The following is a 72,089-nucleotide window of genomic DNA, read 5'->3' on the forward strand; positions in this document are numbered from 1 at the left end:
TTGGTGGACTTGGACAAGCTGATCATAGAGTTAATGTTCTTGTTGGCATGCGAGGGTTAACTGTTCATGAGTTTGGGGGGGGGGGGGTGAGACGTTTTTTTTTTTTTGAGAGCATCACAGAAAACAGGCTTCAGCGTGAGTTGTGGTTATAAACAGCAACTCTTCCTTTTGTTGGTGTTAAATAAAAGTCCTGGATTGCAGCAGCTATTACATCTTTATGGATTTACACAGCCGGACCAGCAGTGACTGGCAGGTATGTACCTTTTTGCCACATATATAGTACTTTGGGTTTACGTGACGCCTTTGTCATGCATTCACAGATTGGGCCTCATGTATCAATGTTGCGCACTTGTGGCGTAATTTACAGTGTAAACTTGAAATACACCAAAGTCACCTGACATGTATCAAGCAGTGCGCATCTGCCCATTTCTGGCATACGCCTGACGTGGTCTTGATAAATGCGGCGGGTGAAAACAATTGTAATTATAATAAACATGCCCATAAATATTCAGACTCCGCTTCAGACACACCCTCATTTTACGACATGGAAGCCAGGAAGACGGCAAAGAAAAAGAACTCCACCAATCACGACGCGTGCCAATAGAGCGTCAAAAGCAGCCGTCGTATCAATTGTTTTGTAGTATATAATCAATAAAGTGTTACAGTGGTCCCTCATTAATCGCTGGAGTTACGTTCTAAAAAATAGCCGAAAAAATACGCGAAACTGCGACGTTAGGCAGCGTTTATTTTTTACAATTATTATAGACGTTTCAAAGCTGTAAACACCCCTCACTACAAAGTTTATACACTTTCTCAATCAGCATGAACATTTCTCACTTTTCTCTCGTGTGTAAACACTCAAAGTTCAAACCTTAGTAGGAAATAATACCCAAACTGTTTCAGGCCCAAACATTTGTTTGAGAAATAAAAATAGAAAGTTCTACTATAAATAATTATGATGGCATTTAGAACTAACAAATTAATTTTAACGATCAACGAACGAGGTCGGACACATAAGAAATTATTAATAGTGACTCACCAGTATTTCACAGATCGGGCCTCTGCGTCCTGACGCTGCGCCTTTTCCACTCACATCTCACTGCAGCAGGTGTTTGTTTCCGTGTGACAAACACAGTTATGAGTAGTTGTTGGCGCTCTTTTTTCTTCTGGGCGACAAGATTCTTATAAACAGATACGCAGAACACAGAACACTGTAAAAAAAAAAAGGCATGCAAAATTGGACTAAATACTCCGCGAGACTCGAGGCCACGACAGGTGAACGGCGTTATAGCGAGGGACCACTGTATTCTCTTTTCACATGTCAATAATTCTTGACATGTGGATATTTGCTCGCTCAATTAATAAGACACGCCTAATCTGTCAGATTTCTTTATTTTTTAAATGTATTTCTGTATTTATTTTATTGTGACAACCGAATGGAGACGACAAAACCTGGTTGCAGCACAGGCGAATTAAGGGAATGACGAAACTACAGTTGTTATTATCAATTTCATTGTCTAAAACGATCACACCACATGAAGTTAAGCTCAGCGCTGCTCTGGCTCCAGGCTCGGAGTCTGGAGAAAAGGGCGTGCAGCGCTTTCTTTGCAGTCAGCGCTGTAGCCACGGATCGTGCTCCATAACAATCCCGCAAAAGTGGGATTTGTATTGATTATTATGTAGTATAATCAGGAAAGTGTTATTTATGTAACATATGCATTGATTTGTATAATGGCACTGTTTATCATGTTGATCATCTTCATTTTTATGTGGATTCCAGCGCTGGTTCATTTTGGCGTATAATTTACGCCACCTCTCGACCTGGTGTATATTTTCAGCGCAGCGTACGCCAACGACCACATTGATAAATGCCAAGTAGCGCAGCCGTTTTGGCGCACCCCATATACACTCAAATATCGCCGTACGCAACGTTGATACATGAGGCCCATTGTCCGCAAATCAGCTGCAAAGCAGATGTAATAAAAACGCTTTATTCGTGGCCGATCTGTATGCATTCGCTACAACATATTTTAGTTTGTGATGTGGACATGATGGGCACAATATATATCTGTTTTACACACTGTCTCAGTCCGCTGCCAAGCCGCAAATCCCCGTCAGTTGCGGATATCAGCGGTTAACGGCAGATATACAGCGCATAGAGTGAGTATGTATTGTGTATGAATTGAGTATATATGGAGTATGTAAGGCGGATATTATCCGCTTTCAGATTTTTGAACAGCTCAAAAATCCTGGCTGCGGACATGCGTGCCTCTGCGGATGATCACGGGCGTGTTTGGATGACGGCCGACTCATACAGGCATGTTACACGGATATTGCGGACTTTTGGCGAATATGGGCCAATTTTGTGCACAATCCATACGCAAATCCTCCTAAACACCAGTGGGACAGGGCCCTAAACTCCACAAACAGGAATTTCTGAACTGGGAGTGAAAACACAGTCTCTGTCCTTAGTTCCAAAATCTCAGGTTTTGGTTGAGAAAGCATTAATATATTTATTTAATTAAGGCAAATCAAGGCCATGCAACCCCCCCCATTTGATGGACAAGTGGATGATGTCCAATTCCTTCATCACAAGGAAGAAGCTGGCTGAGAAGAGTCATCGTTGGCTGATGGACGAGGTCCTCCCAGGTGATGTTTGCTGTAACGGCTGATGACAGAGGCACAAAGTGGCTCAAATAAACAAAACAAAGCAAAGCATTTTATTTCCTAGATTGGAAAGCTTTGAAGATTATTACTTTGGAAGCTGTTCAGGGTTCGGCCTGTTTCAGCAGTTTGGAGACCCTGTGGGTCTGCATCATTTATCCTATTATTTGTTTCCATTGCACTTGAAGATTGTTTTAAATTTCTTAACATAAAAGTTAAGTGGTTTTAAGATTAGTTAGTAGAATTTGGAGCTTGCAGATTCTCCTAGTGTTTGTATGGGTCCGTCTGGTTGTTATGGCTTCCTCCCACAATTAAGGATACGCAAGTTTGTTGAATTTGAAATTTTAATAGGGTCTAGGTCTATCTGGTATAAAAGATCTCAACTTTAGTGGAGTTATCCTGGTTTAAATCAAATTAGAATTGAGTAAAGTTTGAATTAAATAGTGTTCACCCCCCCACTGGATTGATGGGGTGGCTGAATTATTAAATTTCTCTCTCATTATTCGGCTCATTCAAGGCCGCCTTGAGTTCATTCATAGGCCAGTCCTAATGTAAGGATAACAAGAATTGAGGAGGCTCATATGGTGGATATGATGGGGTTAGTTAGGTGGTTACCTCTTGGAAGGGGAAGAAGTAGAGCAATTTCTATGTCAAAAAGGAGGAATAAGATCGTTACTAGGAAGAATCGGAGTGAGAAGAGAAGTCGGGCCAAGCCAAGGGGGTCAAATCCGCATTCGTATGGTGAGAGTTTTTCATTATTAGAGTTGATTTGAGGAAGTCAGAATGAAATAAATATAAGAATTAAGGATAGAATAGTGGTTGTTAGAATGGCTAGGAATATATTAATTATCTTCCTTCTTAAACAGTTGTAGTAAATTTACATGTTTAGGAGGATACATATATAGAAGATCCTGGAAATAAATTTGTGTAGAAGCAAATATCTCTCCTCGGATATCGAGATTTAATAATTGGAAGTTATTAGCATTAAATATACTAGAGAGATAATTATGAACCTCATCAGTAGATTGATACGTAGAGAAAAAGTCAGACGACATTGACGAAGTGTCAGTATCAAGCAGCTACTTCAAAGCCAAAGTGGCGTGTTGTTGTAAAATGGAAGTTAATTAATCGTAGTAGGCAAATTAGTAGAAATGTTGATCCAATAATTACGTGAAGGCCATGAAATCCTGTGGCAACAAAAAATGTAGAGCTGTAGACGCTGTCTGGGATTATAAAGGGCACTTCGTAGTATTCTATGGCTTGAAGTAGAGTAAAGTAAAAGCCTAATAGGCTAGTTAAGGTCAGGGACTGAATTGCTTCTTTACGATTACCTTGAGTTAGACTATGGTGGGTTCATGTTACAGTTACACCGGAGGCAAGTAGAACAGGAGTGTTAAGAATAGGAACTTCAAACGGGTTAAGGAGTATGATACTTGTTGGGGGTCAGTGACCTCCAGTTTTTGGGGTTGGGGCTAGGCTAGAGTGGAAGAAGACTCAGAAAAATCCTAGGGGAAAAAGTCTTCTGATGTAATAAATAAGATTATACCATATCGTAGGTTTTTTTTGACTGGGAGTGTGTGATGGCCAAAATATGTACTTTCTCGTACAACGTCTCGTCATAATTGGAATATAGTAAGAAAAAGAAGAATCAGGCCTCGGAGTACTAATTTTGAAGAGTCATAATGGAATCATATGATTAAACCTTTTGTCAGAAGAAGGGCAGATGCGGCCCCTGTAAGTGGTCATGGGCTAGGGTCAACTATATGGAATGCGTGTGCTTGATGAGTCATTAGACGTTTTCTTGTAAGTAAAGGCTTAGAAGAAGTACAAAGACATATGCTTGAATTATAGCAGGAGAATACGGAGAACTAGAGTCAACAAAGCAGACACTATTAAGAGTTTAAAAACTGTGGTGGTGATGAGATGAATAAGTAGGTGTCCGCCTGTAAGGTTGGTTGTTAAACGAACACCTAGGGCTAGTGGGTGAATAAATAAACTTACTGTTTCGATAATAACTAGAATAGGGATTAGAAGAAGAGGTGTACTTTCAAGTAATAAATGGCCTAAAGCTTTAGTACTGTCATTTCGAAGTCCTGTTAAGACTGTTGAGAGTCATAGGGGAATAGCAAAGCTGCGATTAATTGATAGTTTGGTGGTGGCTGTAAATATAAATGGAAGAAGGCCTAGAGTATTTATTGTAATGAGAAATAGAAAAAGAGTTAGAAAGAGAAATGCTCATTTATGTCCTGGTTTGTTAATAGGTTTTATAAGTTGAATAATAAATTGTTTCATTCAGAATATTTGAATTGTGGTAAGGCGGTTTTTTGATCAACAAGAGGAATTAAGTTTAATAACATGCAGGGGGAAACATAAGGCAATAATGATTAATGGGATGTCCAGAAGGGATGGACTTTCAAACGGGCTGAAAAGGTTTATTGTCATAGTAGTTTAATTAATTTTAAGGCTAATAGAGTGGAGTGGGGGAGGAAAGATAGAAGGGTCATTAGGCTTATTTATATAAAAAGTATTTTATGCTATGTTCAAGTTCAAGTTCAGTGAGTTGAATCTTTTTTATTTATAGAGAGGTTAGGTAGGTTAACGTAAGGGCTTATTGTAATTAAAGTTATAGGTAGAAGAAGGATGATTCAGGATAGAAGAAGGAATTTTAGTCAAGGGTTCGGGTTAAGTTGGGGCATTGCTTGAGGCATGGTTAATGTAGATACAAGTTTATATCTATATTATTCACCCTGGGTTTCTACCCAGTCTTTAAAGTATTGTGAAGGTACAGCTTCTACGACAATTTCTATAAAGTTATGATTTGCGCCACAAATTTCAGAGCATTGGCCATAAAAGATTCTGGGGTGTGATGCTACTAATGCTGTTTGGTTTAATCATTCTTGGACAGCATCTATCTTAATTTCAAGGGTTTGAACGATTCAAGAGTGAATTACATCATCTGCTGTAACTAGGAGTTGAATAGGAGTTTTAAAAGGTGCTACTATTCGATAGTCTACGTCTAAAAGACGGAACTCTCCATGGTTTAGGTCATTGGTGTTGAGTGTTGGGGGGTTTGGCTGGACATTTTGGTGTTGTTTTCTTTTCTTTGCTCTCCAGGTGGTATGCAAACTGGTTGTTTCTGTGGAGAAGGTGCTGGCGGAAGAATCCTTCACCCTCATCAGCATTATTGGCTGCACTTGTGGAGGATGTTCACGTGCAGGCCTAATGACTTGCAGCACCTGTGGATGATGCTCACGTGCAAACTTAAAGACTTTCAGCTGAAGCAGATAATGAGATGGCGTTCTGCATTTAAGCCATGAGTGATTCGAGCAGAATTGCCGGGAACTCGACCTTGTGACGTTCGTTTGTGAGACGCTGAGGACCGCACCAGGGTTTGACACATCGTGCCTGTGAAGGAGGACGGGTGAGGGACACATGCTGTCAGCACACATCAGAGGTGATGATTGTCTGAATAAGTGTTAACAGTAATTTGATATTTTGTTACGCAGTATATTTAAACATTGATGAGAATTGTGCAGTTTGCTTCTCACTGCGTACGGAATGAAGATCCTCCACCTGTTGTGAGAAGTTGCTCATTTACATAAAGCTTAAATTCAGACCTGAATGTGTTGCTGATAGTGTGTGCCTCTGAAGGATATTTGTTGTAGCTCTGTTGACTTACCTCACCTTTTCCATCCTTCACAGAGTCAGTTTGTCGTATCCACCTGGGGGGTGTTCGGCGGTGAGTCTGGGTCCAGAAGCGTCGGGCTTCGATCCATTTGGGCGCTGGAGAGCGCACCGTCCTTCACTTCGCCAGACAACCAAATATTTATGTTGTACACCAATTAATTCAATTCAATTCAATTTTTTTTTTTTATATAGCGCCAAATCACAACAAACAGTTGCCCCAAGGCGCTTTATATTGTAAGGCAAGGCCATACAATAATTATGTAAAACCCCAACGGTCAAAACGACCCCCCTGTGAGCAAGCACTTGGCTACAGTGGGAAGGAAAAACTCCCTTTTATCAGGAAGAGAAACCTCCAGCAGAACCAGGCTCAGGGAGGGGCAGTCTTCTGCTGGGACTGGTTGGGGCTGAGGGAGAGAACCAGGAAAAAGACATGCTGTGGAGGGGCGCAGAGATCGATCACTAATGATTAAATGCAGAGTGGTGCATACAGAGCAAAAAGAGAAAGAAACAGTGCATCATGGGAACCCCCCAGCAGTCTACGTCTATAGCAGCATAACTAAGGGATGGTTCAGGGTCACCTGATCCAGCCCTAACTATAAGCTTTAGCAAAAAGGAAAGTTTTAAGCCTAATCTTAAAAGTAGAGAGGGTGTCTGTCTCCCTGATCTGAATTGGGAGCTGGTTCCACAGGAGAGGAGCCTGAAAGCTGAAGGCTCTGCCTCCCATTCTACTCTTACAAACCCTAGGAACTACAAGTAAGCCTGCAGTCTGAGAGCGAAGCGCTCTATTGGGGTGATATGGTACTATGAGGTCCCTAAGATAAGATGGGACCTGATTATTCAAAACCTTATAAGTAAGAAGGAGAATTTTAAATTCTATTCTAGAATTAACAGGAAGCCAATGAAGAGAGGCCAATATGGGTGAGATATGCTCTCTCCTTCTAGTCCCCGTTAGTACTCTAGCTGCAGCATTTTGAATTAACTGAAGGCTTTTTAGGGAACTTTTAGGACAACCTGATAATAATGAATTACAATAGTCCAGCCTAGAGGAAATAAATGCATGAATTAGTTTTTCAGCATCACTCTGAGACAAGACCTTTCTAATTTTAGAGATATTGCGTAAATGCAAAAAAGCAGTCCTACATATTTGTTTAATATGCGCTTTGAATGACATATCCTGATCAAAAATGACTCCAAGATTTCTCACAGTATTACTAGAGGTCAGGGTAATGCCATCCAGAGTAAGGATCTGGTTAGACACCATGTTTCTAAGATTTGTGGGGCCAAGTACAATATCTGAGTTTAAAAGCAGGAAATTAGAGGTCATCCATGTCTTTATGTCTGTAAGACAATCCTGCAGTTTAGCTAATTGGTGTGTGTCCTCTGGCTTCATGGATAGATAAAGCTGGGTATCATCTGCGTAACAATGAAAATTTAAGCAATACCGTCTAATAATACTGCCTAAGGGAAGCATGTATAAAGTGATTAAAATTGGTCCTAGCACAGAACCTTGTGGAACTCCATAATTAACTTTAGTCTGTGAAGAAGATTCCCCATTTACATGAACAAATTGTAATCTATTAGACAAATATGATTCAAACCACCGCAGCGCAGTGCCTTTAATACCTATGGCATGCTCTAATCTCTGTAATAAAATTTTATGGTCAACAGTATCAAAACCAGCACTGAGGTCTAACAGAACAAGCACAGAGATGAGTCCACTGTCCGAGGCCATAAGAAGATCATTTGTAACCTTCACTAATGCTGTTTCTGTACTATGATGAATTCTAAAACCTGACTGAAACTCTTCAAATAGACCATTCCTCTGCAGATGATCAGTTAGCTGTTTTACAACTACCCTTTCAAGAATTTTTGAGAGAAAAGGAAGGTTGGAGATTGGCCTATAATTAGCTAAGATAGCTGGGTCAAGTGATGGTTTTTTAAGTAATGGTTTAATTACTGCCACCTTAAAAGCCTGTGGTACATAGCCAACTAACAAAGATAGATTGATCATATTTAAGATCGAAGCATTAAATAATGGTAGGGCTTCCTTGAGCAGCCTGGTAGGAATGGGGTCTAATAGACATGTTGATGGTTTGGATGAAGTAACTAATGAAAATAACTCAGACAGAACAATCGGAGAGAAAGAGTCTAACCAAATACCGGCATCACTGAAAGCAGCCAAAGATAACGATACGTCTTTGGGATGGTTATGAGTAATTTTTTCTCTAATAGTTAAAATTTTGTTAGCAAAGAAAGTCATGAAGTCATTACTAGTTAAAGTTAATGGAATACTCAGCTCAGTAGAGCTCTGACTCTTTGTCAGCCTGGCTACAGTGCTGAAAAGAAACCTGGGGTTGTTCTTATTTTCTTCAATTAGTGATGAGTAGAAAGATGTCCTAGCTTTACGGAGGGCTTTTTTTATAGAGCAACAGACTCTTTTTCCAGGCTAAGTGAAGATCTTCTAAATTAGTGAGACGCCATTTCCTCTCCACCTTACAGGTTATCTGCTTTAAGCTACGATTTTGTGAGTTATACCACGGAGTCAGGCACTTCTGATTTAAAGCTCTCTTTTTCAGAGGAGCTACAGCATCCAAAGTTGTCTTCAATGAGGATGTAAAACTATTGACGAGATACTCTATCTCACTTACAGAGTTTAGGTAGCTACTCTGCACTGTGTTGGTATATGGCATTAGAGAACATAAAGAAGGAATCATATCCTTAAACCTAGTTACAGCGCTGTCTGAAAGACTTCTAGTGTAATGAAACTTATTCCCCACTGCTGGGTAGTCCATCAGAGTAAATGTAAATGTTATTAAGAAATGATCAGACAGAAGGGAGTTTTCAGGGAATACTGTTAAGTCTTCTATTTCCATACCATAAGTCAGAACAAGATCTAAGATATGATTAAAGTGGTGGGTGGACTCATTTACATTTTGAGCAAAGCCAATAGAGTCTAATAATAGATTAAATGCAGTGTAGAGGCTGTCATTCTCAGCATCTGTGTGGATGTTAAAATCGCCCACTATAATTATCTTATCTGAGCTAAGCACTAAGTCAGACAAAAGGTCTGAAAATTCACAGAGAAACTCACAGTAACGACCAGGTGGACGATAGATAATAACAAATAAAACTGTTTTTTGGGACTTCCAATTTGGATGGACAAGACTAAGAGTCAAGCTTTCAAATGAATTAAAGCTCTGTCTGGGTTTTTGATTAATTAATAAGCTGGAATGGAAGATTGCTGCTAATCCTCCGCCTCGGCCCGTGCAACGAGCATTCTGACAGTTAGTGTGACTCGGGGGTGTTGACTCATTTAAACTAACATATTCATCCTGCTGTAACCAGGTTTCTGTAAGGCAGAATAAATCAATATGTTGATCAATTATTATATCATTTACCAACAGGGACTTAGAAGAGAGAGACCTAATGTTTAACAGACCACATTTAACTGTTTTAGTCTGTGGTGCAGTTGAAGGTGCCATATTATTTTTTCTTTTTGAATTTTTATGCTTAAATAGATTTTTGCTGGTTATTGGTGGTCTGGGAGCAGACACCGTCTCTACGGGGATGGGGTAATGAGGGGATGGCAGGGGGAGAGAAGCTGCAGAGAGGTGTGTAAGACTACAACTCTGCTTCCTGGTCCCAACCCTGGATAGTCACGGTTTGGAGGATTTAAGAAAATTGGCCAGATTTCTAGAAATGAGAGCTGCTCCATCCAAAGTGGGATGGATGCCGTCTCTCCTAACAAGACCAGGTTTTCCCCAGAAGCTTTGCCAATTATCTATGAAGCCCACCTCATTTTTTGGACACCACTCAGACAGCCAGCAATTCAAGGAGAACATGCGGCTAAACATGACACTCCCGGTCCGATTGGGGAGGTGCCCAGAGAAAACTACAGAGTCCGACATTGTTTTTGCAAAGTTACACACCGATTCAATGTTAATTTTAGTGACCTGCGATCGGCGTAACCGGGTGTCATTACTGCTGACGTGAATTACAATCTTACCAAATTTACGCTTAGCCTTAGCCAGCAGTTTCAAATTTCCTTCAATGTCGCCTGCTCTGGCCCCCGGAAGACAATTGACTATGGTTGCTGGTGTCGCTAACTTCACATTTCTCAAAACAGAGTCGCCAATAACCAGAGTTTGATCCTCAGTGGGTGTGTCGTCGAGTGGGGAAAAACGGTTAGAAATGTGAACGGGTTGGCGGTGTACACGGGGCTTCTGTTTAGGGCTACGCTTCCTCCTCACAGTCACCCAGTCAGCCTGCTTTCCCGGCTGCTCGGGATCTGCCAGAGGGGAACTAACGGTGGCTAAGCTACGTTGGTCCGCACCGACTACAGGGGCCTGGCTAACTGTAGAATTTTCCACGGTGCGGAGCCGAGTCTCCAATTCGCCCAGCCTGGCCTCCAAAGCTATGAATAAGCTCCACTTATTACAAGTACCGTTACTGCTAATGGAGGCCGAGGAATAACTAAACATTTCACACCCAGAGCAGAAAAGTGCGGGAGAGACAGGAGAAGCCGCCATGCTAAATCGGCTAAGAGCTAGTAGCTGCGCTAAGCTAGCGGATTCCTAAAAACACGCAAAGTGAATAATTTGTAAATAATTTAGAGGTGATTCAGCAGAAGGAGTGCTTTAGTTAAGGCACGTGAAGATTACACTGGGGAAACAAATCGTTATCTAGATAACTAGATCAATCTAACTGCGCAGATTAAACAGCTAACAGATACAGAAAAACACAGCTGTGCTCCGGAACAGGAAGTGATACAATACCGCAGTGAGAGCCAACCACCAGTAGAGGCAAGCAAGAGCAAGCAAAAAAAATTATTGCACAGGAGGGAAATAAAACTGTTTTGTTTTTGGAACCGCTTTCTGGTTATTTAGCGCTGGGTTCGGTCAGACGTTGGTCCGCTCCTCAACCCGCGTCTGCACATAACAATTGGTTGGGATCATATAAGAGGAGAATTCTAAATTGTCTTGATCAGTATATTCATAAGTTCATTATCATTGATGGCCGATAGCTTTAATGATTAGAGAGGGAACATTTATACTCAACAAAAATATAAATGCAACACTTTTGGTTTTGCTCCCATTTTGTATGAGATGAACTCAAAGATCTAAAACTTTTTCCACATACACAATATCACCATTTCCCTCAAATATTGTTCACAAACCAGTCTAAATCAGTGATAGTGAGCACTTCTCCTTTGCTGAGATAATCCATCCCACCTCACAGGTGTGCCATATCAAGATGCTGATTAGACACCATGATTAGTGCACAGGTGTGCCTTAGACTGCCCACAATAAAAGGCCACTCTGAAAGGTGCAGTTTTATCACACAGCACAATGCCACAGATGTCGCAAGATTTGAGGGAGCGTGCAATTGGCATGCTGACAGCAGGAATGTCAACCAGAGCTGTTGCTCGTGTATTGAATGTTCATTTCTCTACCATAAGCCATCTCCGAAGGCGTTTCAGAGAATTTGGCAGTACATTCAACCAGCCTTACAACCGCAGACCACGTGTAACCACACCAGCCCAGGACCTCCACATCCAGCATGTTCACCTCCAAGATCGTCTGAGACCAGCCACTCGGACAGCTGCTGAAACAATCGGTTTGCATAACCAAAGAATTTCTGCACAAACTGTCAGAAACCATCTCAGGGAAGCTCATCTGCATGCTCGTCATCCTCATCGGGGTCTCGGCCTGACTCCAGTTTGTCGTCGTAACAGACTTGAGTTTGCAAATACTCACATTCGCTGGCGTTTGGCACGTTGGAGAGGTGTTCTCTTCACGGATGAATCCCGGTTCACACTGTCCAGGGCAGATGGAAGACAGTGTGTGTGGCGTCGTGTGGGTGAGTGGTTTTCTGATGTCAGTGTTGTGGATCGAGTGGCCCATGGTGGCGGTGGTATGGGCAGGCGTCTGCTATGGATGAAGAACACAGGTGCATTTTATTGATGGCATTTTGAATGCACAGAGATACCGTGATGAGATCCTGAGGCCCATTGTTGTGCCATACATCCAAGAACATCACCTCATGTTGCAGCAGGATAATGCACGGCCCCATGTTGCAAGGATCTGTACACAATTCTTGGAAGCTGAAAATGTCCCAGTTCTTGCATGGCCGGCATACTCACCGGACATGTCACCCATTGAGCATGTTTGGGATGCTCTGGACCGGCATATACGACAGCGTGTACCAGTTCCTGCCAATATCCAGCAACTTCGCACAGCCATTGAAGAGGAGTGGACCAACATTCCACAGGCCACAATTGACAACCTGATCAACTCTATGCGAAGGAGATGTGTTGCACTGCATGAGGCAAATGGTGGTCACACCAGATACTGACTGGTATCCCCCCCCAATAAAACAAAACTGCACCTTTTCAGAGTGGCCTTTTTTTGTGGACAGTCTAAGGCACACCTGTGCACTAATCATGGTGTCTAATCAGCATCTTGATATGGCACACCTATGAGGTGGGATGGATTAACTCAGCAAAGGAGAAGTGCTCACTATCACAGATTTAGACTGGTTTGTGAACAATATTTGAGGGAAATGGTGATATTGTGTATGTGGAAAAAGTTTTAGATCTTTGAGTTCATCTCATACAAAATGGGAGCAAAACCAAAAGTGTTGATATTTTTGTTGAGTGTAGTTCTTCTATTAGATAGAGAATGCATAGTGATGGAAGGGCTAAGGAAATTAGAATTAGGGCTGGAATTATAGTTCAAACTATTTCTGCGACGTGGGAATCTAGAAAATATTTGTTATAGGTTTTAGTAGAAGTAAGAATAAATAAGATATAGAGCATGAAGGAGCTAATAAAAATAATTACAATAGAGTAGTAATTTTTCTATATGTGGAGATGTGGAATTTTGAAAACTAAAGTGGGCGGCCAGGGGCATGTAGGGCTTGTAAGACTTTAACTTACAACTTTGTCATGACAAAACGATATGATTTTTACTAGGGTCCTGATAAGGTGGCCAAGTAGGTGGCAAATTGTAACTTTGTCCACGGAGGAACATCCCTCTCCTTATCTGCTCGGGGGGCTCCCTCGCCTTCACACACCCCAGGCAGGGAGACTAGGTGAATACTTGGTTTGAGTGCTAGCTGTTAACTAAGAGGTTGTGGGATCGAGGCCCACTCATCTAGTGTAAGATTTTAGCTTAATTAAAGTACCTGTTTTGCATGCAGGAGATGTAGGTTTATGTCCTATACGTCTTATGGGAGGAATTCCTAGCAGTATGTTAATTAGGGAATTATTAAATAGAAGTAGTGCTAGTGTTAAGGGTAGGAAAGTTTTCATGTAAGATGCATAAGTTGGTCATAGCGAAATCGGGGGTAGGATGCTCGGATTCCTAAAAATAAAAAGGAAATAAGTATTTTAGTTATGATGGAGTGTGTGGATATGTCTGGTGAAAGTGGCAGGTGGGTAGTTCCTAAGAAGAAAATTGTTGTGAGGGTGCTTATTAAAGGATGCTAGAGTATTCAGCTAGAAAAAATAAAGAAAATGGTCCTCCTGCATATTCTACATTGAACCCAGAGACTAGTTCAGATTCTCCCTCTGTTAGGTCGAATGGTGTTCGGTTAGTTTCTGCTGAGGTTGATGCAAACCATATTATAGCAAGGGGTCAGGCAGATAATAGAACTCATGTTTTTTCTTGAGTTATGTGAAAGCTTATTAAGGTGAAATTTCCTGTTATGAGAACAACTTCATAGAAAATTGTTTGTGCAACAGCCCATAGGGCACGTATAAGGACGTATTTGGAATTGGAGGCCCATCCTGAGCCTAGAAGGGAATATACTGTGAGGCTAGAGAGAGCAAGGATAAAAAGTACTGGGAGGTTAAGGTTAATTGTGGAGGTTGAGAGGGGGATAGGTGTTCACAGTAGGAGGGCCAGTGATAGGGCTAGTATGGGGGATAGAAGAAATAAATAGTGGGAGGAGGAGAGGGGTTTGATTGGTTCTTTAATAAATAGTTTAACTCCGTCTGCAAGTGGGTGAAAAATGCCATATGGTCCTACAATGTTGGGCCTTTTGGGTTTGTATGTAGCCGAGGATTTTTCGTTTAGCTAAAGTCAGGATGCTACGGTTAAAGGATAGGAATTAAAGTTGCTAGGTTAATTATGATAATCATAGTTAGGGAGAAGAGTTGAACTTCTTTTTAAGGGGTTTAGGCCCTTTGCATTACCTATTTGCTCCCAGACATTTATCTTAAAAAACATAATGTCTTGTGGACTACTTTAAGTTGGTTAAGTGTTTAGGGATAAGGCTTAAATGTTTTATTGGCCTTCTTTATTTGGTCCTTTTGTACTGAAAAAGCAAGTTATAGATAGAAACGGACCTGAATTGCTTCTGTCTGAACTCAGATCACGTAGGACTTAATCGTTGAACAAACGAACCTTTAACTGTGGTTGCCACCGTTAGGATATCCTGATCCAACATCAAGGTCATAAACTTTCTTGTCGATAGGGGCTCTTGAAGAAAACTGCGCTGTTATTCTTAGGGTAACTTAGTTCATTAATCAGTTGTACTGGGTCTAGATGGTCAGAGATTCTGTTAATTAGAACTGTCGTTCATGAAAATTCAGTAAGGTATATCTTATATATTATATTCCAATTCTAAGGTGGAACTATGCTAGTATATAAAGGTATATCTAATATAAAAAGGAAGAGTAAAATAGGAAAGTAGAAAAGAGTAGAGTAGAGCCACTTAGATGCCTGGTCTTGCGAACAGGGATGGTTTAGGAAATGTCCATTCCTATGAGGGTGTTTTGTTCTTCATGGTCGCCCCAACCAAAAGTAGGTTTTAAGTAAATACAAGTATTAAAGGTATTCTTTACCTACTTGAAGCTCCATAGGGTCTTCTCATCTTATAGAAGAATCTTTGTTTCTGCACAAAGAGAATAATTTAATTGATAAGAAAATAGAGACAGTTAAATCCTCATGATGCCATTCATACAGGTCTTTAATTAAAAGACAAGTGATTGCTTTACCTTTGTATAGTTATGTTACTGCAGCCGTTAAACTTTGTCACAGGGCAGACGGGACTTCTTATAAGTTCAAGAAGCGATGTTTTTGGTAAACAGGCAGGATTCTTGTTTGCCGAATTCCTTTACTTTCTTTTAATCTTTCCTTAATGCACACCTGTGTAGGTTTGATGGTTTGGTTAGGTAATTTATATAGTGATTTGTATAGTTTTTAGTACTCTCTGGTTGGAGGCCGAGTAATTAACAATCGATGTTCGGGTATGATAAACAGTGGTGCATGGAGAGGCATTTGCCTCTTATTACTCATACTAGCATTATTTCTACCATAGGATGGTATAGCTCAATAGGTTAAGGGGAGTGTAAGTGATTTATCGGAATTTGGTTATAAATAGTTTGAGCTTTAACGCTTTCTTTTGAGGTGTCTGGTGTTAAGCCTACTCTAATGTTAATATTGTCCTATTATAAACTTTATCCTGTTTGGCAGTTGTTTCTGTTATCAAATGGGCTGTTCCTTATTTGATGACTCTTATAGTTCTTAAGATCCTCCGGGTGGAGTTAAGAGTTGTGAGGCTGAACTTTTATTAATTTCTTGAGCAGCCAGCTATAACTTCATTCAGTAGATGTTTCGTCTCTACTTGAGGCTCTCCTTACTCTTTTGCCACAGAGATTGGGATGATCCTTTAATTGATGCCTGAACTAGCTCATGTAGTTTCGGGGGAGGAAAGCTAAAGGAGTCTGTGCTTGTTGGACTATCTAGTCCATGATGCAAAAGGTACGGGGTTTAAAGTCTACTTTTTAGTGGTATTATAATTATTTCAGTTCTTTTTCAGCGTTCCCTTGCGGTACTTTTTCTGTAGTTCGCATGAACTGTTTCTATCATCTGTACTAAAGGGGTAAATATTTTGTTAGTTGTTTTAGGTTATTTTGTTGATAAATATGGATATTATATTTCGACTAGCAATTGGGCATGTCAAAGTAGTCCAGATTAGAGGACATCTTCTCAGTGTAAGGGAGATGCTTTGTTTTAGCTATACTTTGTTTTATCAAGTACACTTTCTAGTACATCTACCTTGTTATGACTTACCTCTCCTTGTCCTTAAAGTATTGTTTATGTTAATAGTTATAGTTGAGTGCGGAGGGTGACAGACGGTATGTACATGCTTTAGTGCTAATTTCAGTAGGTCCTTCTGAACTTACTTACTTCTAAATCCTCCTTATTAAGCATTTTTCAGTGCTTATTTTGTATTTCCTGGAAGGGAATGTAGCCCATTTTGCACCCATTTTGCACGTCGACCTGATGTTCTGAGGGAAGTTAAATTTTGCCTAGTGCTAATCTTTTTATGATAGACTGAAGACGGTAGTATATAAGCTGAATCCAAGAAAGAGTGAGGTAAAACATGGATTATCGGTTATGAAACAGGCTCCTCTAGGTGGAATAAAGCATTGTCAGGTCCTTTGGTATTTAAGCGATGGCTCATAGTGCCCTGGTGGTGACAAAGTTGATAACTAAACATAGTGGGGTGTATTATATTATATTGTATTATAGTTTACGTGGTGTCAAAGAAATAAAGTTTCTTTCTGAATTGGATTTCTTATACTATTTAGGTTTATACAGCTGTAGGTATGTTTAACTTTATTTGTTTATAGATTAGCCACCCTTTGTGCTGGTTTTATCAACTCTAGTTATTCGTGTAACCACGGTGGCTGGCACGAATTTGACCAACTATAATTTACTATAACTAGGTCAGGTTTCACTTATTGCCTAATATAGGTACTGCTATATCCTTTGAAGGTTGTGGCTGAGCAAGATGTTGTGGGCTGCAGGTGCATGCCTGACTATCTGCTCCATTTGTCTAGTAGAGTTATGGTCATTCTCACGGGTATATGGAAATTTGCATATCCTTATATATCCTTCTAGTTGGGGGTTTAGGGGGTTCTTACGCAAATAAACACCCAGGGGGAAACAATGATATGATTGGTGAAGAAGCAGTGTTATGTACTAGAAAAAATATATGCAATCCCTTGTTGCAAAGTCATAGAGCATGATACGTTCACTTACCCATGCAAGAGAAACGAACACGCTTGATTTCCATTGACGCTCTGCACTCTGAAATGGTGAGGAAAGGTTACAAAAAAAAAAAAAAAACCCAGGGTACTTTAGAGAGAACGCCTGGCATGCCGAGAGATATGGTAATTGATGTTATCACCATCAATCGGAGCATGCATTCATAGGGACTCGATGATCGGTTGAGATGCTCCTGAGATGATCCTGCACCCCAGGCACCGTGGAAAGAATGCTCGGCTAGCTGGGTAATGGTCCATCCTTGGATAAGGTGCGCAGTGTGTTTTAAACGCATTCTGGGTTGGATGGATACTTGTGAGAAATGTGCCTGAGATTTCTCAGACTGGTATAAGATGATATGCTATTACGATTATTCTTATATATTGGAAGTTTAATAATTGTTTCTTTTGATCCATATTTAGGGTATAATGAAATAAGGGATTTTCATTGTCATTTGAATCGAGAAATTTGAGTGCTAAATAAGCTTGGTAATTTAAGCAAGGAATAGTCGTCGTATATGACTTTTTTTGGTGGTTTTTTTTTAGGGTTACGTCATGAAATGTTCGAAAAAAATAAATGTCCTAATACATCAGAGGTCTCAAACTGGTTCCAGAAAGGGCCAAGAGGGTGAAGGCTTTCTGTGCAACCACCCATTGCAGCAGGTGATTTCACTGATTAACATCACTCATAACCATCCCAAAGACGTATCGTTATCTTTGGCTGCTTTCAGTGATGCCGGTATTTGGTTAGACTCTTTCTCTCCGATTGTTCTGTCTGAGTTATTTTCATTAGTTACTTCATCCAAACCATCAACATGTTATTAGACCCCATTCCTACCAGGCTGCTCAAGGAAGCCCTACATTATTTAATGCTTCGATCTTAAATATGATCAATCTATCTTTGTTAGTTGGCTATGTACCACAGGCTTTTAAGGTGGCAGTAATAAACCATTACTTAAAAAGCCATCACTTGACCCAGCTATCTTAGCTAATTATAGGCCAATCTCCAACCTCCTTTTCTCTCAAAATTCTTGAAGGGTAGTTGTAAAACAGCTAACTGATCATCGGCAGAGGAATGGTCTATTTGAAGAGTTTCAGTCAGGTTTTAGAATCATCATAGTACAGAAACAGCATTAGTGAAGGTTACAAATGATCTTCTTATGGCCTCGGACAGTGGACTCATCTCTGTGCTTGGTTCTGTTAGACCTCAGTGCTGCTTTTGATACTGTTGACCATAAAATTTTATTACAGAGATTAGAGCATACCATAGGTATTAAAGGCACTGCGCTGCGGTGGTTTGAATCATATTTGTCTAATAGATTACAATTTGTTCATGTAAATGGGGAATCTCTCTTCACAGACTAAAGTTAATTATGGAGTTCCACAAGGTTCTGTGCTAGGACCAATTTTATTCACTTTATATATGCTTCCCTTAGCAGTATTATTAGACGGTATTGCTTAAATTTTCATTGTTACGCAGATGATACCCAGCTTTATCTATCCATGGAAGCCAGACGACACACACCAATTAGCTAAACTGCAGGATTGTCTTACAGACATAAGACATGGATGACCTCTAATTTCCTGCTTTTAAACTCAGATAAAACTGAAGTTATTTGTACTTGGCCCCACAAATCTTAGAAACATGGTGTCCTAACCAGATCCTTATGTGGATGGCATTACCCTGACCTCTAGTAATACTGTGCGACATTTGGAGTCATTTTGATCAGGATATGTCATTCAAAGCGCATATTAAACAAATATGTAGGACTGCTTTTTTGCATTTACGCAATATCTCTAAAATCAGGAAAGGTCTTGTCTCAGAGTGATGCTGAAAAACTAATTCATGCATTTATTTCCTCTAGGCTGGACTATTGTAATTCCTTATATCAGGTTGTCCTAAAAGTTCCCTAAAAAGCCTTCAGTTAATTCAAAATGCTGCAGCTAGAGTGCTGACGGGGACTAGAAGGAGAGAGCATATCTCACCCATATTGGCCTCTCTTCATTGGCTTCCTGTTAATTCTAGAATAGAATTTAAAATTCTTCTTCTTACTTATAAGGTTTTGAATAATCAGGTCCCATCTTATCTTAGGGACCTCGTAGTACCATATCACCCCAATAGAGCGCTTCGCTCTCAGACTGCAGGCTTACTTGTAGTTCCTAGGGTTTGTAAGAGTAGAATGGGAGGCAGAGCCTTCAGCTTTCAGGCTCCTCTCCTGTGGAACCAGCTCCCAATTCAGATCAGGGAGGACAGACACCCTCTCTACTTTTAAGATTAGGCTTAAAACTTTCCTTTTTGCTAAAGCTTATAGTTAGGGCTGGATCAGGTGACCCTGAACCATCCCTTAGTTATGCTGCTATAGACGTAGACTGCTGGGGGGTTCCCATGATGCACTGTTTCTTTCTCTTTTTGCTCTGTATGCACCACTCTGCATTTAATCATTAGTGATCGATCTCTGCTCCCCTCCACAGCATGTCTTTTTCCTGGTTCTCTCCCTCAGCCCCAACCAGTCCCAGCAGAAGACTGCCCCTCCCTGAGCCTGGTTCTGCTGGAGGTTTCTTCCTGTTAAAAGGGAGTTTTTCCTTCCCACTGTAGCCAAGTGCTTGCTCACAGGGGGTCGTTTTGACCGTTGGGGTTTTACATCATTATTGTATGGCCTTGCCTTACAATATAAAGCGCCTTGGGGCAACTGTTTGTTGTGATTTGGCGCTATATAAAAAAAAAATTGATTGATTGAATTGACTTTGAGAATCAGTTAATCAGTGAAATCACCTGGTGGAGTGGGTGGTTGCACAGAAAGCTTGCACCCTCTTGGCCCTTTCTGGAACCAGTTTGAGAACTCTGTAATACATACATAATATGTACCAGTACATAAACATGCTTGGAAGGCAAAAAAACCCAACAACACCGCAAGGTGTGGTGTTCTAGGGTTTAAGTATAGTTTGGGTTTATATGAATTAAGGTTTTTTTAAGTAGGTAATTATCTAAGGTACCTACTAATGGTATAAAGATAAGGACAGTGGAGAAATAGATTGCTGTAGAGATTCGTCCTAGTGTGATATAAGGTTCTTCTACTGGAAGGTCTCCAATGCATGTTAAGATAATGAAGTTGGTGATAAACGTTCAAAATAGGATTTGGGAGGGGGGGGGCGGAAGGATACAGATGTGTGTCGTGACGTGTGGAGGATTAGGGCGAGGAAGAGGATTAAGATAGATAGTACTAAGGCCAGTTAGGGAATGCTCATAGGATGGCGTAGGCAAATAAGAAGTATCATTCGTGTTTAATATGGGTTAATTATTGGGTTGGCTGGGGTAAAGTTTTCTGGGTCTGTAAAGAGGTTGGGGTAGAATAGGCTAATAAAGGCCAGGAAGAAGAGGATTAGTAGGAAGCCTAGAATATCCTTGATAGTGTAATATGGGTGAAACGAAATTTTGTCGAGCTTTGGATTAAGACCTAGTGGGTTGCAAGAACCGTTTTCGTGGAGGAACAGAAGATGGTTGAGAACTAGCGCTACAATAAAGAATGGAAAGATAAAGTGTAGAGAGAAAAAGCTTGTTAGTGTTGGGGCATCAACGGAAAATCCTCCTCAGAGTCATTCAACTAGAGGCTGTCCTCTAGTTGAATGACTGGAATGCGCGGCTGTCCCGCCGCAAATCAGGAACACTTATTTTTCCAATTGGAATCAGGATTGTACCAGCTTAATGAGTTTAAAAGTGATTAAAATTGTTAAACGGTGCATAAGTTTAATTGATCAGTGTCAGTTATTCACAAAGGAAAGCTGGTCAACTATTTACAATTTGGCTTAATCTTTTTTGGAGCCAAATAGCATGCAATGCGGTCCGCCACCTGTAGGTGGGATCACTGCTCAAAAGGTTTGGAGAGTCAAGAAGAAGAAAGGAGGATGGAGGGGTTCCTCCACTTGTTTCCTGTTTTGCTGGCGGTTCCAGTTGGACTTTATCGACTCTGCTTAAGACAAAATAAATTTTGGAAACCTATCTTCTGGCTGTTTTGGTCCTGTTGACAACTGTTGCTTAAGCACTGCAACTTTTACAATGCACTTCACCAGGAACTTTGTGACTTTCAGAGGGTTTTTGAGTGAGTTAACAGAGCGTCGCTTAGCCCATGTGCTGTTGTGCTAACTTTTAAATTTTAACGTGTTATAAATTTAAAGTCAGTAAACGGACTTGACGTTCCTGGTCGTTTGCTTGCATTCGATTGATCGCTGTTAGTTTGTGCCGACAAATTTAGTAGTTTCTTATTTTAAAAGTTAGCTAGCGTGTTAGCAGCTAATGTTAATTTTGGCGCTGCTTTGTCTAGCACACTTTTACCAGGCTGTGCTTATCACTGGTCGTAAATCACAGTAGCTTTTTCAGCTCGGCGAAAACAGACTTACGAGAGAAAAAATTCACTTTTGTGTTAAACCAGCAGTTTTTTTTTTTTTTTGGAAGCTACTTGGCAGTTTCTAGCACAGCGTGCTTTCAGAATAAAAGTTTGGATGCATCTGTCTACAAAAACATTTAAATAATTAAACTTACTCAGAGCACAACAGAAGTTCTTTTGAACTTTAAACACATTTAAATTTTGGTAAAATAAAGATTTTAGGTGGAAAGGATGCATTTAATCAGCGATATTTCTGAATAGTAAGTAAGTTCCTTTGGCTGCTCCCTTGTTTGCACTTGGGGTTGCCACAGCAAATCCAAGGTGGATCTGCATGTTGAATTGACACAGGTTTTACGCGGGATGCCCTTCCTGACGCAACTCCATATTACATGGAGAAATGTGGCAGGGGTGGGATTTGAACCCAGAACCTTCTGAACTGAAAGCAAGCGCATTAACTACTTGGCCAGGTAAAATAACAAAGCTTTTAACTGGTAAAGATGCAGTTAATCTGTGTTATTTCTGTAGCTTTAGGTAAAATAAAACTTTTAACTGGTAAAGATGCAGTTAAATCAGTGTTATTCTGTCGCATTGGAATCAGTGGTTTAATTTCTGGACAGTCGCAGAAATAAACTTGAGTCTGGATGAAAAGCAATTATGTGGAGAAGTCGCACTATAAATACTTTTGTCAAAGGGCTTAATAAATTTGCATGCACTAAATGACATAAATAAACACTTAATTCATTCATAGAAATTTAAATTTTGTGGCTTTGTTTCATTCAGCGAAAAGTTTTTAAGAACATCTCATGAGGGGTTAATTTGTGTCAGTCACAGAAACAAATGGTCAATTCTAGATCGCTCACATGGGCGCACCAGAATAAAATGTAACAAATTTACAGGTCCTTCACACGGGCGCACCAAAATAAATGTAGTGAAATTCAGAATTGCCTCACACGGGGCACCAGAATAAATGCAGCAAAATTCTAAAATCGCCTCACATGCGGACACCATTATACTTGTACACTGTAACAAAATTACATGCCTCGAAACGGGGGACCAAAATACATGTAATGAAATTACAGTAATTTAATTAGTTGGAATGAATGGCACCTCACATGGGCACCAATTAATGTAGTGAAAGTATTGCTAAAATCCCAAATTGAATTAGATTGGCCTCATTTAATAGGTCACCAAAATAATTAACAATTTTAGGGTTTAATAATTATTATTTGATTAGATATTATTCTAATCTCCTCAGGGGCACCACCTATTTGAAGCATAGATACTTTAATTTAAACATTCATTATTCATTATTTATCAGTCTTAAATTAATCAATGAGTCTCTAATTAATCAGTCTAAGGGTATGAAAGTCTGAATTCTATGATACGATTGATCAAGAGGTTTCCTTCTGAACACAAAATGAACCACAGCAGAAATATTTACATTTTATTTACAATTATACAAGAAATGAATGCTTTACTGTCATTTTTGAGGACAATGATTAAATAATTTCATTTATGGACACAATTTGCTTACTCATGAGACGTGAAAGAAAGACATGAAGCTTAAAGACTTTAAGCAAATACATCTGATTAGAATTTAGTGATGAGATTTGAAGATTTGAATCATAGACTACAACCATTTGAAATGTGTTGATGTGCTGGATCAAAAACTGCATGCTTACACAGTGCACACAGGAACACAGAGATAGCCTATAGCTGTCTTCTACAACATCCTGGACATTGCTGCTGCTAATGCACATGTACTGTACAAGGCATGTACAGGATCAAAGGAGTCAAGGCAAAAGTTCCAGCATAAGCTTGCAACTGAACTGAGAAATAGACACATGCAGGAACGCACACTGTACACAGGAACTCACAACTGTTGACTGTGCTCACAATTTGTTTATCAATGTGATTTCTCTTGAATATTTTTATGTGTGAAATAAATGTTGTTTTTTTCACTGAAGTTCTTTGTTTGGTCTATCCTTCAATTTAGGCCAGGGTGCCCAACCATGGTCCTCAAGACCTGTTTTCCTACATGTCTCCCTCTTTCAACACAGTCTGAGTGGGGCAAGGGAGCAGGTACTGATCTAATTTGCAACTCAAAGGAACCAGTCAATAGGGTGATCACCACAACACTAATTTGAGAGGGGGAAGAGGGCCTTGCAGCAGCGGCAGAAAGTTCCAGGGATTCTAGTGTTAAATAAGTTCATTTATGGACACAATTTGCTTACTCATGAGATGTGAAAGAAAGAGATGAAGTTTAAAGACTTTAAGTAAATACATCTGATTAGAATTTAGTGATGAGATTTGAAGCCAATTAATTTTAAGAAAATTATTAAACAAACATATGAATATGTTTAAAAAGAAGAAGCCACTTTGCATCCATTGACAACAAAACCCTTTTTCTGGAACCTTTAACTGGGTCACTTAGCTGATTTGTTGAAGAGGTGGTTCGGACGACCCGTCCGTCTGTCGTTGATGTAGGCTCTTTGCAGCATGCTCACTTGGGTCAGGGGTTAACTCAGTGGTCTCCCCGGGTGATCCCAAAGGCTTGTGTCGGCTGGCTTTACCGACAGGATGGCTGCTTGCAGTCGGGTTGTCAGCTTGTTGGACGTCAGAGGTGGAAGGCGTTTGTTGAAAATGGTTTCTGGTACCTTTTAAAAAGTTTGTTGGAGCCAGATTAAAAATCTTTGTGAATTTAGAAAGAAGTAAAAACTTTAAATCAGCGTACAATTACAAAAAAGGAAAGTCACTTTTCTGTAAATCTGCTATTATTTTGAAACGTTCAGATTGGAAGTTCTCTTGAACTTCGAAAGACTTGACGCACCTTACAGCGTCAGGTTAAAATTCATAAAAAATCAAACAAGAATAAAGCAATGAATGAATAAATGCATGAATGAAGCCACGTGGTAGCTTTAGGTTAGTTTAGCATGGGGCCTTGACCCAAAAATGAAATTAAGCGTTTTAAAGAAATAGAAGAGAGAGGGTTGCAGAGCGCTCCAAGAGCGAGAGAAGAGAGAAAAGAGCAGAAACTCTGTTCAAACTTTTAAAGGGGACTTACCTCATTAAACTCCACCCACTTAGGGCCTGTAATTTCACAGAAAACTTCATGTGTTAGAAAGGCAGACAAAAATGATTCAATTATTTAAACACATGAACTATTTTGGCACACTATTTGTTCAAGACACTCGAACGGATACACATTATTAATAGTCACTTAAACACATCCTTTGGAAAAACAGAATACTTCACCATCAACATACTGATAATGCAGAAAGATCACACTTAAACACACATCAGTTACAAGGAACACATGTTAATAAAATGGAATGATTATATTCAAAGCATTTTGTTTGATTAATCAATACAAACAGCATTAGAAGTTTTTATATATGAATAAAAGAATACTGAAGCATTTTTTCATTTTAAGCAAAGGTCTTTTCCTTTACTTACACCTAAAGACAACCTGGTTGTCAAGGCCCAAAGTTTATGACAAGGTCCTATCGTGGAAGGGATCTTCCCTCAGTCTTGAGAGGTTCTGGTCTTGGCATGACGCCATAAAAGGTCGGCTCTCCGGGCCTGGGGAAGTTCAGATTTTGATGTGAAGCCATTATAATGTCATGTAATTCATAGTGACCGAAATTTAACCGATAAGCAAAGGACTCATTTGAAGAACTCTGAGTTACAGTTCTGTTTTTGCTGTGAGCCACAGTGTGGGCCCAGGGGGAGGCGTGGGGGGGGGGGGGGGTGGAATCCTCAGGCTTATCTCCAGATGGATGCAGGAAATTCTCAACTGGGAGTGAAAACGCAGTCTCTGTCCTTAGTTCCAAAACCTCAGGTTTTTGTTGAGACAGCATTAATGTATTTATTTAATTAGGGCGAATCGAGGCCATGCACTACAGGACAAAATACAAACTAGAACCCAAACAGGATAGAAACATGACAGTACCCATGTGCCCAAAAGGGTGTGGGCAGAAGTGAAAGCTTCTAAATGCCCACCCCTTTAACCAAAAAAATAAAAATGTATACATATGTATATAAAAATATACATATACCCATGATAACAAAACAAAATATAAATTAATCACTGAACTAACATTTCAAAACACAAATATGCAAACAGCAGTGCATCTTGCACAAACCCAAAACAAAACAAAATTGATAAACCTAATTCATCATGCTATAACAAGTAATTAAATAATTTTTATAAAGCCTTTTAAAGCCAGCCAATTTACCAAATTATTTCATGTTATCAGGGCACTTATATCAAATATTTAAACATTTAACAGACATTCAATGACTTTTTACAGTAGTTTGAATCTTTGATTTCTCAAATAATAATGTTCCTTACAAATTATAACTGGAGTCCCTCATTTTAAATGTCCTGAACATGTTGTGGTAAAAGTTAATTTTTTTCTTTAAACGTAATTTGAATTATGATATAATCAATCAAGTCCCAATTTTTTAAAATATGTATGGATTTGTTGGCTCACAATACACTTTGTTACTAATAATTCTTATGGCTTTCTTTTGTAGTGAAAATATTGGATTTGTATTAGTTTTGTGGGTGGTTCCCTAAACTTCAGTACAATAGGTCATATTTGATACAACTCCGGGAGCCATCACCTTATCATGGTGGAGAGGTTTTGTCCTGTTTCCGATATTCATGTACAGGATATTGAGGCATAGTTGGGGTAGGAAGGTCTTCAGTTTGGTGGGTCAGGGTCTCATCACTGTTTTTTGCAGATGATGTGGTCCTGTTGGCTTCATCGGCCTGTGACCTCCAGCACTCAATGGATGAGTTCACAGCTGAGTGTGAAGTGGCTGGGATGAGGATCAGCACCTCTAAATCTGACGCCATGTTTCTCAGCAGGAAACCGATAGATTGCTTACTCCGGGTAGGGAATGAGGTCTTGCCCTAAGTGAAAGAGTTCAAGTGCCTCAGGGTTTTGTTCACAAGGGGACAATGGAGCATGAGTTTGGCCAGAGAATCACCGCAGAAAGGACGGTATTGCATTCACTCTTCCGTACTGCTGTGATGAAAAGAGAGCTGAGCCAAAAGGCTAAGCTCTCGATCTACTGGTCAATCTTTGTTCCTACTCTCACCTATGGTCATGAGGGTTGGGTTGTGACCGAAAGAACTAGATTATGGGTACAAGCTGCTGAAATGGGTTTCCTCAGGAGGGTGGCTGGTGTCTTGCTTCGAGATAAGGTGAGAAGCTTGGTCATCCATGGGGAGCTGGGAGTAGAGCCACTGCTCCTTCATGTTGAAAGGAACCAGCTGAGGTGGTTCGGGCATCTAGTAAAGATGCCCCCTGGATGCCTCTCTGTCGAGGTGTTCCAGGCACATCCAGCAGGGAGGAGACCCCAGGGAAGACCCAAAACTGCCCTGGGAATGCCTCAGTATACTCCATTCAGAGGTGGTTACTATGGCTGGGAAAGGGAAGTTTGGGGTCCCCTGCTGGAGCTGTTGCCCCCATGACCCAATCCCAGATAAGTGTTTGAAGATGAGTGAGTGAGTGAGTGAGTGAGTGAGTGAGTGAGTGAGTGAGTGAGTGAGTGAGTGAGTGAGTGAGTGAGTGAGTGAAATCACATGTACTACATATTCACACCTTTTGCTCAGAACTTTGTTGATGCATATTTGGCAGCAATTACAGCCTCAGGTCCTCTTGAATATGATGCCACAAGCTTGTCGCACTTATTTTTGGGCAGTTTTGACCATGCCTCTTTACAGCACTTCTCAAGGTTCAGGTTCGATGAGGAGCATTGGTGCACAGCCATTCTCAAATCTCCCCAGATATGTTCAATCGGATTCAGGTCTGGGCTGTGGCTGGGCCACTCATGGACATTCACAGAGATGTCCTGAAGCCACTCCTTTGATAGCTTGGCTTTGTGCTTATATTCATTGTCCTGTTAAACAATAAAACGTTGCCCCAGTCTGAGGTCAAGAGCACTCTGCAGCAGGTTTTCATTCAGAATGTCTCTGTACATTGCTGCATTCATCTTTATTTCAATCCTGATTAGTCTTCCAGTTCCAAAGTATCTCAGTGTTGCCTCTCTGACTTTGTCTCCAAACCGTCCCACCTGAGCTGTCCTTTGGATATGTTTATTCCCAGTCCTGTTCATTCTCATTGTTCCTAAAGAGAATTGCAACATCTTCAGCTCTGCCACTTCCAGCTCTGCCTCCTGTGTTTTTGTTAGTGCCACTGTCTCTAAACTGTACAACATAGCTAGTCTTAATGTTGTTGTTGTCCATTTGGCTGCTCCCATTTTTGTTCGGGGTCGCCAAAGCAGATACAGTCAGATCCGCACTGGTATTCGGCACAAGTTTTATGCCAGATGCCCTTCCTGGCGCAACTCCAGTTTTACCTGGAGAAACACACACAGTCACTGTTGTTCCGAAGAGGTCTCCCATCCAAGTACTAACCAGATCCTGCACTGCTTAGCTTCTGAGATCTGATGGGATCAGGCTTACACAGAGCAGACCAGCTGCTTATAGCTACTCTCAATAGTGTGAGGGAAATGGGAAAGAGAAGTAGAAGCTATGCTGATCTGTGAGCAGCAATATGGTTTCATGCCAAGAAAGAGCATTACAGATGCAACGTTTGCTGTGAGATTACTGATAGAGAAGTATACGAGGTTTGTCCATAAAGTATCGTACCTTTTTATTTTTTTTTAAACTATATGGATTTGATTCATATGTTTTCACGTCAGACAAGCTTGAACCCTCGTGCGCATGCGTGAGTTTTTCCACGCCTGTCGGTGATGTCATTCGCCTGTGAGCACGCCTTGTGGAAGGAGTGGTCCCACCCCGTCACTGGATTTTCATTGTCTGGAAATGGAATGATTTGGGTTTTTTTCCATTAGAATTTTTTCAGAAGCTGTTAGAGACTGGCACCTGGAAACCATTCGAAAAATTTATCTGGCTTTCGGTGAAAATTTTACGGGCTTCACAGAGAATAAGGTCTGTTAGTACAGCTTTAAGGACCCCTTTAAGGATGCTCAGTGCACCGCGCTCCGAGCTGCGACGACACGGCACAAGCCACCGGACCATTTCTAAATGGATGGCTCTGTGGATACGAGACCGTCGTGTGCTCTTTCTCTGGTTATCACAAGAGCTGGACATCAGCCATTTTCCAGCAGATTTCACTTTTAACAAGAGATTTTGTCATGGAAAGCCGAGCGGAGGCTTCGCGCGTCACGACCGATTCGCTTTGGAAGCGAGACAAAGGAACACCTCCGTTTCGGCATGCCAGAGGACAAGTTTGGACATGCCTATCTCGGCTTTCAATGCTTACCAGTCGAGTGAGTTATAAGAGAAATTGTGGAGAGCTGGGCATGTCTGAACTTGTCCTCTGGCACACCGAAACGGAGGCGTTCTTTGTCTCGCTCGAACAGCGAATCGGTCGTGACGCATAAAGCCTCCGCGCGACTTTCCACGACAAAATCTCTTGTTAAAAGTGAAATCTGCCAGAAAATGGTTGATGTCCAGCTCTTGTGATAACCAGAGAAAGTGCACACGGCGGTCCCAGCTCCACACAGCCATCCATTTAGAAATGATCCGGTGGTTCGTGCCTGTCGTCGCGGCTCGGAGCGCGGCACGCCGAGCGCCATTGTGGGCCATCCTTAAAGCTGTAGTAATAGTCCTTATTCTCTGTGAAGTCCGTAAAATTTTCACCGAAAGCCAGATAAATTTTTCGAATGGTTTCCAGGTGCAAGTCTCTAACAGCTTCTGAAAAAATTCTGATGGAAAAAAACCCCAAATCATTCCGCCATTTCCAGACAATGAAAATCTGACGACGGGGCGGGACTACTCCTTCCACAAGGCGTGCTCACAGGCGAATGACGTCACCAACAGGCATGGAAAAACTCACGCATGTGCACAAGGGTTCAAGCTTGTCTGACGTGAAAACATATGAATCAAATCCATATAGTTTAAAAAAAAACTAAAAAGGTACGATACTTTATGGACAGACCTCATAGAGAAGGCAGAGGAGTTACTTTGTATGTTTGTGGATTTAGAGAAAGCTTATGACAGGGTGCCAAGAGAAGAGTTGTGGTATTGGATGAAGAAGTATGGAATGGCAGAGATGCATGTGAAGGTAGTGCAGAACATGAATAGCGTAACAGTGTTGAGATGTGTAGTAGGAATGACATACTCATTCAAGGTAAAGGTGGGATTACACCAAGGATCAGCTGTGAGTCCTTTCTTATTTGCAATGGTGATGGACAGTTTGACATTTGAGATCAGACTGGAGTCTCCATGGACTATGATGTTTGCAGATGACATTGTGATCTGTAGTGAGAGTTGAGACCAGGTTGAGTCTAGCCTGGAGAGTTTGAAATATGCTCTGGAGAGCAGGGGAATGAAAGTCAGTAGGAGCTAGAGTGTATATATATGTATGAATGAGAGGGAGCCCAGTGGAATAGTGCAGTTACAAGGAGTAGAAGTGGTGAAAGTAGATGAGTTTAAATACTTTCAGTCAAGTGTCCAAAGTAATGGAGAGTGTGGTAGAGAGGTGAAGTAGATAGCACAGGCAGGGTGGAGAAACATGGCAGGAGTGATTTGTGACTGAAGAATATCAACTAGAGTGAAGGGGGAAGTCTACAAGACAGTAGTGAGTCCAGCTATGTTGTATGGCTTCAAGGGACAGCTCAGGTGGGACATTTGGAGACAAGACCTTACCTGTGTGAAGCACCTTGAGGCAACTGCGTTGTGATTTGGTTCTATATAAATGAAAATAAATTGAAAATTGAAATTCAGAGAGGCAAGATTTAGATATTTTGGAGATGTGCACAGGAGGGACTCATTGTGGCGCTGCCTTGGTCTGCTTTCTTCCCCTCCCTTCCTGTCTCCTCCAGGAGCCACATCACAGAGCTGATTGGTCTCACATGTTCTTCATCAGCGCCACCTGTATATTAATTCTGGCACTTCCACGTCACAGACACCAGAAACTCAGTTATTCCTGGATGGATGGATGGATTGATGAGCTTTATTGTCATTGTCATTGCAAGTGCAACAACAATGAGATTACGTCCACACTCAAATTGCCACAGACAAGATACAGCAATTAATCCACAATTATTACTTGTTTATCATAATAATGGCACACATCAGAATTAAGACAACATATATACATTTGACAATATTTATGTGCACTAAACTTGAAACAGTTTGTTTTCTGAATTGAGGCTGTGAGTGCGGTGGGGCGCTGCAACAGGAGTCAGTTAAACAGCTAACAGCTAAAACTGCACAGCCACCAGAGGGGAGAAGAGGTGGCATGAGCGGTGGCCGGGATAGGGTGTGTGATGGGGGCAGGAGGGGAGGTAGGGTGGAAGTGGAGCATGCTTCAGTCATTGTCCATGTATGAGTTAGTTACTGTCCTTGAGTTAGAGAGATAAGGAGGGAGCCAATATTCCCCAAGGCCGTAGAGATTCTTCTGGAGGAAAACAACGGGGCATTTTATCCTTGAAAGGCTGATAAGCCTGCCGTGTTTGTGGTTGAGCAGTGAAAAACACTTTTCCAGCTTCGCATGAACAAACCAGATCCCAAATTATGAATATTCTCCGGGCTCTGAAATATTCACCTACTCCTGTAAGGCGCGCATTTGCTCTGAGATGTTATCCAATTTGCTTCTAAGTTCAATGGTTAAAGCAGTCTGAGAATGCATCGCCTTGCCCAACTCATTAATCATGATGGACAAGTGAGGGGTCATGGTTTTGGCGGCAGCCAATTGCCAATTTTCCGGTAGGTCAGGGCAGCACATAAGCCAATAAGTACCAGCCCTCCTACTATGAAACCAAATATGAATAAATCCTCGACGTCCTCCACAGAGAATGGTGCAAAGCATGCAACACGCCACGACTCCCAGGCGTCGAGAACATAGCCCGCAGGGTAAGTTCCATCTGGGCATGCAGGGTCCCCTGGCCCTGATCTTCTTGTAGAAAAAATGATGTCAATAGTGTTCAGAGACCAGCTGATCAATTCCATGGTTAATCCAATATAGTTTGAAGAATTCATAGTCTGGTGAAGTAGGGACTTTGAAGGTTGGAGCAGAGATAGAGGAGAGAGGAGGAGATGCGACCGCCCTCGCCGGAGTCCCAAGTGGGGTATCTCGGTCGTGTTCTCAGTCTATTCCTGGCTGGTTGTCATTTCACTCTTTTGTAAAGTATTTTTGAGCTTTCTGAGATCACCTACCAACCATCAGCTCCGTCGTGGCCGCCTGGACCTGTCGCTCTGTTTTTGAAACTGGTTTCTTTTTTCCGCTTGTCTGCCCTCACTGTGGGTACCTGTGGACATCTCTGCCCTCCAGCGCCTGCTTCACAACTGGCACATTTATTCAACTAATAATAAATAAATTGTTATTCCTCTTCCATCTGCCTGCTTTCTGCAAACTAGGTCCTAATCATATCTCTGGGTGTTCACCGCAACAGGAGTTTCTCGGCACAAATGGACTCAGCAGGAGCAGATCCGCATAGTGATGCCCTCAGCTCAGCTCACAGGGAGTCTTACTGGAACAGCAATGGCAACAGCTGGCGGCCTTATCCGACCAACACCAAGTCCTGGCCACACAGGTATCACAGTTATGCACACAGGTGTCTGTACTGACTGAACGCTTAGCACCTACTCCTGCACCTACTGCTCCACCCCTACCTCCCACTAGTTTTACACTGTTCCAACAAGAACCTATCATTTGCCATCCCAAACCTTATTCTGGGTTAGTAGACTCTTGTGCTAACTTCTTATTACAGTGTTTGTTAGTTTTTTTCTCAGAGACCCTCCATGTATTTCACTGATAAACATAAAATAGCTTACCTGGTAAACTTACTCCAAGCTGAGGGGCTAGATGGGTGACAGGGTTATGGGGACACAGCTGCCCGTCCACCCGCGTTTGAAAAAGCATTCCGGATGGTCTTTGATTATCCGATGCAGGGGCAATTGGTCTGCAAGCACTTATTGTCCATCAGATAGGAGACCCGTAGTGTGGCGACATATTTGGTCGAGTTCCGTGTTTTGGCAGCGGAATCCGTCTGGAATGCCGCTGCACTGTAGAGTGTTTTAGTGAACGGGTTAACCGAAACGCTCAAAGATGAACTGGCGATCTGAGATGAACCAGATTCCCTTGACCAGCTCATTTCCCTTGCCATTTAATTGGATAATAGATTAAGGGAGAGGCGGCAGAAGTGAGACCAAAGGGTGAAACGCGTGTCTTCCTCTTGGATCCCTCCATGATTATGTCCAGTTCCTTCTTCCTCTCGTGCCACCGGGAGCACACTCCCCGTGCCTACATCACCCTTGCCGAGGAGCCGATGCAATTCGGCAAGGCTCGATTAACGCCGGAGGAATGTCTACGTAGGATCGAGGCTGGGCAGCATTTGTATTGTGGTAACCGGGGACATATCTGTCAATGTCCGGTGCGGCCAAAAGAGAACACTTGTCAATAGACCCCGGGCTATTGGTGAGCTATACCCCCGTAACAGGTGATCGCACTGCATGCACTCAAATCCCGGGCACTCTCTATTTTGACAATCAGACTCTCCAACTTTAGACTTTTGACTAACTCAGTGAAATCACCTGGTGGAGTCAGTGGCTGCAAAGAAAACTTGCACCCTCTTGGCCCTTTCTGAAACAAGCTGCCCACCCCTGCTCTAATAGATACCAGTGCTGACGCTAATTTCACACATCCAGGTCACGGTGTTTGACGGCACGCCTCTCCCCACGATCAAACATTCCAGTTTCCTTATAGAGCGCTCCCGATACCAGACGTAATTTCTGGTGTCCGCCGTATAGGTAGACAAGTGCGCTTCTGCTATTTGTACATAATAGAGCATAGGTCCTGGCCAATTTATGGACAATGATAAAACTAAGTAAAAGAAATACACAAAAAACGTTGTTAATTTTAATTCATCAACAAACAGTAGTTCTTAACTTCTACATAAAACATTTTTAACCAAAATATCATGCACAGTAAAAACGCAACTTGTATATAAATAGCAGAAATCAATGTCTAATAATTCAGTAACAACATTGAAAACAGTGGCATGATTGCATCATCTAATCATCAGACAGTTTTTTTTCTTATAGGCACCAGATTCAAGATCAATTGGTCTAAATTGTGCACACAAATCCTAATTGAATGGCACCACTGAATTGCACAGGTTTGTCAGTCCACAGCATACACTTACAATTTTGTCCAATGTAATGTTTCCGTCTTGGCTGGACTGGAAAAAAATCATGAGGAATTCTTGCTGCCAACACAGAATACTTCTGACGAACCAGACCGATAACGCGTTCAACGTGTATTCTGCTGTTTGCTATTCTTCTGGTTTTTTCAACGTCGAGGGCACCAAGCTGGGATTTTCCTTTAGTGAAAGCTGGGATGTACACTTTGGCACTCACCTTTCCAACACTTGTTATGTATGTCGAAACCACGATCGGCCAAAACTACACCCCCTGGGAGGAGATTGTCCAGCAGCCCACATGTCTCGGTGATATGTTTGTCACTGGCATGACCACCAAATGCATGAGAGATGTAAGATATCACACCTTGTCGGGTAATACCTATCAGGTACTTGGCTGTGTTTGAGTTCTTGTAATTTGACCAAGTTTCTCCACGAGCCACGAGATTGGAAGGCTTCTCGCAACTGATTTCAAAGCAGTCGATGATCACTGCCACCTTGGATCCGAAGTGGGTCCTGAAGCTCATTGGCATTGTTTTCCTCAGTTCTTCGCAGGAAGGCCAGTAAATTGCTGACTTCAGCGTCACATACAATGTCTACAGCACATTATGAAATGTACGTGAAATTGTTGAGTCGGATGCTCCAAACCGAACACCCAAGTCATGATTGGACGAGCCCAGTCTTAATTTCATCAGAGTCATAATGAACTGCTGAAATTTATTTAATACATTCTTGTGCGCTTCTGAAATGTCGGGCTCAACGTAGTCATATAACGCCTGTAACACCTCAAAGTTACTCAGTCCAGTGTAGTATTTCACATTCGTATCACTGTCTTTTGAGAGTCCACAATACTTCTCAGAGCAGCATTTTCTGTAACAAGTCTTTGCAGTTCACTTTCCATCGCAGTGTACAAACTCATATCTACCTCTGTCTGTGAAGACACACCAGTGTCCTCGTCCTGTTCTGTGGACGGTTTGAACACCGAAGTTCAAGCAGAGCTGTGGCTGCGGCTGTGTCCTTCTTCTGTTCAGTCCGGCACTTCAACCTCTTGTATCTGGACTTGATTGGTGATGGCGTTTACAAAATAAAAGTGCTTTAAATCAAACAATAACTGACTTCTGTAGATCACTCAACATTTATTGGCAGTAACTTAAAAGTAATGTTTCATTTCATCTCATTCTAATGCACATAAACAATGATGTGCCATTTATTCTTCTGTCATTGACGTTTTGACTAAAAAATGACACACTCGAAAATCTCCAGAAGGGCAGATTGATAGGCCTACAGTACAGTGTACATACTAAGATTCATGTTAGAAGTTATGAAAATAATTTAATACAGCATAAAATTATTTAAAACAGATATAAAAAGCAGGCATTGTCTGTTGTATAATACTACGTCAAATTACACAATATTATGCCAATACTTTTACACTTCGTTGAATCCTTTGTTTTGTCTACCAAGATGGCAGCGCACAGTGCGTGTGACGTCACGCGGATGTGCTCTATTAGTGTCCAGTTATCGCAGCAAATCCATTCTTCTTTTTTTTGTTTATTCTGCCACTCCCTCACTGGTGTCGGGACACCTGTGGTTAGTTCTCCACAACCCTGGTATTGATTAGCCCAATGGGGTTATCTCTTGGGGGAGTGAAGCCTGTCATCTCAGATGTCTCCAGTCCTCAGTTACCCGCAGCCCGAGCACCAGATGGTCCACCACCACTCCCATAGACCTTTCCAGTATCCCTAGCACTATCATGACCGCCAAGACGTTTTTAGCAAAGATTGAGCTCTCTCATTACCTCCTCACCTGCGCCATCTATTTGCTTCTGGGCACAGCTTTTCCTAGGAGCCGCCTGTACAACCTGTTGCGTCCAGAGAGGGACTCAATGGAGCAGTATCAGTATATCCAAGACTCTCTGGCTGCCAGGCTCATCCGTCCCTCCTCCTCTCTGCTAGGGGCAGGCTTCTTTTTTGCGGGGAAGAAGAATGGAACTTTATGCCCCTGCATAGATTTCCATGCGTTAAACGCCATAACAGTCTGTAACAAGTATCCCTTGCCACTCATTAAATCTGCACTTGATTCCCTATGTGGGGCATCCATTTTTTCGAAACTCTATTTAATAATGCCTATCACATGATGCGAATTAAGGAGGGAGACGAGTGGAAGACCCCGTTTGGTCACCCTACCCTACCAACCTTTTCCACAGTCCTTATTTGTCTTTTTGCCACACCATATTTTGAACTTCTTACCTGTTATTAGACCTCGCTTGTTGTCACATGTTTTGGAAACCACTGCTGTTTTTTGTCTGCCTTTCTGTGTACCGATCTCCACCTGGTTTTGGATTAAACCCTTTTACTCACACCATGTTCCTGTAAAGGTGCGTTTACACATAAGCAAGACACGTTACGAATGCCATTTTTCTGTCATTCGTGACACATTCCTGAATTTCTTAACGTGACAACGTATCTGAACAGGTTTCTTAATAGTGCGTGTTGGTGCGTGATATTCTTGATATCCGTGGAGCACGTTTTTGCCTGTCAAAAAAATCTTCCACAAATGTCACACACCACCCTCATTTCGTCTCACATCGTGGAGGTCGCAACTGAGTGTATTGATCCGTCTTGATGAGTAGTGATCCTTAATAGAACGTGACAACGTTCGTAGTGGTTCCTGTGATGGTTCTTGGAGCCCAAACTGTCACGCGTTATTATGAAGTGACACAGAAACTATCAAGTTTTGACACGACTTATAACGCGGCGTCACATTTCACTGCGCGCCATGACGAATCAGTTTTCTGTCACGTGCTCACAATTAAACTCGGTTCCACAGCGTTCAGTTTGATGCAGTATGCCGAAGAGGAACAGTGACACGTAGTCAGCCAAGTGTCGTTCCACAGTTCCTGCTGAAGCTCCTGAGGACGCTCCTGCAGGTGTTCCACCTGCTGTTGTAACCAATGAGCGGGAGAACGAGTCTGAGCCAGAGGAACCAGAGGAGCGAGAGGAGACTCACGTGCAGCCAGACATCTCTGCACCTCCTCCAGGAAGAAGCGCACGTACAAGTAAACCCTGCTGCACCGCATTCAGTTTGATTGCTGACACCAAGTCGGCTAAAAGTCTCATTTCAATGCTCTTCAGTGCGCTCCTGCAGGTGTTCCACCTGCTGCATGTGCCTGATGTTTGGGAAAACGCGCGAGACGAGAGCCGCATGAAGCCACACATCTGGCTCTGTCCGTCTCCTCCTCCTCCTCTCTGTGCTACTCCATGGCACAGAGCCCAACTACGCATGTAGTCACAAAGTTCTTCTGAAAAACTGGAGCGATCTGAATTCGGTTGGATGAATATGGGTGTGTGTGTGGAGACAATTCACCTCGTTCACAACGTGACAGAACTTAACGATGCGCTGTTACACGCAATAGCGCGCAACAACGCGGAACATTATTCTTGACTGTGCGTAATGGTTCCTGATAATTCTCCAGCAACACGTGCCATTAATCGTAACGTGTGGTAACAGGTTGCAGCAGTTCCTGAGGACACCTGACACCTCTGCCCCGAATCATCACATTTGTGATCAGCGGCCAAGAATGTGTACTTCGTGGCATTTTTGACTTGTCGTCGTTATGTGTAAACGCAGCATAAGAGTCCTGCAACTGAGTCCTGCGTTTTCATGTCCAAGGTCATGACAATCCACTTCCCCCCCACAAATCAAGCTTTGCTTCAAAGCATGCATCCACACACATTTTTTTAATTTTTTAATTACAGATTGACACATTTAGCAGCAGAGCTGTTTTTCTAACTGTAGTTTACTGTTCAACCAAAAAGAAAACATGCAGGACCATCAACTTGGGGATGTGATGGTTTAGTGGTTAAGCAGTGGGCTTGAGACCAGAGGGTCCTGGGCTCAAACCCCCATGTGACACTAAGGGCCTTTGGGCAAGGTCCTTTATCCCCAAGTTGTTTCTGATGTGTAGTGAGGGCCTTGTGTGGCAGCACCCTGACATCGGTGTGTGAATGGGTGAATGTGAGGCATTACTGTAAACGGCTGTGAGCTTCTGATATAGATGCAAAAACACTATATAAATACAGCCCATATAACATGTTGCAGCATGAATGAAGAAGTGCAGTGAGTGGCACAGTATTAATGAGGATGGGTCAAATGCTGTACATGTGTAGTGCAATGTAATTTTTCTTAGAACATTTTGTATAAATTGTGAAGAAATTGTAAAGAAATTAGTGGAAATGTGTGAAAAGATGGCAGAGACATTAATCAGGATGAAGTATGAACTTCAAAACAGTACACTTTTCCATTTTCACCACATCCCCATTTTCAGGATGTAGTATGTTATGTGGCTATCACCCCTATCTGGCCACCTTTTGACTACCACTAAATGCATACTGAATATTCGGATACCCTACGGATTGTGATGTACAGCTTTTTACCTACTATAAAGTATGTGTAATGGAATCTTGCCAATATCAAGGCTTTATGGTCAAAACCCCGAAATGTTGAGGAGAAATAGAATGGGAGGTTAGGTAGAAGTTGTTTTTTTTAACAAATTGAGCACGAAAGACAAAAAGAGAAACAGTGGCAGAAAGGACAGAGAAGGAATAACTCACCAACAAAAAGAAAGTTGGGGTCACCAACGGTGTGAGATATAATAATAAGAACAAGCAAAGCCACTGAAGCAAAGCCACTGATGTGCATGAGGGAGAGCAGATGGAGATGGAGATGGAGATGTGGGAGTGCGGTCAGCCTTCATAAGCCATTGATTTACACAATCTCAGTCACCAGCTAATACATCATCTTTGCTACATTTGCAATCTCCCATCCGCCGAGGCCCTGAGCCATTACCGACGGCCAGGATCACAGCATGGTGGCCCCCTCTGAGTAATGAGATAGAGGGGAGGTGGAGAGTGGAGAGGGAGCAGGCAGGAAGGAGGTGCAGGAGGACGAATCGGGTGATAATGGAAGAGAAGAGGAGGACGAGGATGAGGCTGTATGGAGGTTTCTCAATGTGCCATTATGGGGCATGAAAAGGAGGAAATCAAATGGACAAAACACCTCCGAGATGAGCTGGGGAGCGAGGTATTACACAGAATAGAGGAATAGATGAGATACGGGACAGAGAGATTGCTCTTCTCTAATTATGTCCTTTTCCATTGTTGGATGGATAGAAAGCTAATTCTGCCCGCTTTCTCTTTACCCTGTTTTTTCTGGCAGTTCTTTTCTCCCCACACAAAATGTGCATCAGAGACTAGTTTCATGACACCAAAAGATGGCAGAACTAGCCCGAACACACACACACCTGTAAAAAGAAAAGCTGTAGGTGCTGTCACCGTGACAACAATCCATGGGCACACAGCGGGCCCTATCTTGCACTTGCTCCAAAGCAGTGCCAAGTGCAACACAAGTGTGGTTGCTCATCATTTATGACCACATTCTTCAAACAATGCGTACGCACACTCATCTGTGCAGCTGTGGTTGTGTTGGTCTTAAAAGCGAATGACCAGGTTTGTGGTGGCATGACTGCAATTGCTTCCTGTTTTCTAACTGTTGCCGCCTTCCTGAAAATGCACTTGGGTGCACAGATGAGTGCAAATACCAGAGGTGTCAAATCTGGCTTCAGAAAGTAAAAACCCTCCCATGTGTGGCTTCTACCTGTGCACCTAAAACAGGTGATCTCAATAATTAGCTCATCCACCTGCCTGAAGAGCTGAACTAATTACAATCAGCTGGTTTATTGGGAACATGGAACAAATATGTGGCTGGACTTTTACTTTCTGAAGCTGGATTTGACACCTCTGGTAAATACAGATGATTTGATGAACATGTGGGCTGTAAGTAAATGACAGCTGAAAAGAAGACAAAATTGATTTTTAACATTTTAACCACACGGCCACAGTTACATGATTTCTTTTTTCTCGACTGTCTGTCGAACACATCAGTGTCCTGCTTTTTCTTATTAAAATGGAATGTTTGCTCTCCAAATAAAACTCCCAATTATTCCATTCTAATTATATTTGATTAAGCGTATTCAGACTCTTAAAATTCAGATAATTTCAATGAAAGAGTAATTTACCACTTGGAAAGTGAATGAAGCCAATCAGAGTAAGAAAGGACAAGCTTCAGCCACGACCCCGCGCGCCTCGCACCCAACCACAGGGTTCAGACTCAAGCTCCTTTTAGGGAGGAAATTCAAGCCAAATTAATATGTGAGAAACTGTCTCAGATCAAACCTTTCTTTCTTTCTTTCTTTCTGTCCTTCACTCACAAAAGTGAATGGGGTGGGTTGTGCATTTTATACATTTTTATGTTCAGTTTACTTAAAGTGCATATCTCTGGTAAATGAACTGTCAAACAAGCTGACTATTCTAAATAACTAAAGATTATGAAAATATTGATGTATTGTGCTTTATTTTTTGTATGTATGTCCAGAGAAATTAAGTCATAAACATGGCGAAATTAGCTTGATTTCAGCTGATGCTGATAAACGCTCAGAGATGTTTGCTTGCAGGGAATGTTGTCTTTAGTGTTTTGGGAGGTTCCGTCATAACCAGTCGTGGTGTTTATTAGCTGTTCAGGTTTTCCAGGGGTAAGATTTTGTTGTGTGGGCCGCCAGAAGAGGAGGTACTGCTGGCCCACCACCAGAAGGCGCCCTGCCTGAAGTGCGGGCTTCAGGCACGAGAGGGCGCTGCCGCCTCAGGAACAAGCCGTGGTGACAGCTGTCACCCATCATCCGTGACAGCTGTCACTAATCAACACATCTGGTATAAAAGCAGGAAGACACCTCCACCAAACTGCCGAGATATCATCTTCATCTGGAGGTAATACTCTCAGCCCCTTTTGTGAGATCGATAAATCTATTATTGTGAGTGTTTGCAGGAGAACCGGTCGTTTTTGAGGAGGCTGTGCAAGACGGCGCTCCTTTTCAGCTGAGACCACTGCAACGCGCTGAGTGAGAGGTGGAGGTGGCATTCCCACCATTGTTACTGGGTGTTCACACACCCACCCTTTGACTGTCTTTTGCTTTCTGCCAGCAGTACCAGATCCGACACGCCGGGAAGGTGGCCACCTGGGGACTCCGGGACTTGGCGGCTCCAGTATTCCTCGGGTTCAGGTGGCGGTGGAAATCGTGTGGTTCCGGTTCGTTTCCAGACGGGCGTCTCCTATCGTCGAGCCTGCCCACACGACACCTTTTATTAATTGACTGTTGCACATTCTGATTCTGCTGTGTATGGTTGTGGCATTCACAACAGTAAAGTGTTCAAATTTGACTCCTTCCATTGTCCGTTCATTTACGCCCCCTGTTGTGGGTCCGTGTCACTACACTTTCCCAAAAAGATTTTTGAGGAAGAAGTGGAAGTATTTTCTACATGACTCCCAGAAAGAGTGGAGAACTGCAGCTGAGTGCAGCATGAGAAATGCCGGACAAAGGATTTAATTTATTTTTATTTATATAGCGCTAAATCACAACAAGGTTGCCTCAAGATGCTTCACACAAGTAAGGTCTAACCTTACCAACCCCTAGAGCATAGGTGTCAAACTGATTCCAGAAAGGGCCAAGAGAGTGCAGGATTTGTTTGTAACCACCCACTGCACCAGGTGATTTCACTGATTCCATCTGCTCAAAGTGATGTTAATCAGTGAAATCACCTGGTGCAGTGGGTGGTTACAAACAAATCCTGCACCCTCTTGGCCCTTTCTGGAATCAGTTTGACACCTGTGCTAGAGCAAGCACACAGGCGACAGTGGTAAGGAAAAACTCCCTCTGGTGATTTGAGGAAGAAACCTCAAGCAGACCAGACTCAAAGGAGTGACCCTCTGCTTGGGCCATGCTACCAACATAGTTTACAAAACAATTCACAAATATATAGGAAATCTTGCCGGTGCACAGGACAGGAGAAATAAAACAGAATCAGGCATCAGAAAGATAACAAATACAGTATAATTTGTCTGCATTAAGAAATAAGGTGATCGCCGGCCACAAGCCCTAAGCTTCACTAAAACACCCAGAATTTAGCTGAGGCCACGGCCCGCTCCATTTCCTAATAAAATGAATTTAAAAGAGTAAAAAGCATAGTAACATACTATGCCAGTATGCTAGCCATACGAAAGGGAAAATAAGTGTGTCTTAAGTCAGGACTTGAAAGTCTCTACAGAATCTGACTGTTTTATTGGTGCATGGAGATCATTCCACAGAACAGGGGCACAATAAGACAAAGCTCTGTGACCCACAGACTTTTTATTCACCCTAGGGACACAAAGTAGTCTTGCACCCTGAGAATGGGCCGGTGCGTAGGGTTTAATTAGGTCATCTAAGTAGGGAAGTGCCTGTCCGTGAACAATTTTATAGACTAGTAGCAGAACCTTAAAATCTGATCTCACAGGGACAGGAAGCCAGTGAAGAGATGCCAAAATGGGTGTAATGTGGTCAAACTTTCTGCTTAAGGGTCAAAAGTCTGGCATCAGCATTTTGAACCAATTGGAGAGCCCTAATGCTGGACTAAACCAGAAAATAGAACATTTGAATTTTTTTTTTTTTTTTTTGAAGGAGATAATGACTGGAAGTGGAGCAGGTGCATATCTACATGGAAGCTGTGTGTGAACACAGGAGGAGAACTCTGCTGGATCCATCTCTAAGGATATGCATTAATGAATACTTTGTGCTTTTCATAGTTGATGTGGGGTTTTTTTCTGAATACAAAAAGCAACCCGGATTGACGTGCTAGCATAAGTCCAAGCATGAAACTAAGTGGCCACAGATGGAGCAAAGTGCTCTTCAGCTAGTTAAAAGTCAGTCCTCAAGTTTATGATAATGCATAAAATGGCGATTGATTGATTACATACTTCTAAGGATGCTTCTCCTTCAGTCATTGCTACAATGACTGGAGCTTTTAGCTGGCAGGTTGTGTCATCACATGGTTGCCAACGAGCATAAATCGGTTCGACCCTTAACATAACACTCCCCTGTTGGCGGGTCAGCAATGGTGGCACTACTCAGTCCCTCCTGGCTGCCAGCTCAACTCCTCCATCCTGCTCCATATCCAACTAGAGGCTATCTCTGCTGCCTCCCCTGGCCTTTGCACTGCCTTCTTTTGGCTTCAGGTCTTACACTTTGGGTCGTCTCTTATACACCATTTGTGTAGGTGTACAAGGGTTGGAAGAGCGTAACAGGGGCACTCACTCAACAGGAAGGATAACAGGAATGGCTCGAGCTTCCAAAGGGCAGCCCATGTCAGCTTCCTGTTGGGGAGATCCCACTTTGTCCAGGCCCCCTGGAAGCATAGCTCCACAACTTAATCTGTCATGCATTTTTCTGATGCACTCTGGTAAGTTTACTTTTATCATCTTTATCAGTGCCCTCCACAAGTTAAATATGTGGCAGAAATTATTTATAATCTGGTATACAATTTTTTAAAAGATTGCATTGACTGGAGTAAGATATGCACTTTGTTTTTTCCAAATAATATAAGTTTATTCTCCTTTGTTTCCGTCCTTATTTCTATCATGATTTCCTTATTTTTTCATTCCTGTTTTTCATTTTTACCTGAGGCCAACATATGGCTATCGGGTATTATGAAGACCTGGCGTTCGTCCGTCCATCTGTCTGTGTTCAGCATAAGTCCAGTCCTATTACTGCCACAGCCTTCACACAGACCTTGGACAAGTTCAAAGATGGCTAACCTTGACTATTTTAAGAGGTATTTCAAGAGGTTAAAAAGTCACATTCTGTTTGAATCTGTTCTGCTTTGTTTTTGAGTGGCACAGGATGACAGCCAATCAGAGCAGAGCTGCATCGTGACGTCAGTGGCTGGTCTCTTCAAAACCGCTTTGCTTTGTGTTTATATGCATGTCTGTCATATATTACGTACAAGCTAGCAAGAAATAAACACTTCTAAAACCAAAAACACTGTTTTTTTTTTTTCCTTTTTTCCCCCTGTCTGCATACGAGGGCTGTCAATAAAGTATAGGTCCTTTTTATTTTTTTCAAAAACTATATGGATTTCATTCATATGTTTTTACGTCAGACATGCTTGAACCCTCGTGCGCATGCGTGAGTTTTTCCACGCCTGTCGGTGACGTCATCCGCCTGTGAGCACTCCTTGTGGGAGGAGTCGTCCAGCCCCTCGTCGGAATTCCTTTGTCTGAGAAGTTGCTGAGAGACTGGCGCTTTGTTTGATCAAAATTTTTTCTAAACCTGTGAGACACATCGAAGTGGACACGGTTCGAAAAATTAAGATGGCTTTCGGTGAAAATTTTAATGGCTGATGAGAGATTTTGAGGTGATACTGTCGCTTTAAGGACTTCCCACGGAGCGAGATGTCGTGCAGCGCTCCCAGGCGCCATCATCAGCCTGTTTCAAGCTGAAAACCTCCACATTTCAGGCTCTATTGATCCAGGACGTCGTGAGAGAACAGAGAAGTTTCAGAAGAAGTCGGTTTCAGCATTTTATCCGGATATTCCACTGTTAAAGGAGATTTTTTTAATGAAAGACGTGCGGACGGGTCCGCGCGTCGGGATGCAGCCGGCGCGGTGCAGCGGCACAGGAAAAACACCTCCGTGTTGATAACCATTTGTAAAATCCAGGCGGCTTTTGATGGCTTTCAGTGGAGTGAGTATATGAGAAATTGTTTAACAGCAGGACATGTTCCAACTTGTCCTTAAGGCTTCCAACGGAGGTGTTTTTCCTGTGGCGGAGCGTCGCGGCGGCTGCGAGCCGACGCTGCAATCTGTCCGCACGTCTTGCATTAAAAAAATCTCCTTTAACAGTGGAATATCCGGATAAAATGATGAAAACGATGACTTCTGAAACTTCTCTGTTCTCTCACGACGTCCTGGATCAATAGAGCCTGAAATGTGGAGGTTTTCAGCTTGAAACAGGCTGACAACGGTGCCTGAGAGTGCTGCACTTCGTCTCGCACCGTGGGAAGTCCTTAAAGCGACAGTATCACCTCAAAATCTCTCATCAGCTGTTAAAATTTTCACCGAAAACCAGCTTAATTTTTCGAACCGTGTCCACTTCGATGTGTCTCACAGGTTTAGAAAAATTTTTTATCAAACAAAGCGCCAGTCTCTCAGCAACTTCTCAGACAAAGGAATTCCAATGAGGGGCTGGACGACTCCTCCCACAAGGAGTGCTCAAAGGCGAATGACGTCACCGACAGGCATGGAAAAACTCACGCATGCGCACGAGGGTTCAAGCATGTCTGACGTAAAAACATATGAATGAAATCCATATAGTTTTTGAAAAAAATAAAAAGGACCTATACTTTATTGACAGACCTCGTATATAGTAATGGTAAATGCCACACTGGCAGAACCATTTATGTACATTAATACACATATATGCAATTTATTCTTGCAAGACAGAAGGTATGTATTGCGTGAGCAAATGTGGTGTGCATGTGTGACCCCCAACCGCCCTTCCTGATGAGCCTACACCATCCTACTGAAAGCCAACCGACAACTTCTATCAGGAGGGACCGACCACCAAAACAACATGAAGACAGACAAGAACAAAAGACACGTGGTGAAGGCAATAACTGTAAAGTGATGAGAAGTGAGACACCGAGGACACGGGGCCCCAACCATACAACTTATCAGGACAAACAACCACACATGAACAAGTAGTGACAGCAACAGTCTGTTGTCTAATTAGTGACTATCCATACACCTTAATCTAGGACACCAGAGTCTTGAACCCCTTGAGAACACCCAAAACCGAATTGTGGTGATGGGCACAAACGCACAACCATCCACGCACAGAGACCCAGATCACAGCTCAATATTCGATCACTACTGTGGCTGGTGTATTGGGCCAAGACAAAAGTACAGAACCTTACCATATGACGTGGACCACTCTGGCACGTCAGAAGCCATAAGGCCGACTGCATGCAACAGATGGAAATGGGTCCAGGACGCAGGGCCCCAGGAGAAACCAGGAGAAAAAGGGCAGCGGAAGGGCACAGCGACCATGAAGGGCAGCCCCCAGAGCCACCAGAGCAGCCTGACGAAATACCAGGGGAATCAATCAATTTCAATCAATCAATTTTTTTATATAGCGCCAAATCACAACAAACAGTTGCCCCAAGGCGCTTTATATTGTAAGGCAAGGCCATACAATAATTATGTAAAACCCCAACGGTCAAAACGACCCCCTGTGAGCAAGCACTTGGCTACGGTGGGAAGGAAAAACTCCCTTTTAACAGGAAGAAACCTCCAGCAGAACCAGGCTCAGGGAGGGGCAGTCTTCTGCTGGGACTGGTTGGGGCTGAGGGAGAGAACCAGGAAAAAGACATGCTGTGGAGGGGAGCAGAGATCGATCACTAATGATTAAATGCAGAGTGGTGCATACAGAGCAAAAAGAGAAAGAAACAGTGCATCATGGGAACCCCCCAGCAGTCTACGTCTATAGCAGCATAACTAAGGGATGGTTCAGGGTCACCTGATCCAGCCCTAACTATAAGCTTTAGCAAAAAGGAAAGTTTTAAGCCTAATCTTAAAAGTAGAGAGGGTGTCTGTCTCCCTGATCTGAATTGGGAGCTGGTTCCACAGGAGAGGAGCCTGAAAGCTAAAGGCTCTGCCTCCCATTCTACTCTTACAAACCCTAGGAACTACAAGTAAGCCTGCAGTCTGAGAGCGAAGCGCTCTATTGGGGTGATATGGTACTACGAGGTCCCTAAGATAAGATGGGACCTGATTATTCAAAACCTTATAAGTAAGAAGAAGAATTTTAAATTCTATTCTAGAATTAACAGGAAGCCAATGAAGAGAGGCCAATATGGGTGAGATATGCTCTCTCCTTCTAGTCCCCGTCAGTACTCTAGCTGCAGCATTTTGAATTAACTGAAGGCTTTTTAGGGAACTTTTAGGACAACCTGATAATAATGAATTACAATAGTCCAGCCTAGAGGAAATAAATGCATGAATTAGTTTTTCAGCATCACTCTGAGACAAGACCTTTCTGATTTTAGAGATATTGCGTAAATGCAAAAAAGCAGTCCTACATATTTGTTTAATATGTGCTTTGAATGACATATCCTGATCAAAAATGACTCCAAGATTTCTCACAGCATTACTAGAGGTCAGGGTAATGCCATCCAGAGTAAGGATCTGGTTAGACACCATGTTTCTAAGATTTGTGGGGCCAAGTACAATAACTTCAGATTTATCTGAGTTTAAAAGCAGGAAATGGCCTGGCAGCACTGGAACCCCCCCATGGAGGCATAGGAAGCAACCCCATACCTGAGGGAAGCACACAGGGTGCCGGTATGGGTCCACAAAAGGGGGGGGGGGGGGGGGGGCAGAACCACATCACCCAGACCACGGCCCCCAAAGGGAGGAACAAGCAGCGGCGGGGGGGGGGGCAAAGGAGCCATTGCAATCGAACCCAAACCATGGGCAGGGACCACCGAGCCATATGAGGGCAGGGTCCGGCCCCCAGACAAAAGGTGGGACCAATCCCCTTGGCCAGGAAGCACATGAGGCTCCCCCAACACCAAAGACTCCCCCATTTTTGGAAACTTTTAACACCTCTGAACTTACTTCGCAGATGTTAGCATGGTGACGTCACAGGGTGGTAGCTAGCTGCAAAACTCTGTTTCATTTGTGTGTAAATATATCCTCTTTGTCAAATATTATATAAAAGATAGCGAGAAATAAACACTTCTAAAACTGAAAATGCTCTTTTTGTAACCTGATAACACCTCTGGAAGGATTTACAAAACATTTAGCGGACGTTAGTGGGGTAATGTGACAGGCTGGTAGCTGGCTGCAAACTCCATTTTGTGTGTAAATATAACCGCTTTGTCATATATTCTGTAAAAGCTATCGCAAAATAAACACTTCTAAGGCTCTTTTTGGAGCCTAATAACACCTCTGATGTGATTTATAAGACATTTAGTGGACATTAGCGAACTTAAATAGTTAAATTTATCTCAATCCCAGCAAATGCACAGAGGGTGATCTACAAATATTCCTTGACTTGTACAACTTCCCCTCTTGTCAAAAGCTCATGTAAACGCACATGCAAAGCCTCCTGCAGATGCCGTTAAAACGTAAATATTGTTTGATTGAATGATTGATAGAGGGGCTTTATTGAACATGTACAAACTACGTAAGACCATAGGATCTTAAAAATTAATGAATAATTAAACAACTACAAAGAGCACAGTGCTCATACGGCCGAGGGTATTTTAGCATTGCGTTATATTTTTTCTATTTTCATGTTTCTTCATTCTATTCCTGTTTCTTCCTTTCATTATTGTTTCCTTCTTTCCTTCCTTTCATTATTGTTTCCTGTTTTCCTTCCTTCCATTTTTGTTTCCTGTTTCCTTCTTTCTTTCCTTCCATTTGTTTTCTTTCTTTCTTTCTTTCTTTCTTTCTTCTTTCTTTCTTTCTTTCTTTCTTTCTTTCTAAAACAAAGCAGTAAGTGGGCCTTGAAGATGCTATCAGCTTGGTTCCCTAGTAATGAAAAAGTCTCTTTGTGCAGGAGGTGACTCCGGCTGTCACTTACAGAAAAGAAAATTGCATACGTGTGATCTTCGCCGCACACCGACAATGTGCACTTTTCATAGCAGTGTGGAGCACCACAGAGAAGTCTATAAAAGACCTGAAAAGTCCTCTGAAGGTAAAGCTCTGTGAGCATGCCCTGAATGAGCGACAGGACACATTGAACACGACTCTGTCTTTCCATCGCCACAGGAACAGTGGAGCCTGAACAGAAGGCTCTGATAGGCTCAGTGGGGTGGAGATTGCTCTGTCCCTGATTGGATGATTAGGTGCTGCGGGAGCTCAAATCAGCTGTTTTCAGAGAAAGAGTGGTTTGGTTAAGGGGGTTGGCACTGTGCGTACTCCGTGTGTGCTCTTTGTGTGTGTGCCCTGTAATTCTGCAAGCCTGTTTGTGTGTGGCAGTGGGTTTCAACGTATACACTCCTGTGTGTGTGTGTGTGTGTGTGTGTGTGTGTGTGTGTGCAACCTTACACGTGCAAGTCTTTGTCTGTGTGCATGCTCAGAGAAGAGTAAGTCTGGCTGAACACATTAGCCAAATAAATGAGCATTTAAAGAATTGAAAAAGAACGTGTGAGGACGTGCAGCATAGTGAACTCCAACATTCAACGTGTTTAGAAATGAAACGAGGAGCAGTAGAAGGTAAAAATGGAGTACAATAGGGACCGTGTGAGTCCATTGAAAGTGAAATAAGTTTGGAGAGATGTGGTGGAGGAGGGATAAATGAAATGACATGCTAAGAAGAAAGTAAAAAATGAATAAATAAATGAAGGAATGCTCACTTAAAGTACAACCCCAATTCCAGTGAAGTTGGGACGTTGTGTAAAATGTAAATAAAAACAGAGTACAATGATTTGCAAATCCTCTTCAACCTATATTCAATTGAATACACCACAAAGACAAGATATTTAATGTTCAAACTGATAAACTTTATTGTTTTTGTGCAAATATTGCTCATTTTGAAATGGATGTCTGCAACACGTTTCAAAAAAGCTGGGACAGTGGTATGTTTACCACTGTGTTACATCACCTTTCCTTCTAACAACACTCAATAAGCGTGAACCAGGCTTATGTGACTGAGCATAATAACAAATCTGCGCAGTTAGATTGATCTAGTTAACTAGATAACGATTTGTTTCACAGTGTAATCTTCACGTGCCTTAACTAAAGCACTCCCTCTGCTGAATCACCTCTAAATTATTTACACATTATTCACTTTGTGTGTTTTTAGGAATCCGCTAGCTTGGTGCAGCTACTAGCTCTTAGCCAATTTAGCATGGCGGCTTCTCCTGTCTCTCCTGCACTTTTCTGCTCTGGGTGTGAAATGTTTAGTTATTCCTCGGCCTCCTTTAGGATCAAACTCTGGTTATTGGCGACTCTGTTTTGAGAAATGTGAAGTTAGCGACACCAGCAACCATAGTCAATTGTCTTCCGGGGGCCAGAGCAGGCGACATTGAAGGAAATTTGAAACTGCTGGCTAAGGCTAAGCGTAAATTTGGTAAGATTGTAATTCACGTCGGCAGTAATGACACCTAGTTACGCCAATCGGAGGTCACTAAAATTAACATTGAATCGGTGTGTAACTTTGCAAAAACAATGTCGGACTCTGTAGCTTTCTCTGGGCCCCTCCCCAGTTGGACCGGGAGTGACATGTTTAGCCGCATGTTCTCCCTGAATTGCTGGCTGTCTGAGTGGTGTCCAAAAAATGAGGTGGGCTTCATAGATAATTGGCAAAGCTTCTGGTCTGGTCTTGTTAGGAGAGATGGCATCCATCCCACTTTGGATGGAGCAGCTCTCATTTCTAGAAATCTGACCAATTTTCTTAAATCCTCCAAACCGTGACTATCCAGGGTTGGGACCAGGAAGCAGAGTTGTAGTCTTACACACCTCTCTGCAGCTTCTCTCCCCCTGCCATCCCCTCATTACCCCATCCCCGTAGAGACGGTGCCTGCTCCCAGACCACCAATAACCAGCAAAAATCTATTTAAGCATAAAAATTCAAAAAGAAAAAATAATATAGCACCTTCAACTGCACCACAGACTAAAACAGTTAAATGTGGTCTATTAAACATTAGGTCTCTCTCTTCTAAGTCCCTGTTAGTAAATGATATAATAATGGATCAACATATTGATTTATTCTGCCTTACAGAAACCTGGTTACAGCAGGATGAATATGTTAGTTTAAATGAGTCAACACCCCCAAGTCACACTAACTGCCAGAACGCTCGTAGCATGGGCCGAGGCGGAGGATTAGCAGCAATCTTCCATTCCAGCTTATTAATTAATCAAAAACCCAGACAGAGCTTTAATTAATTTGAAAGCTTGACTCTTAGTCTTGTCTATCCAAATTGGAAGTCCCAAAAACCAGTTTTATTTGTTATTATCTATCGTCCACCTCGTTGTTACTGTGAGTTTCTCTGTGAATTTTCAGACCTTTTGTCTGACTTAGTGCTTAGCTCAGATAAGATAATTATAGTGGGCAATTTAACATCCACACAGATGCTGAGAATGACAGCCTCAACACTGCATTTAATCTATTATTAGACTCAATTGGCTTTGCTCAAAATGTAAATGAGTCCACCCACCACTTTAATCATATCTTAGATCTTGTTCTGACTTATGGTATGGAAATTGAAGACTTAACAGTATTCCCTGAAAACTCCCTTCTGTCTGATCATTTCTTAATAACATTTACATTTACTCTGATGGACTACCCAGCAGTGGGGAATAAGTTTCATTACACTAGAAGTCTTTCAGAAAGCGCTGCAACTAGGTTTAAGGATATGATTCCTTCTTTATGTTCTCTAATGCCATATACCAACACAGTGCAGAGTAGCTACCTAAACTGAGTGAGATAGAGTATCTCGTCAATAGTTTTACATCCTCATTGAAGACAACTTTGGATGCTGTAGCTCCTCTGAAAAAGAGAGCTTTAAATCAGAAGTGCCTGACTCCGTGGTATAACTCACAAACTCACAGCTTAAAGCAGATAACCCATAAGTTGGAGAGGAAATGGCGTCTCACTAATTTAGAAGATCTTCACTTTGCCTGGAAAAAGAGTCTGTTGCTCTATAAAAAAGCCCTCCGTAAAGCTAGGACATCTTACTACTCATCACTAATTGAAGAAAATAAGAACAACCCCAGGTTTCCTTTCAGCACTGTAGCCAGGCTGACAAAGAGTCAGAGCTCTATTGAGCCGAGTATTCCTTCTTCATGACTTTCTTTGCTAATAAAATTTAAACTATTAGAGAAAAAATTAGAGAAAAAATTACTCGTAACCATCCCAAAGACGAATCGTTATCTTTGGCTGCTTTCAGTGATGCCGGTATTTGGTTAGACTCTTTCTCTCAGATTGTTCTGTCTGAGTTATTTTCATTAGTTACTTCCTCCAAACCATCAACATGTCTATTAGACCCCATTCCTACCAGGCTGCTCAAGGAAGCCCTACCATTATTTAATGCTTCGATCTTAAATATGATCAATCTATCTTTATTAGTTGGCTATGTACCACAGGCTTTTAAGGTGGCAGTAATTAAACCATTACTTAAAAAGCCATCACTTGACCCAGCTATCTTAGCTAATTATAGGCCAATCTCCAACCTTCCTTTTCTCTCAAAAATCCTTGAAAGTGTAGTTGTAAAACAGCTAACTGATCATCTGCAGAGGAATGGTCTATTTGAAGAGTTTCAGTCAGGTTTTAGAATTCATCATAGTACAGAAACAGCATTAGTGAAGGTTACAAATGATCTTCTTATGGCCTCAGACAGTGGACTCATCTCTGTGCTTGTTCTGTTAGACCTCAGTGCTGCTTTTGATACTGTTGACCATAAAATTTTATTACAGAGATTAGAGCATGCCATAGGTATTAAAGGCACTGCGCTGCGGTGGTTTGAATCATATTTCTCTAATAGATTACAATTTGTTCATGTAAATGGGGAATCTTCTTCACAGACTAAGGTTAATTATGGAGTTCCACAAGGTTATGTGCTAGGACCAATTTTATTCACTTTATACATACTTGCCTTAGGCAGTATTATTAGACAGCATTGCTTAAATTTTCATTGTTACGCAGATGATACCCAGCTTTATCTATCCATGAAGCCAGAGGACACACACCAATTAGCTAAACTGCAGGATTGTCTTACAGACATAAAGACATGGATGACCTCTAATTTCCTGCTTTTAAACTCAGATAAAACTGAAGTTATTGTACTTGGCCCCACAAATCTTAGAAACATGGTGTCTAACCAGATCCTTACTCTGGATGGCATTACCCTGATGTCTAGTAATACTGTGAGAAATCTTGGAGTCATTTTTGATCAGGATATTAAACATATATGTAGGACTGCTTTTTGCATTTACGCAGTATCTATAAAATTAGAAAGGTCTTGTCTCAGAGTGATGCTGAAAAACTAATTCATGCATTTATTTCCTGTAATTCATTATTATCAGGTTGTCCTTAAAGTTCCCTGAAAAGCCTTCAGTTAATTCAAAATGCTGCAGCTAGAGTACTAACAGGGACTAGAAGGAGAGAGCATATCTCACCCATATTGGCCTCTCTTCATTGGCTTCCTGTTAATTCTAGAATAGAATTTAAAATTCTTCTTCTTACTTATAAGGTTTTGAATAATCAGGTCCCATCTTATCTTAGGGACCTCATAGTACCATATCACCCCAATAGAGCGCTTCGCTCTCAGACTGCAGGCTTACTTGTAGTTCCTAGGGTTTGTAAGAGTAGAATGGGAGGCAGAGCCTTCAGCTTTCAGGCTCCTCTCCTCTGGAACCAGCTCCCAATTCAGATCAGGGAGACAGACACCCTCTCTACTTTTAAGATTAGGCTTAAAACTTTCCTTTTTGCTAAAGCTTATAGTTAGGGCTGGATCAGGTGACCCTGAACCATCCCTTAGTTATGCTGCTATAGACTGAGACTGCTGGGGGGTTCCCATGATGCACTGAGTGTTTCTTTCTCTTTTTGCTCTGTATGCACCACTCTGCATTTAATCATTAGTGATTGATCTCTGCTCCCCTCCACAGCATGTCTTTTTCCTGGTTCTCTCCCTCAGCCCCAACCAGTCCTAGCAGAGGACTGCCCCTCCCTGAGCCTGGTTCTGCTGGAGGTTTCTTCCTGTTAAAAGGGAGTTTTTCCTTCCCACTGTCGCCAAGTGCTTGCTCACACGGGGTTGTTTTGACCATTGGGGTTTTTCTGTAATTATTGTATGGCCTTGCCTTACAATATAAAGCGCCTTGGGGCAACTGTTTGTTGTGATTTGGCGCTATATAAATAAAATTGATTTGATTTGATTTGATTTGATTTGATTTGAAAACTACTACAACTACATATAAGCAGGGACGTCCCTGAAAAAGACGTTGCATGGATGGCAGCATGTGTTGCTCCAAAACCTGGATGTACTTTTCAGTATTGATGATGCCATTACAGATGTATAAGTTGCCCATGTCATGGGCACTAGCACACCCCCATACCATCACAGATGCTGGCTTTTGAACTTTGCACCAGTAACAATCTGGATGGTCTTTTTCCTCTTTTGTCCAGAGAACATGACGTCCATGATTTCCAAAAACAATTTGAAAAGTGGACTGACCAGACCACAGCACACTTTTCCACTATGCGTCTGTCCATTTCAAATGAGCTCGGGCCCAGAGAAGGCGGCAGTGTTTCTGGATGTTGTTGATGTATGGCTTTCGCTTTGCATGGTAGAGTTTTAACTTGCACTTGTAGATGTAGCGACAAACTGTGTTAACTGACAGTGGTTTTCTGAAGTGTTCTTGAGCCCACGCGGTAAGATTCTTTATACAGTGATGTTGGTTTTTAATGCAGTGCCGCCTAAGGGATCGAAGTTCATGGGCATTCAGTGTTGGTTTTCGGCCTTACGAGTAGAAAGTTCTCCAGATTCTCTGAATCTTCTGATTATACGAGGTCTGTTAGAAAAGTATCTGACCTTTTTATTTTTTTCAACAACCGGATGGATTTGAATCTCGTGTGCTTGCATGAGCAAACCTTGAACCTTCGTGCGCATGCATGAATTTTTTCACGCCTGTCGATTGCGTCATTTGCTTGTAAGCAGCCTTTGTGTGAGGAAGGGTGTAGTCTCTCATCGTTTCTTCTTTGCAAGGAAATGGCGGAACGACTGGAGCAGCACGACTGCATCAAATTTTGCCAGAAACTGGGTGATAGCCAGGTGGAAACCATTCGGATTATTCAGACGGCTTTCGGTGACGATGCTATGGGCATCACACAGATTAAGGAGCGGTACAATCAGTTTAAAGACGGCCGCACAACGGTGGAGAGCGCACCGCGCTCCGGGTGGCTGTCAACATGCTGAAATGACCAGATCATTTCTAAAGTGAACGCTGTGGTGATGTTGTACCGGCGTGTGACTATCCGAGAAATTGCGGAAGAGGTGGACATCATCACTTTTTCGGCACATTCCACTGTGACAGTAGATTTTGCCATGAAAAGAGTTGCAGTGAAATTCATCGGCACGAAGCTAATGGCGGAACAAAAGCGCCTCCGTGTTGAAGCCTCACAGGACATGTTGTGACATGCTCACCTCTTCCACAATTTCTCGGATAGCCACACAACTGAAAAGCCACTGAAAGCCGTCTGAATCTTCCGAATGGTGGAAGAGGCGGGCATGTCACAACATGTCCTGTGAGGCTTCAACACGGTGGCGCTTTTGTTCCGCCATCAGCTGCGGGTTGAGTTCCATGTTAGTTTTTGTAGTTTTGCACTTGGGTTTTTATGTTTGTTTTTGTGACTTCTTCTGTTGTAAGTTTGCCATTGTTATTTTAATTGTTGTGCTTTTTTTCTATTTATATCCTCTCTTGTCCGTGTTTGTTTGCTGTTTGATTCCTACTGATCATTGTGGCTCCTACACAGTAAAATCATCAGTGTTAAATTAACACTGACAGCACATATATGTACATATGGTCCCACTTTGGCCAGAGAAGCGCCATATGTACACTGACAATGTTAAGTTAACACTGTCAGTGTTAGTTTTACACTGGTGATTTTACTGTGTATGTATTCTCTCTGTATTTCATAACTGACTGTTTATCTCCTCCTAGTATTATTTCTGGCAGTGGTTATCTTTGCGTATTATTCTGTTTTTTGGCCTCATTTGTTTTTTCACTGTGTGGATTTTGTCACCTTTGGTAATTTTTTTTCGTGGAAATAAATCACTTTGCCATTTGCACATACTCCCTGTATCTTACCGCCTACATTTTGGGGTTTGATTGTGACTATCTGTTATTCAAACTGTAACATTTTGTTTGCATGTGATTATAGTATGAACCCTTATGCTGTTACTACCAGGGTCCCTGTGTCCACTAAGGCCACTGTTGCTATTCATTAATATCTAGTAGGATGTGAAATGGGTTTTCTGAGACTCTTATATATTTTGCCGGCAGTTGTTTCCCAGTCACACTTTTTGCAAGCTTCTAACATCAGCGTAATGTAATTATCCAGACGATATTTCAAACAATGCTCTTTATCTTGTGTTGACGCTTCAGATTGTGGAGATGTTGGGGCTTTGCTGGTCAGAGTTTTCTATCATGTGAGAGCCAGGGTAGACCATTAAAGTCCTGTTCACTGTCCTTCTTCCATTTGATTTTGGGCTAAATCAAATTGAAAAGATTGCTAAAGCAAGGTTTTCAATGTGAAACTGGGCTTTTTTTTTGTTTTTTAGACATTATCCCCGAGTGTTACTGCATCACAGCCTAAACCTCTGGAGCACCACTGGATGGAATTTGTCACTGAAAAGCACATTTCATTGTATCATTATGCTGCTGATAAAATGTCCTAATTATTCCATTTTGATTATATATGATTAAGTCATTCTGTTAACGCCCTCAGAAATCAGACAATCTCACTGAAGGAGTAATTTCCTACTTCAAAGATAATTAAGCCAATCAGAGCACAAAGGAGCAGCTCTTGCCATGACCCAGCATGCCTGACTTTTAATTACCTAAAATTGCTAACAAAGTTGAATCTCTCCTTTCATCTGGCTGTGAAGTGCTTTATAACTACGTTGTGTAAAAGTTGTGTTTAACTCTCAAGAGATTCAGTATGTGTCTGTGCTGATTAATGATTATTCATTATTACTCTTGCTTGCCTCTACTGGTGGTTGGCTCTCACTGCGGTATTGTATCACCTCCTGTTCTGGAGCACAGCGGTGTTTTTCTGTATCTGTTAGCTGTTTAATCTGCGCAGTTAGATTGATCTAGTTATCTAGATTACGATTTGTTTCCCAGAGTAATCTTTACGTGCCTTAACTAAAGCACTCCTTCTGCTGAATCACCTCTAAATTATTTACACATTATTCACTTTGCGTGTTTTTAGGAATCCGCTAGCTTAGCGTAGCTACTAGCTCTTAGCCGATTTAGCATGGCGGCTTCTCCTGTCTCTCCCGCACTTTTCTGCTCTGGGTGTGAAATGTTTAGTTATTCCTCGGCCTCCTTTAGCAGTAACTGTAATTGTAATAAGTGTAGCTTATTCATAGCTTTGGAGGCCAGGCTGGGCGAATTGGAGACTCGGCTCCGCACCGTGGAAAATTCTACAGCTAGCCAGGCCCCTGTAGTCGGTGCGGACCAACGTAGCTTAGCCGCCGTTAGTTACCCCCTGGCAGATCCCGAGCAGCCGGGAAAGCAGGCCGACTGGGTGACTGTGAGGAGGAAGCGTAGTTCTAAACAGAAGCCCCGTGTACACCGCCAACCCGTTCACATTTCTAACCGTTTTTCCCCACTCGACGACACACCCGCCGAGGATCAAACTCTGGTTATTGGCGACTCTGTTTTGAGAAATGTGAAGTTAGCGACACCAGCAACCATAGTCAATTGTCTTCCGGGGGCCAGAGCAGGCGACATTGAAGGAAATTTGAAACTGCTGGCTAAGGCTAAGCGTAAATTTGGTAAGATTGTAATTCACGTCGGCAGTAATGACACCCGGTTACGCCAATCAGAGGTCACTAAAATTAACATTAAATCGGTGTGTAACTTTGCAAAAACAATGTCGGACTCTGTAGTTTTCTCTGGGCCCCTCCCCAATCAGACCGGGAGTGACATGTTTAGCCGCATGTTCTCCTTGAATTGCTGTCTGTCTGAGTGGTGTCCAAAAAATGAGGTGGGCTTCATAGATAATTGGCAAAGCTTCTGGGGAAAACCTGGTCTTGTTAGGAGAGACGGCATCCATCCCACTTTGGATGGAGCAGCTCTCATTTCTAGAAATCTGGCCAGTTTTCTTAAATCCTCCAAACCGTGACTATCCAGGGTTGGGACCAGGAAGCAGAGTTGTAGTCTTACACACCTCTCTGCAGCTTCTCTCCCCCTGCCATCCCCTCATTACCCCATCCCCGTAGAGACGGTGCCTGCTCCTAGACCACCAATAACCAGCAAAAATCTATTTAAGCATAAAAATTCAAAAAGAAAAAATAATATAGCACCTTCAACTGCACCACAGACTAAAACAGTTAAATGTGGTCTATTAAACATTAGGTCTCTCTCTTCTAAGTCCCTGTTGGTAAATGATATAATAATTGATCAACATATTGATTTATTCTGCCTTACAGAAACCTGGTTACAGCAGGATGAATATGTTAGTTTAAATGAGTCAACACCCCCGAGTCACACTAACTGTCAGAATGCTCGTAGCACGGGCCGGGGCGGTGGATTAGCAGCAATCTTCCATTCCAGCTTATTAATTAATCAAAAACCCAGACAGAGCTTTAATTCATTTGAAAGCTTGACTCTTAGTCTTGTCCATCCAAATTGGAAGTCCCAAAAAACAGTTTTATTTGTTATTATCTATCGTCCACCTGGTCGTTACTGTGAGTTTCTCTGTGAATTTTCAGACCTTTTGTCTGACTTAGTGCTTAGCTCAGATAAGATAATTATAGTGGGCGATTTTAACATCCACACAGATGCTGAGAATGACAGCCTCAACACTGCATTTAATCTATTATTAGACTCTATTGGCTTTGCTCAAAATGTAAATGAGTCCACCCACCACTTTAATCATATCTTAGATCTTGTTCTGACTTATGGTATGGAAATAGAAGACTTAACAGTATTCCCTGAAAACTCCCTTCTGTCTGATCATTTCTTAATAACATTTACATTTACTCTGATGGACTACCCAGCAGTGGGGAATAAGTTTCATTACACTAGAAGTCTTTCAGAAAGCACTGTAACTAGGTTTAAGGATATGATTCCTTCTTTATGTTCTCTAATGCCATATAACAACACAGTGCACAGTAGCTACCTAAACTCTGTAAGTGAGATAGAGTATCTCGTCAATAGTTTTACATCCTCATTGAAGACAACTTTGGATGCTGTAGCTCCTCTGAAAAAGAGAGCTTTAAATCAGAAGTGCCTGACTCCGTGGTATAACTCACAAACTCGTAGCTTAAAGCAGATAACCCGTAAGTTGGAGAGGAAATGGCGTCTCACTAATTTAGAAGATCTTCACTTAGCCTGGAAAAAGAGTCTGTTGCTCTATAAAAAAGCCCTCCGTAAAGCTAGGACATCTTTCTACTCATCACTAATTGAAGAAAATAAGAACAACCCCAGGTTTCTTTTCAGCACTGTAGCCAGGCTGACAAAGAGTCAGAGCTCTATTGAGCTGAGTATTCCATTAACTTTAACTAGTAATGACTTCATGACTTTCTTTGCTAACAAAATTTTAACTATTAGAGAAAAAATTACTCATAACCATCCCAAAGACGTATCGTTATCTTTGGCTGCTTTCAGTGATGCCGGTATTTGGTTAGACTCTTTCTCTCCGATTGTTCTATCTGAGTTATTTTCATTAGTTACTTCATCCAAACCATCAACATGTTTATTAGACCCCATTCCTACCAGGCTGCTCAAGGAAGCCCTACCATTATTTAATGCTTCGATCTTAAATATGATCAATCTATCTTTGTTAGTTGGCTATGTACCACAGGCTTTTAAGGTGGCAGTAATTAAACCATTACTTAAAAAGCCATCACTTGACCCAGCTATCTTAGCTAATTATAGGCCAATCTCCAACCTTCCTTTTCTCTCAAAAATTCTTGAAAGGGTAGTTGTAAAACAGCTAACTGATCATCTGCAGAGGAATGGTCTATTTGAAGAGTTTCAGTCAGGTTTTAGAATTCATCATAGTACAGAAACAGCATTAGTGAAGGTTACAAATGATCTTCTTATGGCCTCGGACAGTGGACTCATCTCTGTGCTTGTTCTGTTAGACCTCAGTGCTGCTTTTGATACTGTTGACCATAAAATTTTATTACAGAGATTAGAGCATGCCATAGGTATTAAAGGCACTGCGCTGCGGTGGTTTGAATCATATTTGTCTAATAGATTACAATTTGTTCATGTAAATGGGGAATCTTCTTCACAGAGTAAAGTTAATTATGGAGTTCCACAAGGTTCTGTGCTAGGACCAATTTTATTCACTTTATACATGCTTCCCTTAGGTAGTATTATTAGACGGTATTGCTTAAATTTTCATTGTTACGCAGATGATACCCAGCTTTATCTATCCATGAAGCCAGAGGACACACACCAATTAGCTAAACTGCAGGATTGTCTTACAGACATAAAGACATGGATGACCTCTAATTTCCTGCTTTTAAACTCAGATAAAACTGAAGTTATTGTACTTGGCCCCACAAATCTTAGAAACATGGTGTCTAACCAGATCCTTACTCTGGATGGCATTACCCTGACCTCTAGTAATACTGTGAGAAATCTTGGAGTCATTTTTGATCAGGATATGTCATTCAAAGCGCATATTAAACAAATATGTAGGACTGCTTTTTTGCATTTACGCAATATCTCTAAAATCAGAAAGGTCTTGTCTCAGAGTGATGCTGAAAAACTAATTCATGCATTTATTTCCTCTAGGCTGGACTATTGTAATTCATTATTATCAGGTTGTAGCCAAGTGCTTGCTCACAGGGGGTCGTTGGGGTTTTACATAATTATTGTATGGCCTTGCCTTACAATATAAAGCGCCTTGGGGCAACTGTTTGTTGTGATTTGGCGCTACATAAAAAAAAATTGATTGAGTGATTGATTGATTGATTGATTGATTGATTAAAGGGCGATGCTGTAGAGGTACTGCTGCTGCTGCAAAAAAAAACAACAGAGGTACTTTTTTGAGTACATAAATACTGGTATACTCTAAGTACTTTGCATATAATCTATATCATAGATTAAAAGTACATCCACTATGGGGCAAATAATTAAGATGACTCGTTAATTATACAATGACATGATTTCGGAAGGCGCTGTGGTTTATCATGAAATGATTATTACCATTTCATTAGCATCCTGAGGCTTAATGAAATGGTTGGCTGCTAACCATAGATGGAAGGCCCATGATAAACTGCAGAGCCCAGAATAAAATCATGCTATTATCATTATTATCAGTCACACTACACAAACACATACAATCCATATTCATTATCGCTCATCAAACAAAGAACAACCATTTACCCTACAATAACATTAACTACAAATGAGGGTTGTTGGGCATTTGCAGGGCGTAGCCAGCTCATGGTTATTATTATATATATTATTGTATACCTGTTGCATTATTATTGTTTCATGATACCTCACAGTGTCACCATGAGCTTTTCCTCTGAGGTTGACAGAACCAAAGTTTGATTGATTTGTTTCAGTACAACATGTGTCACGGTAATGTTCCTGTATCACCAGTTAGGTTCCTATCTCACTGGGTGTGACTGTTGAAGAGCAGAGACACGAAGTAGTGACCAAACATGCTGATTTGATTTGATTTATCCTGCAAAACACTGTAAATTTCTCCAGCTGTTTCCTTGGGGGGGGGTTCCACTCAGGGTGTCCACAGCAGATCCAAGGTGGATTTGCATGTTGATTTGACACAGATATGTCCTGCATTTTGGCTCTAATGGACAAATGACATCGTATTGTCACAGTACAGTATTTAGCAGAAAGATTTTCTCAGTTTAAAGACAAATATGACTGCTGTTGGAGCTGGATATGAGCAATGTGTACCTTTAATGAAAGTGTGACGTCATATTTCCTCCCTGTTCGTGCATCCCTCACAACAAGCAAATCAAAGAATTCACACTGCATGTCCGCAGAGAGAGAGAGCAAGAGAGAGAGAGAGAGAGAGAGAGAGAGAGAGAGAGAGAGAGAGAGAGAGGGAAAAAGACAGACAGAGAGAGTGCGCCAGATAAAAAAAAGATGAAATGCAACATAGTGCTGCACGCTGCACTCCTGCAGAATTGTGCACATCAATAAAAAACAGGCAGCAATTCCGCCACTTCCAGAAGTGGTTTTTCCTCTCCGATCATCTCCGCAACTGTGATGTGCTCCCCTACAGGTCATGTGTGTGGCTCAGCCCCCCTCACCTCCCCTCGCTCATGAGTCTCATGTTTGAAGCTGCAGTGATGGCTTTGGGAGCAAACTGGGAGGAGACTTGTCACCTCGCCAGGTGTGACGCCGGTGACACGATGCAACTGAAGCGAGGGAAGAACCTCGCCTTGCGAACGTCATGCGAAATCAAGTAATTTTAAGCACAATTGCCTTTTGCAGGCTGTCGCAGCCCAGTGAGATAAGACCTAATGTCTCGATGTCTTGGAAATGACCTCAGAGGTATTATGGCATGACCCAGCTTGGTTTCAGACTCTGTGACATTTAATGGAAAGACTCCAAATGCTCTAATTTTACCTCAGATTATTATAAAAAAAACACCTGCCTCTCCCCCTACCTCCACACACACACTCACAAACACACACACACGCACAAACACACACACGCACAAACATACACACACACAGGCCCAGGGCTACCATTACATTCTAAAAATTGGAAATTAAAAGTGAAAATAACTGCATCACACAGAAACATCACCTTCACTCAATAATCAGAATAAAGAGTTAAACTACACTTTGTAGTGTAGCAATGCATCAGGCTAATTGTAAACATGATGTCACAATCCTCAGCCTCCTCTCCCCCTCCCTTACTGTGTTGGCTTGTCTCCACCTACCTGGGCGGATCTTCCAGCCTCCTGCAGCACAGCTGCAATCCAGTAGAAGGCAGTGTTCTATGCATTTTGACCCAGCTACTGGATGGCATATTACATACTGGCATATTATGTTACTCTGCTTTTTTACTTTTTTACTCTTTTAATATGCTTTTTAATCTTTTAATTCATTTTATTTTGTTTTCTGAATTGTTTTGTGTGAAGTGCCTTGAGGCTACTCTGTTATGATTTGGCGCTATATAAAGTGAATAAATTGAATTGAACTTGAGGCTCACTTTACCCATAATGCAGTTTGGCATCTGTGTGTGTTAATGTTCAAAACGTAAGAATTAGTGCATTATTTTAAAATTAAAAGATATGTATTATATTTTCACTTGTACAAATGTACAAATGACAGACTTGACATGAATGTAGTGAAACTATCCGGATAAATTTGGTTTATAAATCAAAACCATAAGTCAAACCTGGTTTCCTTCTGAGGACTTTGGCCTCACGGCTGAACTGTTGTATCTTGTGAATGGAAATTACGCTTCCTTATAGCAGTGTGCAGGTCACACAACGACTGAAGCACTGGCTTGTTGGTTGTGTTGGGTTTGTGATTGTCTTTGATTCTAATAAGAAGCATTGGCAACATTTAAACTCAAAACCAGCCTGTCAGTAGTTGACTGTACTGGAGGCAATACTGAAAGTTATAGGTTAGCTGTAGCTACTCCTAAATTTTTTAGTGGTTTATCGGTTTAGCATTATTAAAGTTAACTTTTCAGTTACCTGTTTAGCAGTTATTGAAGCTAACTTTTTGGTTAGCTGTGCCCACCACTGATCGTACTTATAGGATGTCACAACGTTGTGATGGCAGCCATACTTTCCAGTTGCAGTTTCCCTGTTCTACCACTAGATGCTGTGCATACGCACGGTGAGAACTGTGTATATTTTCATACTTTTCTAAATCTAAATACAAGTTGAAAAAAATTCAGTACTTTGTGTAAATATGTTTGTACACACGGTTTAAGCACAAATCTGTGCGTACGAACGGTTGATAAATGAGGTTCCAGACTTTCTGTCTAACAACGTGCAAGCAGTAAATATATATTAACATTTTTTTCTGTACATTTAAACTCACTCTGTTTTTTGATATTATAATCATCTCTGAATAATTACTGCAAATAAAGACTCTCATAAGTGTTTTAGAAAGTTATAACTTGTTACTGAAAATTATGTGATGACAGTGTCCATCTACGTTCCATCGTTAGCATGTGGCATCACTGAAGGTTGGCACTTTTGACGGAGAAGCTGGAACGCAATTCCTGATCAAAGATGTTGCTTCTACTTCACACAGTATTCAAAGTGTGTATAGGACGGCTATGCTGCCCAGCAACTTATGGTGGAGTCTACAGATGAGCTGTGATGACTTCTTCGTGCATAGAAGGACCTGCCTGGCAAATTCCCTGCACAGTTTAGATGTATAATTTGGAAAACCGATACTGTCATCGTGAAACTTTAAAATTGACTGTAGGAGTGTGTTTGTCAGTCTCCATGTGTCTCTGCAACAAACTTGCATCCTGTCCAGGATGTACCCTGTCTCACACCCTATGACCACTGGGGGTGCTGGAACCCACTTGACCCTTAATTGGAGTAAGCAGGTATAGAAAATGGATGGAATACTGTCATCATGCACCTGTGACCAGCATTTAAAATTCACCAGTGCACTGCCAGTGGGAAGTTTGTATTCCTGTAGAAAATTGGGAACTTAAGTAGATCTCTCATGGATGGTCGTATGAGGCTGTGTTTCAAGGTGGGATGTAGAAAGAGGTGCACTTATTTTATATTGTATTACTATTTGAATATAGTATTTCATATTGTTCAAAGAAATCAGTTTTATTATCAATTATATGAAAATAAAAGGATTCATGTTAAACAGGTTATTGGAAGAGACTCCGACAAAATTAAACAGAACATTTAGAATATTTGAAACTTGAACTCATAGCAAATATAAGATTTTATTCAGCTTATGTACTTAGTGAAACACATAAATTGGGGGGAAAATATATTTTATTCAGCTTATGTACTTACTGACACGTACAAATTGTGGGAAATTTGTTGGTGTTGTAAAAAACGGCTTTTAGCGAATGTCTCCTTGGTATTGTCAAGTTAAACTCAGTCACAAGGAACACTGACAGCATGCCTTTCACAGTAAAAGTATTTGCCTGGATGCTGGCATTAAACATTTTATTGTGAAATGGTGCGAGCCACATGAACTGATGCTGTTTAATTTTGCTACCAGTAACATCACCGAGCCACGCCATCTTCAAAGTACGAATCAATCAATCAATCAATTTTTTTTATATAGCGCCAAATCACAACAAACAGTTGCCCCAAGGCGCTTTATATTGTAAGGCAAGGCCATACAATAATTATGTAAAACCCCAACGGTCAAAACGACCCCCTGTGAGCAAGCACTTGGCTACAGTGGGAAGGAAAAACTCCCTTTTAACAAGAAGAAACCTCCAGCAGAACCAGGCTCAGGGAGGGGCAGTCTTCTGCTGGGACTGGTTGGGGCTGAGGTAGAGAACCAGGAAAAAGACATGCTGTGGAGGGGAGCAGAGATCGATCACTAATGATTAAATGCAGAGTGGTGCATACAGAGCAAAAAGAGAAAGAAACAGTGCATCATGGGAACCCCCCAGCAGTCTATGTCTATAGCAGCATAACTAAGGGATGGTTCAGGGTCACCTGATCCAGCCCTAACTATAAGCTTTAGCAAAAAGGAAAGTTTTAAGCCTAATCTTAAAAGTAGAGAGGGTGTCTGTCTCCCTGATCTGAATTGGGAGCTGGTTCCACAGGAGAGGAGCCTGAAAGCTGAAGGCTCTGCCTCCCATTCTACTCTTACAAACCCTAGGAACTACAAGTAAGCCTGCAGTCTGAGAGCGAAGCGCTCTATTGGAGTGATATGGTACTATGAGGTCCTTAAGATAAGATGGGACCTGATTATTCAAAACCTTATAAGTAAGAAGAAGAATTTTAAATTCTATTCTAGAATTAACAGGAAGCCAATGAAGAGAGACCAATATGGGTGAGATATGCTCTCTCCTTCTAGTCCCCGTCAGTACTCTAGCTGCAGCATTTTGAATTAACTGAAGGCTTTTTAGGGAACTTTTAGGACAACCTGATAATAATGAATTACAATAGTCCAGCCTAGAGGAAATAAATGCATGAATTAGTTTTTCAGCATCACTCTGAGACAAGACCTTTCTGATTTTAGAGATATTGCGTAAATGCAAAAAAGCAGTCCTACATATTTGTTTAATATGCGCTTTGAATGACATATCCTGATCAAAAATGACTCCAAGATTTCTCACAGTATTACTAGAGGTCAGGGTAATGCCATCCACAGTAAGGATCTGGTTAGACACCATGTTTCTAAGATTTGTGGGGCCAAGTACAATAACTTCAGTTTTATCTGAGTTTAAAAGCAGGAAATTAGAGGTCATCCATGTCTTTATGTCTGTAAGACAATCCTGCAGTTTAGCTAATTGGTGTGTGTCCTCTGGCTTCATGGATAGATAAAGCTGGGTATCATCTGCATAACAATGAAAATTTAAGCAATACCGTCTAATAATACTGCCTAAGGGAAGCATGTATAAAGTGAATAAAATTGGTCCTAGCACAGAACCTTGTGGAACTCCATAATTAACTTTAGTCTGTGAAGAAGATTCCCCATTTACATGAACAAATTGTAATCTATTAGACAAATATGATACAAACCACCGCAGCGCAGTGCCTTTAATACCTATGGCATGCTCTAATCTCTGTAATAAAATTTTATGGTCAACAGTATCAAAAGCAGCACTGAGGTCTAACAGAACAAGCACAGAGATGAGTCCACTGTCCGAGGCCATAAGAAGATCATTTGTAACCTTCACTAATGCTGTTTCTGTACTATGATGAATTCTAAAACCTGACTGAAACTCTTCAAATAGACCATTCCTCTGCAGATGATCAGTTAGCTGTTTTACAACTACCCTTTCAAGAATTTTTGAGAGAAAAGGAAGGTTGGAGATTGGCCTATAATTAGCTAAGATAGCTGGGTCAAGTGATGGCTTTTTAAGTAATGGTTTAATTACTGCCACCTTAAAAGCCTGTGGTACATAGCCAACTAACAAAGATAGATTGATCATATTTAAGATCGAAGAATTAAATAATGGTAGGGCTTCCTTGAGCAGCCTGGTAGGAATGGGGTCTAATAAACATGTTGATGGTTTGGATGAAGTAACTAATGAAAATAACTCAGACAGAACAATAGGAGAGAAAGAGTCTAACCAAATACCGGCATCACTGAAAGCAGCCAACGATAACGATACGTCTTTGGGATGGTTATGAGTAATTTTTTCTCTAATAGTTAAAATTTTGTTAGCAAAGAAAGTCATGAAGTCATTACTAGTTAAAGTTAATGGAATACTCAGCTCAATAGAGCTCTGACTCTTTGTCAGCCTGGCTACAGTGCTGAAAAGAAACCTGGGGTTGTTCTTATTTTCTTCAATTAGTGATGAGTAGAAAGATGTCCTAGCTTTACGGAGGGCTTTTTTATAGAGCAAGACTCTTTTTCCAGGCTAAGTGAAGATCTTCTAAATTAGTGAGACGCCATTTCCTCTCCAACTTACGGGTTATCTGCTTTAAGCTACGAGTTTGTGAGTTATACCACGGAGTCAGGCACTTCTGATTTAAAGCTCTCTTTTTTAGAGGAGCTACAGCATCCAAAGTTGTCTTCAATGAGGATGTAAAACTATTGACGAGATACTCTATCTCACTTACAGAGTTTAGGTAGCTACTCTGCACTGTGTTGGTATATGGCATTAGAGAACATAAAGAAGGAATCATATCCTTAAACCTAGTTACAGCGCTTTCTGAAAGACTTCTAGTGTAATGAAACTTATTCCCCACTGCTGGGTAGTCCATCAGAGTAAATGTAAATGTTATTAAGAAATGATCAGACAGAAGGGAGTTTTCAGGGAATACTGTTAAGTCTTCTATTTCCATACCATAAGTCAGAACAAGATCTAAGATATGATTAAAGTGGTGGGTGGACTCATTTACTTTTTGAGCAAAGCCAATAGAGTCTAATAATAGATTAAATGCAGTGTTGAGGCTGTCATTCTCAGCATCTGTGTGGATGTTAAAATCGCCCACTATAATGATCTTATCTGAGCTAAGCACTAAGTCAGACAAAAGGTCTGAAAATTCACAGAGAAACTCACAGTAACGACCAGGTGGACGATAGATAATAACAAATAAAACTGGTTTTTGGGACTTCCAATTTGGATGGACAAGACTAAGAGTCAAGCTTTCAAATGAATTAAAGCTCTGTCTGGGTTTTTGATTAATTAATAAGCTGGAATGGAAGATTGCTGCTAATCCTCCGCCCCGGCCCGTGCTACGAGCATTCTGACAGTTAGTGTGACTCGGGGGTGTTGACTCATTTAAACTAACATATTCATCCTGCTGTAACCAGGTTTCTGTAAGGCAGAATAAATCAATATGTTGATCAATTATTATATCATTTACCAACAGGGACTTAGAAGAGAGAGACCTAATGTTTAATAGACCATATTTAACTGTTTTAGTCTGTGGTGCAGTTGAAGGTGCTATATTATGTTTTCTTTTTGAATGTTTATGCTTAAATAGATTTTTGCTGGTTATTGGTAGTCTGGGAGCAGGCACCGTCTCTACGGGGATGGGGTAATGAGGGGATGGCAGGGGGAGAGAAGCTGCAGAGAGGTGTGTAAGACTACAACTCTGCTTCCTGGTCCCAACCCTGGATAGTCATGGTTTGGAGGATTTAAGAAAATTGGCCAGATTTCTAGAAATGAGAGCTGCTCCATCCAAAGTGGGATGGATGCCGTCTCTCCTAACAAGACCAGGTTTTCCCCAGAAGCTTTGCCAATTATCTATGAAGCCCACCTCATTTTTTACAATGTTACAATGTTAATCAAAATAAAGAGTTCAAAATAAGGGTTTTGAAAATGAATCCCAAAAATTTTCATAATAAAGGATGCACATGAGGTGGGCTTCATAGATAACTGGCAAAGCTTCTGGGGACAACCTGGTCTTGTTAGGAGAGACGGCATCCATCCCACTTTGGATGGAGCAGCTCTCATTTCTAGAAATCTGGCCAATTTTCTTAAATCCTCCAAACCGTGACTATCCAGGGTTGGGACCAGGAAGCAGAGTTGTAGTCTTACACACCTCTCTGCAGCTTCTCTCCCCCTGCCATCCCCTCATTACCCCATCCCCGTAGAGACGGTGCCTGCTCCCAGACCACCAATAACCAGCAAAAATCTATTTAAGCATAAAAATTCAAAAAGAAAAAATAATATAGCACCTTCAACTGCACCACAGACTAAAACAGTTAAATGTGGTCTATTAAACATTAGGTCTCTCTCTTCTAAGTCCCTGTTAGTAAATGATATAATAATTGATCAACATATTGATTTATTCTGCCTTACAGAAACCTGGTTACAGCAGGATGAATATGTTAGTTTAAATGAGTCAACACCCCCGAGTCACACTAACTGTCAGAATGCTCGTAGCACGGGCCGGGGCGGAGGATTAGCAGCAATCTTCCATTCCAGCTTATTAATTAATCAAAAACTCAGACAGAGCTTTAATTCATTTGAAAGCTTAACTCTTAGTCTTGTCCATCCAAATTGGAAGTCCCAAAAACCAGTTTTATTTGTTATTATCTATCGTCCACCTGGTCGTTACTGTGAGTTTCTCTGTGAATTTTCAGACCTTTTGTCTGACGTAGTGCTTAGCTCAGATAAGATAATTATAGTGGGCGATTTTAACATCCACACAGATGCTGAGAATGACAGCCTCAACACTGCATTTAATCTATTATTAGACTCTATTGGCTTTGCTCAAATGTAAATGAGTCCACCCACCACTTTAATCATATCTTAGATCTTGTTCTGACTTATGGTATGGAAATAGAAGACTTAACAGTATTCCCTGAAAACTCCCTTCTGTCTGATCATTTCTTAATAACATTTACATTTACTCTGATGGACTACCCAGCAGTGGGGAATAAGTTTCATTACACTAGAAGTCTTTCAGAAAGCGCTGTAACTAGGTTTAAGGATATGATTCCTTCTTTATGTTCTCTAATGCCATATAACAACACAGTGCACAGTAGCTACCTAAACTCTGTAAGTGAGATAGAGTATCTCGTCAATAGTTTTACATCCTCATTGAAGACAACTTTGGATGCTGTAGCTCCTCTGAAAAAGAGAGCTTTAAATCAGAAGTGCCTGACTCCGTGGTATAACTCACAAACTCGTAGCTTAAAGCAGATAACCCGTAAGTTGGAGAGGAAATGGCGTCTCACTAATTTAGAAGATCTTCACTTAGCCTGGAAAAAGAGTCTGTTGCTCTATAAAAAAAGCCCTCCGTAAAGCTAGGACATCTTTCTACTCATCACTAATTGAAGAAAATAAGAACAACCCCAGGTTTCTTTTCAGCACTGTAGCCAGGCTGACAAAGAGTCAGAGCTCTATTGAGCTGAGTAGTAATGACTTCATGACTTTCTTTGCTAACAAAATTTTAACTATTAGAGAAAAAATTACTCATAACCATCCCAAAGACGTATCGTTATCTTTGGCTGCTTTCAGTGATGCCGGTATTTGGTTAGACTCTTTCTCTCCGATTGTTCTGTCTGAGTTATTTTCATTAGTTACTTCATCCAAACCATCAACATGTTTATTAGACCCCATTCCTACCAGGCTGCTCAAGGAAGCCCTACCATTATTTAATTCTTCGATCTTAAATATGATCAATCTATCTTTGTTAGTTGGCTATGTACCACAGGCTTTTAAGGTGGCAGTAATTAAACCATTACTTAAAAAGCCATCACTTGACCCAGCTATCTTAGCTAATTATAGGCCAATCTCCAACCTTCCTTTTCTCTCAAAAATTCTTGAAAGGGTAGTTGTAAAACAGCTAACTGATCATCTGCAGAGGAATGGTCTATTTGAAGAGTTTCAGTCAGGTTTTAGAATTCATCATAGTACAGAAACAGCATTAGTGAAGGTTACAAATGATCTTCTTATGGCCTCGGACAGTGGACTCATCTCTGTGCTTGTTCTGTTAGACCTCAGTGCTGCTTTTGATACTGTTGACCATAAAATTTTATTACAGAGATTAGAGCATGCCGTAGGTATTAAAGGCACTGCGCTGCGGTGGTTTGAATCATATTTGTCTAATAGATTACAATTTGTTCATGTAAATGGGGAATCTTCTTCACAGACTAAAGTTAATTATGGAGTTCCACAAGGTTCTGTGCTAGGACCAATTTTATTCACTTTATACATGCTTCCCTTAGGCAGTATTAGTAGACGGTATTGCTTAAATTTTCATTGTTACGCAGATGATACCCAGCTTTATCTATCCATGAAGCCAGAGGACACACACCAATTAGCTAAACTGCAGGATTGTCTTACAGACATAAAGACATGGATGACCTCTAATTTCCTGCTTTTAAACTCAGATAAAACTGAAGTTATTGTACTTGGCCCCACAAATCTTAGAAACATGGTGTCTAACCAGATCCTTACTCTGGATGGCATTACCCTGACCTCTAGTAATACTGTGAGAAATCTTGGAGTCATTTTTGATCAGGATATGTCATTCAAAGCGCATATTAAACAAATATGTAGGACTGCTTTTTTGCATTTACGCAATATCTCTAAAATTAGAAAGGTCTTGTCTCAGAGTGATGCTGAAAAACTAATTCATGCATTTATTTCCCCTAGGCTGGACTATTGTAATTCATTTTTATCAGGTTGTCCTAAAAGTTCCCTAAAAAGCCTTCAGTTAATTCAAAATGCTGCAGCTAGAGTACTAACGGGGACTAGAAGGAGAGAGCATATCTCACCCATATTGGCCTCTCTTCATTGGCTTCCTGTTAATTCTAGAATAGAATTTAAAATTCTTCTTCTTACTTATAAGGTTTTGAATAATCAGGTCCCATCTTATCTTAGGGACCTCGTAGTACCATATCACCCCAATAGAGTGCCTCGCTCTCAGACTGCAGGCTTACTTGTAGTTCCTAGGGTTTGTAAGAGTAGAATGGGAGGCAGAGCCTTCAGCTTACAGGCTCCTCTCCTGTGGAACCAGCTCCCAATTCAGATCAGGGAGACAGACACCCTCTCTACTTTTAAGATTAGGCTTAAAACTTTCCTTTTTGCTAAAGCTTATAGTTAGGGCTGGATCAGGTGACCCTGAACCATCCCTTAGTTATGCTGCTATAGACGTAGACTGCTGGGGGGTTCCCATGATGCACTGTTTCTTTCTGTTTTTGCTCTGTATGCACCACTCTGCATTTAATCATTAGTGATCGATCGCTGCTCCCCTCCACAGCATGTCTTTTTCCTGGTTCTCTCCCTCAGCCCCAACCAGCCCCAGCAGAAGACTGCCCCTCCCTGAGCCTGGTTCTGCTGGAGGTTTCTTCCTGTTAAAAGGGAGTTTTTCCTTCCCACTGTCGCCAAGTGCTTGCTCACAGGGGGTCATTTTGACCGTTGGGGTTTTA

The 72,089-nt window shown here is 41.5% G+C and overlaps 3 long non-coding RNA genes and 3 pseudogenes across 6 annotated transcripts; 1 reads left to right on the forward strand and 5 right to left on the reverse strand.

Annotated features, from left to right (window-relative positions):
- Nucleotides 1-4,349: 4,349 nt before the first annotated feature.
- On the reverse strand, nucleotides 4,350-5,106 carry LOC117524801 (annotated as a pseudogene).
- A 296-nt stretch (nucleotides 5,107-5,402) lies between these two features.
- LOC117524285 lies at nucleotides 5,403-13,262 on the reverse strand (annotated as a pseudogene).
- A 206-nt stretch (nucleotides 13,263-13,468) lies between these two features.
- On the reverse strand, nucleotides 13,469-14,509 carry LOC117524800 (annotated as a pseudogene).
- Nucleotides 14,510-14,859: 350 nt separating this feature from the next.
- Nucleotides 14,860-38,541, forward strand: LOC117524808. The gene is made up of 3 exons (XR_004564861.1): nucleotides 14,860-14,931; nucleotides 22,570-22,575; nucleotides 38,531-38,541. It is a non-coding gene; the product is annotated as an uncharacterized LOC117524808 (long non-coding RNA).
- Nucleotides 15,898-34,427, reverse strand: LOC117524802. Of its 4 annotated transcripts, none has more exons than XR_004564854.1 (3): nucleotides 34,416-34,426; nucleotides 19,773-19,777; nucleotides 15,898-16,042 (listed from the first exon to the last, which is right to left on the reverse strand). It is a non-coding gene; the product is annotated as an uncharacterized LOC117524802 (long non-coding RNA). The 4 variants fall into 4 exon arrangements; XR_004564856.1 differs by lacking the exon at nucleotides 19,773-19,777 and adding an exon at nucleotides 26,574-26,581 and having other exon boundaries at nucleotides 15,898-16,046; XR_004564855.1 differs by lacking the exon at nucleotides 19,773-19,777 and adding an exon at nucleotides 29,765-29,768 and having other exon boundaries at nucleotides 15,898-16,046.
- On the reverse strand, nucleotides 38,330-46,595 carry LOC117524814. The gene is made up of 3 exons (XR_004564867.1): nucleotides 46,585-46,595; nucleotides 42,407-42,412; nucleotides 38,330-38,411 (listed from the first exon to the last, which is right to left on the reverse strand). It is a non-coding gene; the product is annotated as an uncharacterized LOC117524814 (long non-coding RNA).
- Between the last annotated feature and the right edge of the window lie 25,494 nt (nucleotides 46,596-72,089).

The sequence above is a fragment of the Thalassophryne amazonica genome, chromosome 14, assembly GCF_902500255.1.
Source record: "Thalassophryne amazonica chromosome 14, fThaAma1.1, whole genome shotgun sequence".
Taxonomy (NCBI): domain Eukaryota; kingdom Metazoa; phylum Chordata; class Actinopteri; order Batrachoidiformes; family Batrachoididae; genus Thalassophryne; species Thalassophryne amazonica.